The sequence below is a fragment of the Rosa rugosa genome, chromosome 1, assembly GCF_958449725.1.
Source record: "Rosa rugosa chromosome 1, drRosRugo1.1, whole genome shotgun sequence".
Classification (NCBI taxonomy): domain Eukaryota; kingdom Viridiplantae; phylum Streptophyta; class Magnoliopsida; order Rosales; family Rosaceae; genus Rosa; species Rosa rugosa.
In genome coordinates this window covers 12,469,466-12,536,382 of record NC_084820.1, presented here as the reverse complement: position 1 = coordinate 12,536,382, position 66,917 = coordinate 12,469,466, and the positions used below count along the sequence as shown (strand labels likewise).

The 66,917-nt window shown below is 38.8% G+C and overlaps 6 protein-coding genes, 2 long non-coding RNA genes and 1 other non-coding gene across 10 annotated transcripts; 7 read left to right on the top strand and 2 right to left on the bottom strand.

Moving 5' to 3' along the window:
• Window positions 1–11,798: 11,798 nt before the first annotated feature.
• Window positions 11,799–17,585, top strand: LOC133718291 (cholesterol 22-monohydroxylase CYP90B51). The gene is made up of 8 exons (XM_062145104.1): window positions 11,799–12,232; window positions 12,334–12,658; window positions 12,754–12,906; window positions 13,010–13,252; window positions 13,354–13,446; window positions 13,568–13,646; window positions 13,785–13,891; window positions 16,847–17,585. The coding sequence occupies exons 1-8, from the start codon at window positions 12,003–12,005 to the stop codon at window positions 17,108–17,110; spliced, it is 1,494 nt and encodes a 497-aa protein (XP_062001088.1). The 5' UTR covers window positions 11,799–12,002; the 3' UTR covers window positions 17,111–17,585.
• A 5,468-nt stretch (window positions 17,586–23,053) lies between these two features.
• TRNAE-UUC (transfer RNA glutamic acid (anticodon UUC)) lies at window positions 23,054–23,125 on the top strand. The gene has a single exon. It is a non-coding gene; the product is annotated as a tRNA-Glu (tRNA).
• Window positions 23,126–24,971: 1,846 nt separating this feature from the next.
• LOC133718283 (succinate dehydrogenase [ubiquinone] flavoprotein subunit 1, mitochondrial) lies at window positions 24,972–30,065 on the top strand. Its single transcript, XM_062145100.1, has 16 exons — window positions 24,972–25,243; window positions 25,594–25,761; window positions 25,893–25,980; window positions 26,229–26,375; window positions 26,477–26,617; window positions 27,045–27,130; window positions 27,233–27,325; window positions 27,414–27,477; window positions 27,644–27,787; window positions 27,965–28,152; window positions 28,272–28,446; window positions 28,529–28,699; window positions 28,892–28,961; window positions 29,045–29,165; window positions 29,240–29,277; window positions 29,697–30,065. The coding sequence occupies exons 1-16, from the start codon at window positions 25,136–25,138 to the stop codon at window positions 29,797–29,799; spliced, it is 1,905 nt and encodes a 634-aa protein (XP_062001084.1). The 5' UTR covers window positions 24,972–25,135; the 3' UTR covers window positions 29,800–30,065.
• Window positions 30,066–33,682: 3,617 nt separating this feature from the next.
• Window positions 33,683–36,209, top strand: LOC133718273 (SCARECROW-LIKE protein 7). The gene is made up of 2 exons (XM_062145091.1): window positions 33,683–33,822; window positions 33,953–36,209. Exon 2 carries the CDS (start codon window positions 33,981–33,983, stop codon window positions 35,838–35,840), a length of 1,860 nt encoding a protein of 619 aa, XP_062001075.1. The 5' UTR covers window positions 33,683–33,822; window positions 33,953–33,980; the 3' UTR covers window positions 35,841–36,209.
• A 3,604-nt stretch (window positions 36,210–39,813) lies between these two features.
• On the top strand, window positions 39,814–40,634 carry LOC133727559 (uncharacterized). Its single transcript, XM_062155154.1, has 2 exons — window positions 39,814–40,009; window positions 40,246–40,634. Exons 1-2 carry the CDS (start codon window positions 39,831–39,833, stop codon window positions 40,451–40,453), a joined length of 387 nt encoding a protein of 128 aa, XP_062011138.1. The 5' UTR covers window positions 39,814–39,830; the 3' UTR covers window positions 40,454–40,634.
• Window positions 40,635–43,962: 3,328 nt separating this feature from the next.
• LOC133718258 (uncharacterized) lies at window positions 43,963–44,809 on the top strand. Its single transcript, XM_062145087.1, has 2 exons — window positions 43,963–44,268; window positions 44,363–44,809. Exons 1-2 carry the CDS (start codon window positions 44,069–44,071, stop codon window positions 44,574–44,576), a joined length of 414 nt encoding a protein of 137 aa, XP_062001071.1. The 5' UTR covers window positions 43,963–44,068; the 3' UTR covers window positions 44,577–44,809.
• Window positions 44,810–45,401: 592 nt separating this feature from the next.
• On the bottom strand, window positions 45,402–48,893 carry LOC133718266 (uncharacterized). Of its 2 annotated transcripts, XR_009850199.1 has the most exons (3): window positions 47,557–48,893; window positions 47,124–47,248; window positions 45,402–45,819 (listed from the first exon to the last, which is right to left on the bottom strand). It is a non-coding gene; the product is annotated as an uncharacterized LOC133718266 (long non-coding RNA). The 2 variants fall into 2 exon arrangements; XR_009850189.1 differs by lacking the exon at window positions 47,557–48,893 and having other exon boundaries at window positions 47,124–47,550.
• Window positions 48,894–50,600: 1,707 nt separating this feature from the next.
• On the bottom strand, window positions 50,601–54,492 carry LOC133743955 (uncharacterized). The gene is made up of 3 exons (XM_062172084.1): window positions 52,422–54,492; window positions 51,601–52,358; window positions 50,601–51,467 (listed from the first exon to the last, which is right to left on the bottom strand). The coding sequence occupies exons 1-3, from the start codon at window positions 54,490–54,492 to the stop codon at window positions 50,601–50,603; spliced, it is 3,696 nt and encodes a 1,231-aa protein (XP_062028068.1).
• A 2,531-nt stretch (window positions 54,493–57,023) lies between these two features.
• On the top strand, window positions 57,024–59,136 carry LOC133718252 (uncharacterized). Its single transcript, XR_009850177.1, has 2 exons — window positions 57,024–57,597; window positions 57,757–59,136. It is a non-coding gene; the product is annotated as an uncharacterized LOC133718252 (long non-coding RNA).
• The last annotated feature ends 7,781 nt before the right edge of the window (window positions 59,137–66,917 follow it).

Sequence of the window (66,917 nt, the reverse complement as noted above, 5' to 3'; positions counted from 1 at the left end):
CACTTTTGCACCAACACTTGTCCATTTTACATTCTGCACTCCCACTTATATTAGTAAAATCCCACTTTTGCACCAACACTTGTGCAATGCTACTTCTACCATAACTTCTTCTTGGTAAATTCCGTCTTCCCTAACATATAAAAGAGTGACAGATCACACTGCCAGACTAGCTCGTGCAAACCAAAGTGGAATTTTGGGTATGATGCAAACCTAAAGACTATTATTATCTCAAACCTCCATCAAATGACTTTTGTTAAGCTTTTGATACAAGTATACGAACAAACTTGCCCCAAATTCTAGTTGTTTTATATGAAACCCATTCCTTGATTCTCTTTTCCAGTTTGTAACTTGGTATGCAATATGACATAAACACATAAACCCAATCAATTTTTCAAATCACAAACTCAATCTTTCTTACTTTCAACTAAATCCCAGTACAATCAACAGCTTTTTAAAGCTCCAACTCAATGATGCAATAAAAGCTTGAACCTCGTAAACCCAATAGATCAAATTGAAATTTACAAAGCTAGAAAGGAAGAGAGGTTATCTCTCTCCCGGAGATTCGTTGTGTGAAACAAACCACAAGAAGAGAGTGAAAAGAAAAAGAAGAAGAAGAAGAAAGACCTCTCACTATGCGAGTCTTCAATTGCATGTAATCTGTATTATAACCTTCGATAGCAAGAGAAGATGGCAACGAGTTTTGAGGACCAATACTTTCCTTCTCTTTGGTAGGAGATTTTGGTGATACGTTTGCCGTAGAATTTAGAGAGCAAAGTGTTTAATGTTATTGACTTAAGGGCAAATTTGAAAACTTAAGTTTCAAAATATGAGTGGGAATGATGAATGTAAAAATGAGAGTGTAGATTTCATGCCTTTTTTTAAAATTTCAACATCACATGTATGAGATGTCTGATTTTCTTTTCTTATCCCAATTATTGGCTAAAGAAACAAGTGTTATGTAGACCAATTTGAGATGGTATAGGTAGCTGCCTAGCCATTACTCATTCTTAAATATTGAAGTGGTCACTTGGGTCAGCCATGCAAAACTGAAATTGATTTCTTAATTTTCGTATCACAATGTGGTGATTGTGGTCCTTCAAATCAATGCCATTGATTGATAATCCATGGAAGACATGAGAGGCTTCAAATTTTGCAGCAAAACAGAAGTCCAACTCCTTTCGATCTGTAGAGGGAAGAAGAAGAAGAAGGAGCAGTCAAAGAGGTTGAAAGCAGTGAGAGCCCCATCATCATTTGGCTGACAGTGTTCTGTGAACTCTTGGAGCACCGTGCGGCCACGTTTTGGTAGCCAAATCCGAGTGTGAGCAAAATGATTGAGTTGAATTGAGGTATTCGATCCCTTGGTTTGCACAATCATCATCATCATCATCATCATCAATCGATCTCATGGGTCCTCTTTCATTTTCTGACATAATAATCGTATAAAAATATAACAATCACGTCTGAAATATCAATCATCTTACTAACAAGTTTGCCCGATCGATCGACTCTCTCAGTCTCTCTTACTGTTATGTGAATAAGTTTAAAGAGTATATACTATATGAAGTATCAAAATATATATGTTTCTTGTTTACGTGTTGATCGATCTATGATCCGACGGTTTGACTAATGGGATGATACAATCTCTTTATAAAAGATTTTCTCCTACACACCACTAAATATCGATACAAAAGTGTAAATTATGTTCAAAAAATAATAGACTTGTCATATGCAGTGATACGATTGATCATTCGAGAACTCTCCCATACAATTATTGCGAGATTTTGGATCAATGGTAGACCAGTCTCCCATTACCTGAAGTTTGTCTATATTATAAAAAGTTGGTTAACATTTAACGAATACACCGAAGAAATCTATGATCTTCAAGGATTTAAAGCTTTGAATTTGACACTACACCTGCCTCTTCTTCATCTCATTCATGCTACATATACAAACAAGGCCTCAGCACCAAACTCTCTCTTTGTCCTTGTATGTTTGATTGAAGAGTGTGAAGTTAGAGGTTGGTATAGTATGGGAGAGGTATGTGTGCCTCGGCTTCCGTATAAGGATAAAGCAAAGCTTTATCTTAATCTAAAGATCTTGGAAGTTTCTCATTCGTTTGGCTAGTCAACAATGATAATCCAAAATAAGCTTCCAATCAAAAATGCATACTCGATCATCATCGATCTTTCAATCTCCTTCCCAATTTTGGCTTTCACGATCTTCATAATGATTCATGGATCTTGATATGATACAAAGTCCTTGCAGGAGCGAGTGTAGAAGTTTGACCCTTGATCTTTTTAAATCGTACATTCAGCTTGGATCTGTTATTAACCAAGGCCTCTCGTTTAGTTAGCGAAAATAAAAGTAATTCTTCAGTATTTCTCATAAAAATGGACGTTAAGATTATCATGAAGTTTCCATTCCAATATTCGGTAATGTTGGAAAAGTTGTTTGAACAGTTTATAATTAATGCAAGAAAATAATACAAAATGAGTACGTAAATGCAGCTCATTTTTTTCCTTCTATTAAGAATTTTTTTCCTTTCCTTGTACTTACCAAACACAATAAATGAATAAGTTTCATCTCCCACGTTCTCAAATCCATAAACCAAACGGGACTTAAATTTATCCGCCTTTTATTTCTCAAATAACTCAAATGTTGTCGGTCGTCTTCAAAAACTCTCAGTGAGTGAGCTCCACACTTATTAATGAGCAGAAACATCCTTATTTTTTTTTCAGCTGCGCGAGCTGTACATTCATGCATTGAGGAGATAGAGGTGACGTGAAGCCAATTTCAATGGATTTGTACTTGTAAGAAGACTTGCACGAGTTCGCCAAAAGAAAAAGAAGTCGTCTTACACGAATCTAGCAAGGTATGTTGGTGTCGGTCAGGGCATGCGTATTTGTCCTAAACTGCATAGAGAATGAAAGCCCCTGGTTCACTGATAACTCAAATTATTACATCACCAATTATTTGTGTACTTCTAGGTTCTGACGTTCTGTATTATTTTGTTGCTACTTATTTAACAGATTAGTAGTTAATATTGAGAGGTTAATGAGACCACGAAATGAAAATATAAGACTATTTCTTGATAATAGCTCCAAAACACATGCTAATTGAATGAAAGCAATTCAACATCGTAAATAAGATAAAGGGGAGGGGGAGCTAATAACATTTAATTAGTATAAAAAAAATTCAAACTTTTAAATAGAATCAAACGTTATGGTAACACATGATAATTGAATGAAGTAGTTCAAATTGAAAATAACATAAAGGGAAGGGGACCAAGTAACATTTATGTTATTAAAAAAAAATCAAACTTTGAAACATAATCTAACATTGTGGTAAAAGACATCATGAAGCACATGATAATTGAATCAAAATAGTTCAAAATTTTAAAGAACATAAAGAAGAGGGGAAGCAAATCACATTTATGTTGTATAAAAAAAATTATATTTACAATCAAACATTGCGGTAAAAGACAGTGCAGTGGAAGCATGCTGTTCCTGCATGTTGGGCGAACGCTACAGTGATACTCCTGGTAGTAAGGAGGTCACTGGTTCGATCATCCGCATGTGAAAAACACTCCATGGGGAGGGGTCCAACCCATGTTGCTCTGTGGCCCCGGAGTGGTAGTCCCACCCGACCACCATTTTTTAACCAAAAAAAAAAAAAAGACACCATGAAACACATGGTAATTGAATGAAGTATTTCAAGTTGTGAATAACATAAAGGGAAAGCGGACCAAATAACATTTATAGTATTAAAAAAAAAATCACACTTTGAAACATAATCTAACATTGCAGTAAAAGACATCATAAAATTATCATTACAATTTTACATTACCGAATGTTTTTTGCCTACCAAAACTATCATTACAATTTTACAATAATTTAACATTACCCATAACTATATAAAAACAAAAATTCTCCTATGATATAAATGCATTACAGTTTTTTTTTTTTTTAAGGAAAGACGACAGACTATATTAAGTGATAACAAAAGGTTACATGGAGCAATGCAAGAGCATCGAAATAAAACAATAAAGAAAAACGAGATGCACAGACGCATCTATAATAAAGGAAAAACAATAAAGGATAATCAGACGCACAGACGCATCTAGAATGAAAGGTAACCAGGATGTGACTTGATGTCGAACGACATCGCTGCACTGCACATGTCACAAAAGCAGTGTAAATGTAATAGTAACTGTAACAGTAACCGGTGATATGATCACCTAGGAGAGGTGATTCGCCCACCAGGAGTTCAAAAGTAACCGAGGGTGTCAGAAACTCAAAAATTAGCAAACGAACTCCTAAGAACCAGAACCAATACCATATCAATATGAGCAGGTGTCTCGGATCCAAGATCCGGATTTGTAAGCCACCAGGATCCCAAATACGGATCCAAATCCGGCCCGAGACCAAAGTCAAGTTTGCCAAAGCAACCTTAACAAAAGCCCAAGCCCATTTGAATCTGATTAGGGCACCCCAAGCTCATGGGCACCCTAGCATCAGCTCCTCTCCAGGCACCCAAGAGCCTCCGCAACCAAACACCACTGATCCGAGGAGCCGCACCGATATCCCCGTCTGAATTCCACCGGAGAAGGCCGATCCCACCCTCGTCACCACGACGCCAAACACTTTCACCGGCGCCGCCCTCCTTGGCCCGGATCCTGTTACGAAACATGAATGTGAAAATGCTCCGCCATAACCAATTCCCTCTCAGATCGGAGGGGCTCTGACTAGCCGAGCCTGAACCCGACAAGCCCCATGCCAGCAGCTCCACGCCACCACGATGGGCGAACTCGAGTTCCTCACCCAACCTCCTCGCCGCCATCCCAAAACTCGATTTCAATCGAGCCCGGCTTGGCTAGAATCTTGGCTCCGTCCCAACATCCTGGCCCATTTGAAAGCGCCCTCGCCGCCATCCGTGGGGGACGGACTCTAACAGAACCCGATCCAATCCTGGCTCAGACGAATCCATGAACCGCCCGGGATCCCAAATCTTCCAATCACCAGCAAACATCAGTTCAGTTGGCAGCCGAACGGAGTTCAACCTCAAACCTCGATGCGAACCTAATTGAGAAGGAGAAAGAGCCCCTGATCTCAACGTCAATGAGAGAAACAAAGAGACAGAGGGACAGACTGAACCGTACTCGATAGTTGCGACCCCATGGGAAGGGCCGGAATTTTTCTCCATCGAAAATGAAGGTAGGTGCAGAGACGCTTGGCCATGGCTGGCGCTCTCAAAAACCCTAGCAGAGAGGGTTTTAAAATAGGAGTGTATATTTAAGTATAAATGCATTACAGTTATTAATATAATTTTGATTCATGAATATTAGTAAATAATACCCATTAAACTGTGGCAAAATATGAGAAATGGAACTATTATATATGGTGGAGGTTTGTCTCATTCAAGATCCCTGTTGTTGGGGTTCCAAGCAAATCTGAGGCTAATCCAAAATGGGCTGTAAACTGTAAAGTCTCTCACTTGGTTGGTGCGCAATAAATTGGCCACAGCATCATTGATCTTGTCACCCACACGTGTGGTCTCGTCCACCCAGTACACTCTCCTGCCTGCAATGATTGGCGCACGAGCGGCTTTATTGTTTACGGTTGGTGTTGTCATTATTATCTCTCTCTCTCTCTCTCTATCTCTCTCTCTCTCTCTCTCTCTCTCTCTCTCTCTCTCTCTCTCTCCCTTTTTATTGAATCTTATTAATCTTGTATTCCATCGTCGTTTAAATATCTAAGCACATACTTTTTTTTTGTTACATCTAAGCACATATTATTAGAAGAAAAAATATATATAGGATTTTTGTCTATTTACCCTATTTCTAGAGATTTTTTTCTCACTTATCCCATTAACTTTTTTTAATTCTCTCTTACCCAAAACACTCTAAGGAGGTCTTCTCTAATACCCCATTAAGATTTTTTTTTTAATACCATTTTACCCTCACTCATTTGTTATTAAGAGAGAGAGAGAAAATGGAAAAGAGAGAAACCATAAGAGACTTCACCGGAGCGCGGCCGGGGAGACAGAGAAAATGGAAAAGAGAGAAACCATAAGAGACTTCACAGGAGCACGGTCACCGGCCGCGCTGATTCCTATCACCGACCGTCGGAATCCGGTCACCGCCAGCCGTCCACTTGACTTTTCAGAAAATCTCACCGGAAAAGTTTATTGGCCCAATAGACTTCCATTGCCCCCCAATAGATGTTTCGATCACCGAAATGGGAACTAATTTTCCTAAAATTAGACAAATAAAACTTTGATTAAAGAAAAAAATGAAGAGATTATATCAATTTAAAAACGTTTATTACCCCCCCCCCCAATAGACATCTATTACCACCCAATAGAATTTTTTTTCTTCATTTTTCTTTCTTTCCGGGCCTTCTGCTCCATAATCCAATCCATCTGAACTAACATGGACGAAGACGAAGCTCGATCATCAACCTTGGACTGATGAGGGACTCCAGCATTGTCCTCAAACACTTGCTCCAGCATCTGGCACGAACGACGTGCCGCTCGGAGATAGTTCATCAAGTACCGGGTAATCGGGTGGAGCCCGCCGCCTGGAACCGGAGTCTTGGCCGGGTCTCGACTGATCAGATTCTCTAATTCCATGAAAATTCCTTTGACCGCTTCACCTAATCTTTTCTAGATCGTAATTGCTTCGTTCTTGAGAAACAAGCAATACTAATTCGAGAACACGGAATCGAATTCCGGCATCAAGTTGCGCATAGTCTCGAACACATCCAACACCTTGAACAATCGCTCTAGTGATTGGCTTCTGATTGCGACGGCGTTGGTGAAGTTGAGTATCTGAATCGTCGTTCCTCGGCAGACCTCCATGAATGAGAGGTCGGCGGAGTCGGAGACGACGATGGGCAAGGCATGGAGGGCGGCGACCTGAGGCTGGAGGAATCGAACGTAGCGGTGTGCCGCCTCGAGCATGGTGGTGTTGTCCATCTTCTTCTCCCATGGCAGCAGCTTCTGCAGCGGTTCCGGTGCTGTCTAAGCCGCGAGAGAGAGAGAGAGAGAGTGGCATTTGATGTAGTTGTGTAGTTGTTTAATTAGGTTGAGAGTATGTTTGTCATTATACTCTAAATTGGGTTCATGAGAATAAAAATCTGTTGCTAGTGTAAGTGGAATAAATTTGTCCAATTTTGGTGCATTTGGTCAAGATCCCTAAAATATAATTGAGACGTAATATAGTTATTGTAAGGGGGTGTAAGATAAAATTTGAAGAGCCTTGTAGAATCGTTATATTTTTTTTTTAAATTGAGCTAAACTCAAAGACATTTACATTTTTTTCTTTGAGAAAGAACTAGAAATCTCCATCAAGTTAGACACTTCTCTATCGTCACTAGAGTAAATAGATTTCCATGATTTGTCGATTTTATAAGAATGGAGTGAAATCTTCTTGCTTACATGGTTTTTCTTGTGTATATTTTTTTCTTTAATCTGTTTATGAGAATTGAGAAAGAATTTGGTATCTTTTCCACGTTATTATCACTCTAGATTTGTTTTTTGATACTCCTTGTATCATTCTCTGCTTTTGTTGTTCTTTTACTTTTTGTGTGTTTTATTTACGAGGTAATGAGAATCTATTTTTTGTTATTTGCTTGATACTCTGTTTTGTCTATTAGTAAAAGATGTACATATTTCTTTATTAAAAAAAAATGTACATATTTTGGAAAAGATATGTAGTATTGGTAGACGAGTATTCACATGAAGCACAATAGAAATTAAAAAAACCTGAAGCACAATAATGCGTAGGGTTGTATATTGTAATTGAGGACCCTTTTATACTCTAACAAAGTTATTAACTATAACTATTTGCTAAGAAACTACATATCAAACAGATCTCTAAGTTGTCATCATTAATGAAAAAGAGGATCTCTATCTAATGTTGTTTATTGTAAATTTATATGTTGTTGTGTGCAATTGAATAATCAATTGTCACATTTGTTTCAAAATAAATGTGTCGTATGGTGACTATACAAAAATCTTTATAAGATATCCTCAATCTATGGAACAAATGAGTCATGAAATTTTTCATTTTCGCATTCGATATAGAAGAGAGCAATCAACACTATGTTTCATAGCTTAGAAATTATATTATTTTGATTGGTGTATAGTATTATCCTCGACCAAAATAGTAACCTATTATTGGATTGGCCACAATCTAGTAGGACAGTTCGAGGTTAGTTGAGCCTTTAATTAATCATGTATACAATATAATCTACATTGTATATACTTATATTATAGAGCTATGGACTATAAAATAACATACATGAAATACACGAAGCAATTAACTTCCACTGAGCTATACATCACCTTTCATTGTCTTCATATGAACACAGAGTAGCTGGGATCTGATGAATATAGGTCGTATCCATAAAAAAAAAATTTCTCGAATTATTTAAGTCTCTATAACAAAACCTTTAATCTCAATTTTTTGATTATTAGATTGTGCACAAAGAAAATGTGTTACAGTTTACATTAAATTAGGGATGAAACTACAAATAAGCTAGGAGCATGCAAATTATAATATATTTTTTTGGATGGTGCAAATAGCTAGTCTCTACTACTCCCAAATTTGATGTTTCGCTACATTAATATGCTTAGGAGAACCAATTATTGGTCATAGGGTCAAAAAACAAAATTGTAATCGAAGCAAGGAGCATGCAAATTATAGTTTAATAATCGGGTTTTGACTTGGTTTAAAAAAGTCTCGAAATTTAGGGAAAAATATCATGATCTTTCTCGGGTGCGGCTATTGCCACCCTATAATTTTCTTTGTTCACCCTACTTGCTCATTACACCCTACATTTTAATTTCAATTATTTGATTTACTTATCGAACCATTTTCTCTTTCCAGGAGTATCCACCATCATATGACATATCAAATTAAAAAATAAATTTTGTTTAACAAAAATTTCTCATTTAATTTATATCAATTAAAAAGACGTACTAAAATATATTAAAGTTTCCTATAAAATCATAATTTGATTTACTTCAATTTTTTTAATTTTTTTTCCATTCAATTTCAATGTTAATTTATTTCAATCCATATTAAAAAATTAGTAAGTACTACTATGAGCAATGAAGAAAAGATTGATTTTTTGCTTTCATGTTTTAATTTTTTTACTTTCGGTGTTCATAAAGGTATTACAAAGATTTTGATGAAATTAATACTAATGGTTTTGTGAATTGAATAACGAATTAACGATGAGGAAATAACAAAAAGATAAAAAAAGAAAATTGTAATAAATTGAAATTTGGACGGAGAAGATGAAGATTAATGTTATCAGAAGAGAAATTAAGTAGTTTTGTATTTAATTAGTTATGTATTTAGTTTTCCTTACAGATTTGAATTTTAGAAAATTAGTGTACTTATTAGTTATTTTGCATTTAGGTAATATAGTCTTTCAATAATTCAAATATTTGTAGGGTGAACAAAGAAAATGGTAGGGTGCGTCTCGACGTTGCTGCTCTTGCGTTATTAAGTTTTTATATTTCATATGTATTTTTCTTTTCATACTATTTTATTCCCTTCTTGATGTCTTTTGGCATCGTATCGTTGTAATCTTTCAATTTCAATAAATGATTGACCTCCTTCGATTCAAAAAAAGAAAATGATAGGGTGGCAATAGCCGCACCCAAAGCAGAAATGCACTTTGAATTAAGATTTTTTTTTTTTTTTAAAGTATATGAACACAAGGTATGCAGCATTATAGCCCTAGAAAGTTGGTTTGTTATATTGTAGAGAATTTATCAATGTTTCTTCTGGGTAAAGCAGATAGCTAGTCGCATAGTCTACCACTCCCAAATTTGACGTGTTGCTACCTAAGGCGAACCAATTTGTTGGTTGCATTCTAAAGTTTTTATTATCAAAAGGGGGCGTCAATCCATTAATAGTAAATGAAGTTAATATTACACAATAACTCACCCGAATAACCGGGTTACGACAAAAATGAGCATGAATAGAACACCTTAAAAGAAACCCTAGATTTTGTAGAATAACGTTACCTTAAAGTGAAGCTCCAAGTGACTCGTAACCTGACGCTATCAGGGAGGCTCCGAACACAGTCAAAAACCTTCCCCACTTTATTCATGTTCCCATAAACTCTAGTCCCCCATCCAAAGACAAACAAGAGCCTAACTTTTCTACGGATGGAGTGAGTGGATTTAAACACTAGAACCCACACAACACCAACAGGTACAATGGTGCCGCTCCAATTATAGGAGATGACTCACCCATCTTGCATAGGTCAATGGATTAATAACCTAATATGTCTAATCTTTGAGGGAAGACCAATAAAACTAATGCAAGTGCTTCATTGTGATAAAACATGTATTAAACATTTAAACAATATAAATGAGTACTTTACTTTTAAAGTTAAACGAAAGACTTGCATGTACCGTTGTGGACCTCTACTAGAGTTTCTTCTAGCCTCGTCTTGTTTAGGCATAGTTGCTCACAATCGAACCTTTCTCACACATATAGATAAGCACATATTGTTATTCTATTTTTTATTATTAATGGAGTAGAGAGATTTGCACTTGAGATTTTACTAACTTTTTTAGTTAATACAGTCGGCATAAAATCATATCGATCATCTTCTATTTTGAAAATCCTCCCACAAGTGAGTTTTATGTGCATTTTAGATTTATAAGGCAAATACAATTTCTGTTTTTAATTTTAAAAGAATATCGACGCGCACTTGCACTAATAAAAATGAATAACAGATAAAAAACATAACAGAACACGCTAGATATTGTGTTCAGTTCTGTTGTGATAATTGAATAGAGTAGCATACAGTCCAGCCACAATGATCTCAAAGACAATTTCCAGCTTGTGCAGAGTAGTCAAAGCAATTAATTTGACCAGAATAAATGTGTTGAGATTGATGCTGCGCAGGAGCAGAGGCGCAGCAGCAAAAGGAAAATCACTTTTTGGTTTGTGGGAGCAGAGAGCTTTCAGAATCAGCAGCACATTGGAATCGAAGAAGAATAGTATGCGAGGGGAGAGCGTCAATTACTACTGATTATTTCTTCAAGGTTCACATCACTATGTTTGCGTTCTCTCTTCTCTCCCCAGCATAAGCATGTTTCTCTGCAATTTCATGAACCGAGGACAGCACATCCATGTTATATCCCTGATCGGAATTCTTCTTAATGTTTTTGTTGTAGATGGAAGTAAGATGTTCGATAAAATGTACGTAAAAAAAAAAATAGAGATTTAGATAATTAAAGTAAATAAAAGAAGTTGGTCGGTGTATTTTTTTTTATCTCACAAAAAAATATATTGAATAAAATTCTCAAATCAACCACTGTAACTATCTTAATTTCAGTACGATCGTTACATGATGAGATGCCCTTATGCTACTATTATAGGTCAAACCATGACAATCCCTTGTGTCACACTGCCATTACTTCTTTTCGATGAACAGAATCGTTTTTTTTTTGGCAAAGGATGAACAGAATCGTTTGACTGGTTAATATACCAGATTGCCATAATGACGCAGATGATTATTGCAAGGTTATGTCATATATGATCATCCAGGTTTTTACTCCACACTTTCATACTCATTGAAGTTTCTTACCCAAAATTTCTTACTGCATTTACCGGAGGCTAATTAGAAACTGAAATGACAATTACAAATAAAATCAAAATTGTTATCTTATTTGAGAAACTAATGTTTTCTACAGGATATTCACTACCCTATTGAGTGTGAAACTCAAAACTCGATTTCATTCTCCGCTGTTTTCGCTTAAAAGACAGAAGAAGAAGGCTTATAAAAGGGACCTTGGCCTCCATGCTTTTCATTAACGACTAGCTTATTCTTAAGCAACTTTTCAAAGCCAGCTACCTCCTTTTCAACAGGTGTGTAGAGGGGGCTTCAAAAAGCAGATTACTGATTATCCACCTTTGCATATATAAAAACAGCTAAGCAAACCAAATTTCCCACAGAGAAAAACACAAGGGAATGCCAGCCTCCATGTCTGATTCAGAGCTAATCCTCTGTGTTCTTCCCTCAATCTTAACTCTATTCCTCTTCCTCATTCTCATCAGAAGAAAGAAGCAGCAACACCAAATCAGAGGACTCAATCTCCCACCAGGAAACATGGGCTGGCCTTTTCTTGGAGAAACCATAGGCTACTTGAAGCCTTACTGTGCAACCTCTACAGGAGAATTCATGGAGCAACATATTTCAAGGTAAATTAGCAAAGACCCAGAAACCTAAAAGCCTCATATATCAAAACCCATGTTTTGTTTTGTGCACTAAACAAACTTATATCCTCTACTTAAATCTGCAGGTATGGGAAAATTTACAAGTCCAGTTTGTTTGGGGAGCCAACTATAGTTTCAGCTGATGCAGGGCTCAATAGATTCATACTACAAAATGAAGGCAGATTGTTTGAATGTAGCTACCCAAGAAGCATAGGAGGGATTCTTGGAAAATGGTCTATGTTGGTTTTAGTGGGTGACATGCATAGAGATATGAGGACTATATCCCTCAATTTCTTAAGCCACGCCAGACTCAGAACCCATTTGCTGAGAGAAGTTGAGAAGCATACTTTGCTTGTTTTGGGGAGCTGGAAAGAGAATTCTGTGTTTTCAGCTCAGGATGAAGCTAAGAAGGTGAGTAAAAATTTTTGTGAATTAATGAATGAATGCTTGCAATTCAAGAAAAAAAAGGTAAGAGGTTAATCGGGTTAATGAAAAAGTGATTGCAGTTCACTTTCAATTTGATGGCCAAACACATCATGAGCTTGGATCCTGGAGAACCAGAGACAGAGCAGCTCAAGAAATTGTATGTTACTTTCATGAAGGGTGTGGTTTCTGCTCCATTAAATTTACCAGGGACAGCTTACAGAAAAGCCTTACAGGTAATTTATATTTTCACATTGGATTTTCACCTCCTAACAAAGCTTTAATCTTATTTCTCTCTTGTTCTTTTTTTTCAATAATTATACCATTGGCTCATCACAGTCTCGATCAACCATTCTGAAGTTCATTGAGCGCAAAATGGAAGAGAGGGTGAAGGAGGGAAGTGAAAACATAGGGGAAGATGATCTTCTTGGATGGGTTTTGAAGAATTCAAATCTTTCAAAGGAGCAAATTCTTGACTTGATACTGAGCTTGCTCTTTGCTGGTCATGAAACTTCATCAGTCTCCATAGCTTTAGCCATCTACTTCTTGCCTGGCTGTCCTAATGCAATTGAGCAGTTAAGGGTAAGAATATATTTCATTACTCGTAGCTGGACAAAAATAAAAAATTCTTGGTTTTGATTCAATTTGTTTTCTATTTAATGGCTTTTTCTTTTGTTCTGCAGGAAGAGCACATTGAAATTGTCAAAGCCAAGAAGAAAGCAGGAGAGACAGAGTTGAACTGGGATGACTACAAAAAAATGGAATTCACTCAATGTGTTAGTTACTAAAAGCAAATTAATTTCTGAAGTTCAAGTTTTTTTTTATTAAATTAAATAAAAAATTCTGCGTTATTAGTTTGTAAACTAAAATTATGTGGATCTATTTTTTTATGTGAAGGTAATAAGTGAGACACTTAGGCTCGGGAACGTGGTGAGGTTTTTACACAGAAAGGCACTGAAAGATGTAAGGTACAAAGGTGAGTGTGTTGAGAAGAATTTGGTGCAAGAGTTGGGAGTTGGGAGTTGGGTCCATAAAGTCATCTGAAAATCTGAGGCTGCTTTAGTATATGTTAAAACTGAACTTCTTTTTTTGTGGGTGTTTGAAACTTTGGAAGGTTATGACATTCCATGTGGGTGGAAAGTGCTTCCGGTAATTGCAGCCATGCATTTGGATCCTTTGCTTTTTGACTACCCTCAACACTTCAATCCATGGAGATGGCAGGTCAGTCATACCTAGCTTGCTAGCTTTGGTCTTTGATAACACAACTTGCCCTCATAATCATGATTATTTTCGATTCTCTTTAGCCGCAACTTGGTTTTAATTTTGACAATAATTACGTAGCTCATTAGACATAAAGCAAATATGTTTGAATTTTTAATTGTTTAATTTTGTTTGAAAAATAAAATGAAAATTAAGACATATTTGCTCTGTGTCCGAACGAGCTAACAAAACATTCAGTTTTATTACCCTGCCTTAAATTTATACATTTGGTGAGTTATGATTAGACGGTCGGACAAAATGTTTAGGGTGCGGCTATTGTCACCCTACAATTTTCTTTGTTCACCCTACTTGCTCATTACATCTTATGTTTTAATTTCAATTATTAAATTTACTTATCTAATCCATTTTTCTTTCCAGAAATATCCTTATAACATATATTCAATCAAATTTTTTTTTTAACTTAAATTCCATATTTAATTTATACTAATAAAAAAACTAAAATATATTAAAGTTTCCTAATAAAATCATAATCATATTAACTTCCATTTTTTTTTTCAATTTCAATGTTCGTTTGTTTGAATTCATGTCAAAATATTAGTAAGTTAATAACTATGAGCAACGAAGAAGAGATTGATTTTTTTTTTTCGTATTTAAAATTTTTCACTTTCGGTGTTCACAAAGGGTACTGCAAAGATTTTGATGAAGTTAACACTAATAGTTTTATGAATTGAATAACGAATTAACGATGAGATTAATGTTATTCAATGAGAAATTAAGTAGTATTTGTATTTAATTAATTGGTTATGTATTTATTTTTTCTTACATATTTGAATTTTAGAAAATTAGTGTACCTATTAGTCATTTTGCACTTGGGTAATATAGTTTTTTTTTTTTTTTTTTTTTTTGAGATCTTTCAATAATTCAAATGTTTGTAGGGTGAACTAAGAAAATGGTAGGGTGGCAATAGCCGCACCCAATGTTTAATGCCCTATCAAAAGATATCTTAAAATCTTTAATTTTTTTTTAATGGAAGATGAAGGTGAAATTTCAGAAATACAACTACTAAAAAGTGTAATATAGTTTTATATGAAAAACATATAAAAATTCTTTATTAGAAGGTAAGGTCCCCATTGTGTTTAGGGTTGCCCTTAGGGCAAGTTCACCCGTTGGGTCACCAGGTCACCCACTATTCACTACTTTTTAGTGTTAATTTCGTGCCCTGGGTCACCCGGTACAGTGTTCTGGGTCACCATGGTGACCTGCACAGTGTATTTCGTGCCCTGGGTCACGAGCACAGTGTATTTCGTGACCCAGAGAATGAAAATATACACTAAAAAGCAGTGAATAGTAGGTGACCCGGTGACCCAACGGGTGAACTTGCTCTTATGGGACTCACAAACCAGCCGTTGGTCGTGGACCCAATTGGATGCTTCCCAATGTTTGCCCATTTTTACGATATGGGGGATCCAAACTTTCTATTCCTCATTGTCAAAAAAAAAAAAAAAAAACTTTCTATTCCTCATCCTGCTCGTAGATTTTTACTTTACAATTTCAGCATTAGTCAATATCACATATAGTGTTGGATTAATGTCATGTCACATTGGTGTGTTTCTTTTTGTTTTATTACTTCTCGACTTGTAACTTGAGAGCTATATTGTCATGTGCATGTCACTTTAGTATTAGAAGGATGAATAAGTAAGACTCTATTCCTCTTCATAGATAAGGAATCAAATGACTTTAGTTATTGACAATTATTGGAGCGATAAGAAAATGAGTGACGATCTAACATGGGAACAATGGAATTTTAGACGAGACAAACTAATGGGGTTGCAAAATAGGTCCACATTCTTTTCTTGGAACTAGTTACTAAAACACAAAACCAGAATTTTAAAGTTCAGTGCACTGAGAAAACGAGTGGCTAAGGGTACAATACAACTTGTGGGAATTGGGATAGGCACACCAATGGAGTTGTTGCAATTCAGGTTCAACAATCTTTTAGTTTTGTCTCTCTTTTTTTTGTGTGTGTGTAAGATTTTGAATCAAAACTGCACGTTCAAGTATAATTCTATTCAAACCAATGATCCCGATTCATATTCTCTGCACAAACGTGTGGCACCAATTGACAATAGACTCAATATTCCATCAATATCTTGGCATCAAAATTAGATAAGGCACAAAAGGATGATGGTTGCAAGGGGCAATGGGGATCTCATGGATTTGCTTTTTTCGGATGTAGTGTCTTGCTTTTTTCGGATGTAGTGTCTTGATCAAATCAATCCAAGGTGCATATGAATGAATGGGTGTGGGGTGTACGGACATACACACCAGCGAGTGTGCGTGTGGGGAGGGTAGAGAATGGGGTTCGAGATGATTGGAACCCCATGTGGACTGTGGGGTTTCTCACATGCACGTGCATCATCGGGTACTCTTTAATTTGCTCTTAGTGGGTCAAATGCCAAACTGGTCCTGACCAGATTTTATTTTTCCCTTTAGCCCAGAACTGGTCCAGAAAAATCCCCAGAACAAAGCGGTATCTACTTAGAAAAAAAGGTTTACACACCATGGAACTATACAAAATTAGTGATCATATCCCGACAATGACAATCACTATGACAATGCAAGATAAATAATCCATCTAGATGCTGATTGACCCATAAAGGCAATACCCTCGTAGCGAGTCTCGTCATTTGGAGATGTGGTATATAATGTGGTCCGTTAATGTAGTATAAAACATTTTTATCGGTATAGTATGTGGTAAAGGTCGAAGGGATCTGTTGGTCCCATTGTGTTGATTTTATTCGCCTTCTGTTTTAGGGCGTTATGAGTTGGTGATAACGTGTTTGATAAATTGTCTTAATGAAGCAATCTTAGTTTCGTTGAGGAGCAAGCACTAGTCCTTAACATTGTCGCTAATTCTTTGTTCCTTATGTTGTGTCTATGATGGTGATCTTGCAGCAAAGCAACAGCACGCGATCTTCTTCATCATCAACATCTTACTCGAGCATGACAAGTAGCAACTTTATGCCATTTGGGGGAGGACCACGACTTTGCGCCGGATCAGAACTGGCCAAGTTAGAAATGGCCGTTTTCATCCACCACCTGGTCCTCAACTACCAGTGGGAGTTGGCCAATTTGGACGACCAAGCTTTCGCATTCCCATTTGTCGACTTTCAGAAAGGACTACAAATCAGAGCTCAACGCCAAACAAACTTCATATAATCAAGTCATCAAACACCTTGCATGCATTATCTGATTATCCCCATGGAAGCTAGCTTCAAAGAACCAACAAACCACTCATCATCATCATCCTCTAATCTAATATGGGATAAGCTTAGATCCGACAGAGTACAAAGAAGTTGCTGTAGTACTGGAAGTTGGTTTTGACTTTTAATATGAAGTAGTACATCTTCTTCCAGAGGATGAGTACATATGCAAAAGGAAGATAAAGACCTCGAGGTACTACTACAACTACAGGCCGGGATGCTTAAGGAACACCTGTTCTTCTTCCAACCTCCACAACCGTGCTGCATATATGCACCCACCAACCGAAAAATTATAGGAGATCGATAGAGGAAGTATCTCATGCTCCTCATTGTAAATTAAATTCGAATTGCCTCATCGTCCCTTAGCTTTGGACTTGAGGGTAGTTATTTACTTACAAGTGATATGGTTTTTTTTTTTTTTTTTTTTTGTTCCTTTCTGTAAAATTATAAATTTTTATCATCAATATCGTTTCTTAATTCTAAATATATTGTTCTAAGTTCAATTTCTCTCTCCTTCTAGATTAAGAGAAGAAAGTTGACGATGTTTAACTGTCTAACACTGCATTATATCTTAAATCATAAATGTTAATATAGCTCCTAACTTCACTATAATTCTTTAATATTTTTATTTAGCTCTAGTCGAATATATATATATATATATATATATATATATATATATATGTATTTTTCGCTTTAGCTACGAGCCTACAATACAAAACACATACCAAAAAAAAAAAAAAAAACCTACAATACAAAACTACTTGTAGAGAATATCTTTCACATCGAAATATGTTTAAGTCTTGACTTGCTTTTGATATATTGAAGATATGCATGTGAATATGTGATATAATTTACTCTAGTTCTCTACCCTATTCTTTGATACTTCATTATCATGATCAACAACTAGGATATATGAACAACCATACATCTCTTAAATCCACTTGTCCCAAAATCTTTCTTAGCAACCAAATCTCCACCAAAACAGTACTTATGTCACCTGTTCTTTACACATTAGATATTAGCAAATGATTCCAAGACTATTATTTGCATGCTGCTCCAGAACCGACACCAAAAGAGTCAAAAAAAAAAAAAAAAACAGTTATAGGTACTAGGTAGTACTACGTTCTGCTGTCTTTTACTGCTTTATTCTTCGTCTGTGGCTTTTGAACCTTAAAATAACAAGGCCGAGGATGAAGACGAAGAGCGTAACAGAATTAACAGAGCAAAATATGATGAAGTATTCGGATTGGCTCGTGTAAATTAAGCTTGAAATGAATGGATGAACGACAACGCTGCATGATCTGTTAGTACTGTAGTGCAACAGTAGCTTGTTAGGTTTTCTTTCGCTTTCGGATTGTACGTGTGGGTTTTGTTTGTTCCTATTGCAGTTCTAAATTATTCAATGGCCGGGGGATTGAAGGCTGGTTTCATTGTTCTTGTTTCTGTCGAACTTAAAGCTGATGAATGATAGTTCTCTCTCCCTGTACAGTCTAGGAAGTAGCACGTTAGGCCATCTCCAGCTGTTGGGGGCTAAATTTAAGCACCCAAAAATTACTATTTATATAAATAGTAAGGGCTATAATTTTGACAATCTCCAACCCTTAAAGCTATAAATTTAAATGTCATGTTATTTTATTTTTTTTAATTTTGTTTTTCAAATATATAGTATTTTATAATTATACTACTATTTCTACTCTTATATAATTATTTTTCTGATCAAATCTTATTAATTTTTTGGATATGATTTTTTGAATATTTTGTTTTTATTATTTATTGTTTTTTTCAAAAGTGCCGTTACATTTTGAAAATGAAAAAAAAAAAAAAAAAAACCCAACAAATACATTTTGAAACAGATAGCTAACATCAGCCAGCTACAAATTTTAATCAATCTCAGCCGTTGATATCTATATTTTATCTTATCTGATTTATTTAGAACAGCAATGTGGAACCCACGAAAATATAGCCCGAGGGCTATACAAAGGGCCATCTTTAGCCTAGCCCTTGGCCGTATAGCCCCCCAAATGGCTTTTTTGGTTTGGCATAGCCCCCTTATTGGAGATGAAAATCTTCATTTTTTGGGCTATATCCACCCCATAGCCCACGACTGGAGATGGCCTTAGGGTTTCAAGAAATGTGGACTTCATTCTTGAGGGAGGAGAAGGAGAGGTTAGGTTAGAGGTTGCTATATTGTGGAGAGGAACCGACGATGAACTAGCTAGCTAGAAAAAAGAAAAGGAAATAAAAACACATAAAACACGTTACAAGTTATTTCATATAGTGTTTCTAGTAATGCATCCATCCAAGAGCCCCGGCCCAGATGGTATGTCCCCTTTTTTCTTCCAAAAATATTGGGATATTGTGAGTTAGGATGTTTGCATTGCAGTGCGGAATCTGTTGGAAAAAGGAGAGTTATGGCCTGAATCCAATTTTACTCATCTATGTCTGATTCCAAAAATTCCTGAACCTAAGGATGCTACCCACTTCCGCCCAATTGCTCTATGTAACGTTATTTGTCGTATCAGCTCTAAGGTTGTGGCAAACAGACTCAAAGTTTGGCTTCAGGATATTATCTCTCCTCTCCAAAGTGCGTACGTGCCAGGGCGCCTTATTTCTGATAATACCTTGGTTGCTACAGAAGCTGCACACTTCATGCCTAAACCTCGTCATCAAGAAACGGATTTTTTCTCTCTTAAACTGGACATCAGTAAAGCGTATGATCGCTTGGAATGGCCTTTTGTGCAAGCAATTCTTTTAAAGATGGGTTTTGATCAGAGGTGGGTCCAAATGGTAATGAATTGTATCAGGTCGGTCACATATGCCATCTTGGTTCATGGTGAGCCTTCTGACCCCATTGTACCTTCTCGTGGGATCAGGCAGGGTGATCCTCTATCACCCTATCTTTTTATTCTTTGTAGTGAAGGACTTTCTGCATTAATATCTAAAGCTATCCAGAACAATACTTTACAGGGTCTAACTATGTGTCCACATGCTCTTACTTTTCATCATCTGTTTTTTGCAGAAGATAGTATATTGTTTGGTACAGCTACCAATGAGGAGTGTTTTCGGTATCGAAGACTGTTAGATATTTATGCAAAAGCCTCTGGCCAGAGAATCAACTTTGAGAAGAGTGGTGTTGTTTTTAGCAACAATGTACTACAAGAGAGGAAATAGGAACTTGCTGCTATTCTTGAGGTTAAATGCGTCGCAGAACATGATAGATATTTGGGACTACCAATGCGAATTGGAAGATCAAAAACACTAATCTTTGAATACATTAAAGAGAAGCTCACAAAGAAGTTAATCAGTTGGAAGGCAAAAATTCTCAGTGTGGCAGATAAAGAAACCCTAATTAAAGCTGTTGCGCAGACTATGCCTTTGTATGCTATGAATTGTTATCTGCTTCCAAAGGGTTTATGTGATGATATTCATCAGCTGTGTGCATCTTTTTTCTGGGGAGACACAGATGAAAAAAAGAAAATTCATTGGCGAAGTTGGGAGAAGCTTTGCAACACTAAGATGGAAGGAGGTATGGGCTTTAAGAATATTTATGCTTATAATTTGGCAATGTTGGCTAAACAGGCTTGGCGACTAGTGACAAATCCTCACTCTTTGATTGCCCAATTATACAAGGCTAAGTATCATCCACATTGCAGTTTCTGGGAAGCGAAGTTGGGGGACTCCCCGTCTTTCTCGTGGAGAAGCATTTTGCAGGGTAGACCAATTCTTAAAGCTGGTGTACAATGGAGGGTTGGAGATGGTTCAGACATCAACATTTGGACGGATAGGTGGATTCCCAATTGCCCACAGTATTTGGTGCATAAACCTGATGCTTGCCCCTTTGAACAAGTAGCGGATCTCATTGACCATTCCACTAGACAATGGATGCCAGCCCTTGTCAATTTGTGTGTCTCTCCTGAGATTGCACAAAAGATTCTCTGCATCCCTTTAAGCCAAAGGAATTTGCAGGATCGATTATGTTGGCAGCCAGAACGTAATGGACAATATACCGTGAAATCCGCCTATTGGATTGCTCGAGCTGTGGTAATAGAGCACACCCTAGCCTCTTCATCACAGGGTGATCCTTATAAGGTGTTATGGCAGCGTCTTTGGCGAGCAAAAGTTCCAGGCAAGGTGCAAGTGTGTCTTTGGCGTGCTTGCCATGACTTACTTCCCACAAGAGCTAAACTGCAGGCCAAGGGATATGATGGGGACTTACGGTGTCTTCTATGCAATTATCAATATGAAGACAATGCACATGTGTTATGTCAATGCCCTATAGCCTCGTCAGTTTTGTCTTCATCCTTATTCCAGCTACATGGCAGTTTATTTCCTAATCTAAACTTCAAGGAGTGGATGTTGGAAAGGGCAATGCAAATGCAAAACATCACCTTTGAAAAGTTGGTAATGGCTCTGTGGGCTTTATGAAAAAACCGGAATAATAAACTCTGGCAGAATAAATGTCAGTCTGCTGAAAGCATTCTATGTAGTTCGACGGCTTGGCTAGAAGAATTCCATAAAGCTAGAGGCATTAACAGGAAACCTAAGCTGAGAGAGAAGACTAGATGGAAACCGGCACTGGATGGACGCTAGAAATTGAATGTTGATGGGAGTTTCTTGCCCAATGATACAAAAGGAGGTCTGGGTGGCATATTGCGAGATGAAGCTGGCCAATTTAAGGCAGCCTTTGCAGTCCCAGTTTTGAACATGGCATCACCAAAGCAGGTGGAACTGCGGGCAATTAAAGAAGGTATCCTACTGCTTACCTCAATGCATTTGCAGAATGTCATAGTCGAAACTGATTGCTTGCAAGCCGTTTGGGATATTACAAATGTACACCATGAAACTATGGTGGATGGCAATTTGATTGATGACATCAAGACAGCACAACATGCTCTGCCTACTGTTTCGCTTTATCATACTCCTAGACTTGCCAATGCTGTGGTGCACCGGCTTGCTGGTATTGCCTATGAAAATAGTGCTAGTTCTTTCTGGTTTGATCAAGTTCCAGAATGCATCTTGGATGCACTTCAGTTCGACTGTAATCAACCCGCTTAAGGGTTTTTGAATGAAATCATTTTAATTCAAAAAAAAAAATATATATATATATATATATATATAGTGTTTCTAGTTATTTCATAGCATTATTACAAGTTATGAGGACTAGTTATTACTTGTTAGAAATGAATGAGATAGTGAATCAGGATCTAAGAGTAAGAAATTAAGAACTTTGCTGATTGATCAATTGAGATCCAAAGTTTTTGAATTTATTAACAGAGCAAGACCGGAAGGCATGTAGATGAGTCCACCGTCTGAGTCCATAACTTTCAAGTCAAGGTATATTTAAGCTACTAACTTCTTGTTAAATAAGTCAAATGAAAGATTAGGTGATATCAACTAATTGCTAGCGATCGTGCACGAGACAACAACTCCCATTTCAAAAGAAGAGAACCATGTCACTCTAGCTAGAACCCCACCCTCACGTTTTAAACATGTAATGTAAATAATTTCATAATGTTTTGGATCCCGAGTGAGAGGAAATTAGATGTCCATTGTTTAAAATGAGATTCCGAGTTCGAAGGCTCGTGTGTGTGTGTGTGGAAATGTTATTTTTGTAATGTAGATTCAGTTCACCCGATCATTTTCTGTGTTACTTCCAACTCATTTCCTTACTCTATCCCTCACTAAATAATCACTACCTAGCCCAACTCCTAGGGTCTATTGCACTCCCTTTATGTCGGTGACAGAGGTGTTAGGTGGTAGTTGGGCTTGTAAGCTGGATCTGATACTCTCTGGTTGTTCAAGGCCCCAAAAACACCAATCCTTGAGGCATCACCAACACAGCCCATAATTTTATTAAATAACTATATATATTCTATATTTGATACCATATTATCAATAATCCGTTGTCGTCCAGCGGTTAGGATATCTGGCTTTCACCCAGGAGACCCGGGTTCGATTCCCGGCAACGGAACTTTTTAAATCGATTAATTTGTTTTTCCCCTGTCCAGGAATATAACTGGCCCAGCCCAGATGAAACTTATATTTGGACTGAAGGAAATGAACATAGAATCTTCAAAGGTGGTCTTAGCTACTTTGCCAAAAAAAAAAAAAGGTGTTCTTAGCTCCCCCAACTATAACCCTGAAGCTGATCTTGAAGGCGGTTCGTTTCTTGGTTATCCTCCGATTCTTGATCTTAAAACACAACCTTGTGTTGTGTACACTATACTTGGAGCTAGGGATGACATTTCGGCATCGAGTAATCAAGATTGAAAAACCACACATATCAAAACTATCAATTTTGGTATGGTTTGATCAGCAATTGCATCTCTCCGCACTGGTTATTAAGTTAAACAACTACTCTCTCCTCCTATTTCTCTTCATAGTTAAGAATCAGTCCAGAATTCTCTAGACCTCGACCCAACTCCCCATCTGTTAACCCGCAATGAGGATCCGGTCGTAACTCCTCCGTTTGACTACGATACGGCAATGCACCGGTGCTGTTTGAATCCTCTTTTTAAGTTAAACAACCACTCTCTCCTCCTATTTCTCTTCATAGTTTTCTTTCATTTGTTAGGGATTATTTTCTTCATCTAAACCATAACTTATGTGTTTAACTTGTTTCTCCGTTGCGAAACGGCTAAAAGACTTGAAGTAAAAAAGACTAAAATCCAACAGTCAACTCCTTACGTTTCATGAATCTTCTACAGGAATCAACATGTTATTACATTCCGCAATTACGTGTCCGCTTTTCTATTTCAAATCAAAATTGAATTGCAAGTCTCTAATCAAATGGTGGACTAAATGCCACGTGGCCATTGTCTTTACGTCCATCGTGGCCTAAAAGGGCACCAGCCCTAATGTCTTTGGTACCAAAGCCCTCCAATGGCTTCAACATATTCAACCTTTTTATGATTGATTCCGTAGAGAGAAAGTAACCAAATTTGAGGTTTTGCAACTAGAAACGTGTTAGAAGAATAATCACAGAATTGCCAATGGAATATTGGTAGAGAGAAATGTTAAAATTAATATGCAATACTCGGTGAAAATGATTACCTAACTTTGGTAAAATCTAGTAAGACTGATGGGATCAATACCAATGGTGTTGTGTAACCAATTTCACTAGGGCTACAATGGAGGAATGCCATTCCACTAGTTAAAATGAGATTAGTATTGATGATATTACCGTCAAGATTATTGTATTTTTAGAGTCGTACTAATATCACTAATTGATAACTATTCATTTTATTGCTGCGGCATTACTATAACTCTAATGCAAACATATATTTAGAACAATGGCCGCCTTGATGAGATTTAAGGAATTCTCAATTGTCCATTGTAGCTCTCTACTTTACCCACAAACCAACCAACTCCAAATCATCATGCGATCCACAATCAACTGCAAAGCTCGAGAAATAGTGAAGTACTAATGCCAAGAGTTGTTTGGACTTCGATATCATCTATTACATATAAGCTTCAATAAAGTTCATACGCATATATGAAACACGCTGATAATAAGTAATTTGAATATCAAACGAGTATTAATAGCAGACACCGTTAGATTAAAGAAAGAAAAAAAAGTTATGTAGTGTTTCCATTAGATTATAGGTCTCGAGGTCTAATATTGAATATTCCATTCTCACAAAATAAACAAAAAATTACCGAGGGCATGGTGGTGACTGGATGCACAGATGGTGGATCAGTAATTTCGGAGATGATAGTTAGAAACTTTTGATAACCGAATCACCATTTTGTAGTCACATGCCCGCCACGAGCCACCCGCTCCTGTCTAACTTTTTTAATGCCTGCGCCTCCCATATCGATCATCTCCCACTTCGACGCCGAGAACTAACAAACACTCGCAGCCCCCAAAATCCATCCACCTCCCTCATTTCTCTTAGAGACAGAGAGAGAGAGAGAGAATAGTAAATAGATATAAATAAACCGGAAAACCAACGACCACCAGCATCGGAGCTAGAGCAATATGTGGCGGTGCGTTTCTCGGCGACTCGGCGTTTCTTCGTCCCAAAGATCAGTCGCAGCCAATGACTGCCTTAGATCTCACTTCTCCAGACTCTTCTCCACTGAATCGGTACCATCACTGTCCATTTCTCAATCTTAGGGTTTTCATCCTCTTCTTCTTCTTCTCCGATCGTTTGATTTAGTGTTTTGATTTCCACTGCATAGCTTTTCACCGGTTATTGCTGATATGGATAATTTCAATATTTAATCCGGTTCTAGCTGATTTGGATCATATAATCTACAGTAAAATGAAGGATTTTGACCTGTGCAAGTGTTCCATTTTCTCAAATTTAGAAAGTTACATATTCACCGAAACGAGCTGAAACTTGTGATTGTTGATCAAGATAGGTGAAATTTTAGTTGTTTAGCTTGTGAATCGATTGTATTTTGGTAATGAGATGTGTGATTTTGCTTTGGCAGGCTACAGGACGCTCGTCTTATACTGTGGTGGATCATACTTATGATGCCGTGGTGGTCGGGGCAGGCGGTGCAGGGCTGAGAGCAGCCATAGGACTTTCGGAGCATGGATTTAATACCGCTTGCATTACTAAATTGTTCCCTACGCGTTCACACACTGTCGCGGCTCAGGTAAGAGATGTTGCAATTCGATTGGACTGTTGCATGTAGCTTCATTGAGTTGATGTGTCTATGTAAATTGCTCTAGTTTTTGAGTTGGATATGCAGCATATTCCTTACTGTGTTTGTTAAATTGCGTGTAGGGTGGTATAAATGCTGCATTAGGGAATATGACTGAGGATGACTGGAGGTGGCACATGTACGACACAGTGAAGGGAAGTGATTGGCTGGGTATGTAACTTATTAATCTTGACGCTTCTATAAGCTTATAAATGTGATGTTAGGGTTGGGGTTGTAGTATTCTACAGGAAACAGTTGCCTATAGGGATTATATGGACTTATTCCACTTGCCAACTTTTGCTGTATAACCCATCGTGCACTTGCAGGAAGACACATATATTTTGTGGTTTTATGACTACTTTTACAGCTCTCTATCTTTCAGTTGTATTTTGACATATGGGGGTTTTGTGTTCCCATAGGTGATCAAGATGCCATCCAGTATATGTGTAGAGAGGCTCCAAAAGCTGTGATTGAACTTGAAAATTATGGATTACCCTTTTCTCGGACTGAAGAAGGAAAAATATATCAGCGTGCATTTGGTGGTCAAAGCCTTGACTTTGGAAAAGGTAAGATGATCATCCATGTATGTTTGAAGTTGGTACATCATATCTCATCTTTTCGTTCAAAGCTGTCGACATTGGCTAACTTTAATTTACCTTGTTTATAGGTGGACAGGCATACCGTTGTGCTTGCGCTGCCGACAGAACTGGGCATGCTCTTTTGCATACTCTCTATGGACAAGCTATGAGGCATAATACACAGTTTTTTGTCGAATATTTTGCGCTGGATCTTATAATGAACAGTGACGGTAAGTTAATGCTTAGTAGCTGCACGCGTGATATGTTTTTTTTTATAACAAGTGCAAGCTGCAGTTATAGATATAACCAGCATAAATTTCATATGAAAACACTGTTGTTATTTTTATACACCCTAATAATTTACAGCTTTGAGTATCTTTGTGGAAGAGTACTATAGTGAGAAGCTTTTTAAAAGTAAATAAATCTTGCTTATGATGCTTTTCGTTGATGCTTTGGCATATGGTTCCAGTTCGTTTCTTCACTGGACTGAATGCTAGTTCTTTCTTCTAAAAAGAAAAAAAGCTTGTTGTTTATCTTGTTCTGAATTTCTCATCTTGTGCTGACATCCACATAGGAAAATATGATTAAAAAGATTGTTGTTTGTATATCCAGGGTGTGTTCTTTTATGTTAATTTATTATTGAAATTGGGTATTCAGGGAGCTGCCAAGGAGTTATTGCATTAAATATGGAGGACGGGACTTTGCATCGGTTCCAAGCTTCATCGACAATATTGGCTACGGGGGTACTTTTCTTATTTTGTGCTTTTCATGTTGGAGATATGTCATTAACTTGCTTATCTGAATTAAGCAATAATATCTAAAACTATCTTTTGTGTTTCTTGCAGGGTTATGGTAGAGCATACTTCTCTGCAACCTCGGCACATACCTGCACTGGAGATGGCAATGCCATGGTGGCACGTGCTGGGCTCCCACTTCAGGTATGATTAGGTCTTTCCCACTCTTTGAATCTTCTGTAGGCTTTGCATTTTATCCCTTATGAATTTTCTTGGCATATACCTTCTGCAGGATTTGGAGTTTGTGCAGTTTCACCCTACTGGTATATATGGAGCTGGATGCCTCATTACTGAAGGTATGTCTCTTCTTTTTTTGATACATTTGTAGGTCAACACCACTTTTGATTTTGATGCTCTTTGTTATGTCGGCTTATCTTTCATATACCTTGTTATATGATTCTCTAACTGCAATTCATTAGAAGTTGGAAAATGTTAATTTCTGGTTATTCTTGCAACTTGTAGGATCACGAGGGGAAGGTGGTATCCTTAGAAACAGTGAAGGTGAGCGATTTATGGAACGATATGCCCCAACAGCAAAAGATCTTGCTTCTAGAGATGTTGTGTCAAGATCCATGACTATGGAAATCCGGGAGGGTCGTGGTGTAGGTATGATGTGTTCTAAACTGTCAATCGTTTTCATGTTGACATGGCTGTCATATCTTATTCTTCTTTTTTCAGAAAGGAAATATGTTATTTCAGTTATTTGCTTTGTCTGTTTTTTTTTTTTTTTCCTTTTCTTTTCTTTGTGCGTCTGTTGGTAACTGTTACAGTTGTTTTGATCAGGACCTTTGAAGGACCATATCTATCTCCACTTGAATCATTTGCCCCCAGATGTACTAAAGGAGAGGCTTCCTGGTATCTCTGAAACTGCTGCCATTTTTGCTGGTGTCGATGTCACAAAAGAGCCTATTCCTGTCTTACCCACTGTACACTACAATATGGGTGGAATTCCAACCAATTACCACGGAGAGGTATGAGTTGATATATGTCATGTCTACTGGGCCACTTTCTGTATTCAAGGGCCTAAACTTTAGTGCGTCTCTGTGAAATTCTGCTTTTCTTCACCAACATGGCTTTTTTGTCTTTTCAGGTAGTTACCATTAAAGGTGATAATGCAGATGCAGTAATTCCTGGCTTAATGGCAGCTGGGGAGGCAGCCTGTGCATCTGTTCATGGTGCTAATCGTCTCGGTGCAAATTCACTCCTTGACATTGTTGTTTTTGGCCGAGCATGTGCAAATAGAGTTGCAGAGATCAGTAAACCAGGTAACTTTATTGCCACGTTAACTGAAGATAATTAATAACGAAATGTGTACAGAACTTAAAGATCTCTACTTCATCTTTGTAGGGGAGAAACAAAAGCCTCTGGAAAAGGATGCTGGCGAGAAGACCATTGCTTGGTTGGACAAATTGAGGAATTCAAATGGCTCACTGCCAACTTCAAAAATTCGGTTGAATATGCAACGAATAATGCAAAATAATGCTGCTGTGTTCCGCACACAAGAGACATTAGTAGAAGGTTTCACCTATTCAGTCTTTCATTTTACAAAAATCTATAACTATTATGTATTGCACAATTTAGTCCCTTTCTGGGAACATTAAGTGACTTTGTTTTCTCCTTCAAATTAACAAGTGACTATTATGTTGGGCAGGTTGGAGATTGATTACTGTTTATACTTTTATTCACTCCTTTTCTGTGTTACTCCTGCAGGTTCTGAGTTGATCGACAAGGCATGGGAGAGTTTTAATGATGTTCAAGTGAAGGATCGAACTTTGATATGGTGAGATGTTGTGTATGAGGATGTCAATCCATAAAATATACATTGTTTAGTTCATGAGCTCATAATCCCAATTCTTTTGCCAGGAACTCTGACTTGATTGAGACTATCGAGTTAGAAAACCTTTTGATAAATGCCTGTATCACCATGCATTCTGCTGAAGCCAGGAAAGAGAGCCGAGGAGCACATGCTCGTGAAGATTTCACGGTTAGTCCTGTTTGTTTTTGTTAGAATTGTCCTTTCTTTTGCAATACATAATGAGATTTGTTCTGGTTTTGCAGAAAAGAGATGATGAGAAATGGATGAAACATACTTTGGGGTGAGTTGCCATTCCCTTAAATAATAATATTGTTTTGAGAGTAAACATGTGCTTTGCTTTTTTCAAAGTTGAAATTGGAAATGAACGAGTAGTCACAAAACTAACATTTTGATGATAACCACTGTTCTGTTTTATAAGTAAGATAGTATATTATAAGTTATAATTGTAGAATTTATTTGTCCTATTTGATGGATTATAAAAGCAGCCTGCAGAATTTAACCAATCTCGCAGTTATTTCTCTAAATGATAGTGGTCAATAAACTTTCTTTGTTAACACCTCTATCGTGAAGACCTATTGTAATTTTAAATGTTCTTCATTTAGCTGTCCATATTAACTGGGAATGTATGGGGGAATATCTAGTTATCTACACTGTTGAATTCCAATTGTTCACTCTAAATTATGTGGATTCTTTTTTCAGACACTGGGAAAATGAGAAGGTTCGACTAGACTACAGACCAGTTCACATGAACACATTGGACGATGAAATCGAGACCTTCCCTCCTAAAGCCCGTGTCTACTGAGGCATCTGCTCATCTATAGTCATGCAGATAATCCTTTTACAGGCATGTAGTAATTCCATAAGAAGAAAAGAATTGGTTGTAGGTACAGCATTTTGACCAATAATTGGTGCTGTGTTAGTGACCAAAGGTTTCTAATAATTTCAGTCAGAGATTGGAAAATGTGTCCGCAGCCGTGGAGAATATTTCTCTGAATAGATTTAATTTGAGAACAGGTTTTTGGTATTCAATTGCCAGCAAATTCATGTTTTATCACGTTTTTGGTTTAAGAGCTTGTCAAGGCAATATGTTGGACTTGGAATTGGTGTGCATAGTAATCGGAAGCCAATACTTGTCGATTTAACCTTTGTAAAGATGGAGTTTGGGACTTGCTGAGTGGCTATTCTATGCATGCATGGTGTAGAGATCGGTAGCAGGGATATCACTGTTATCGTATGATCATATCATCGGATATTGAAGGTGATGAGTAATTCAATTCATTCACATCATGAATGTTTGGACTCTATATTATAGTCCGATGCTTTTGCAAATTTGAAATGAAATGTGGCAAAGCACATCGCATTGACGCATTGTGTCCATATTTAGCGAAGTCATCATACTCGGCAGCTCCTGGTAATGGTTGATATCGGCACTATCATCAAGCAGTGATAGTGTTGGGCTTGTTATCCAGGAGCGTTTAGTTCGCTGATAAAATATAATGTTGGTAGAGGTACTAAATTCGGTTTTTTTCCCTTAACGAGGATTATGTAGACCATTGAAACAACTCTTTTACTCTTAATTGCTTGATTATTAAATATACACAGCTACACAGCTATGAATTGGAGGAGCTAGAACCGAAGAAATCCCCATCACTATGAGCAATCCCCTAATTTTTAATTATTCGGGATTTATAAGAAGCAGCAGCTTATTATATGCAGTAAGTAACTCATGTGTCAACTATCTGATCTAGATCCACCAATAAATTACATCACCAGGGAAATAATTAAGAACGACAAATTTTGTTTAACAACCCATATTCTATCTGACAAAATTAAACAAAAAAAGTACAAATAATGACAGTTTCTTGGTCCAAAGCTCCAAATGCAACATGATCAAACTATTATATGAACTACATCCTTTATTATACTCAGTAGGATAAAAGAAAATAGAACCGGTCCAAAACAACAGCTAAGTATTATATAGGATTAGGAAACATCATATTCATAGGACAAACAACATGAGGGCAAGTGGGTTATATAATTGTAGCCGTTATTTCTACATGATTAAGATTTGTGAGTGTAATTGTAATGACTAATGAGTACTTGTTTACGAAAGGGTTAACAAGGACGAGGGATTAATTAGAAAACTATTGAGAAGAGTAGGAAAATATGCAGCATTTGGGGAGAGTATGAAATGAAATGAGTACTTGGTTGATTTTTGCTATGAGGGGGGGTAACAGTGTCTCCCACTAACATCGATCGATCAAACATGTAGTCCAACCAAAAAGTCACTATTGTCTAGTATAATATTGTCCCCGTAGAGTCGTGATACAACTTCACATGAATACAAAATTAATCGGTAATCTACAATTGCGTTAAATTAAAAATAATAATTTTAAATATTTATAAACTTCTCTAATTTACTTCAAAATATGAGTCATATACAAATATTAAAAAAAAAAACCTCAATATAATCAAAATGAGTCACTCACTGATTTAATAATTTATATATTACTTTTTTAATACAAGGTCTTAATCTCCAACTAATTCAATATTAACGGGCATTCTACAAACTTCAATATTTATTAAAACCTTGACCATCCTAACTTTTTCCTGCATAGCTTTTACTTATTTAAAAACTTTATAGTCTAAATTGGCAAGAAATCTTTAAAAAGTAAGTGTGCTGCACGCCGCGCATTATTACCCAAATGTACTTAAATACATGATCAACCTGCAATCAATATTTGAATATCCCCACTTCATCACCACTAGTAGAGTAATTAAGAGAAAATAGAATGGTTTGGTCTACTATCTCTCGAATTAATGAATCTATATATCCAATAATAGTCCCATAATTGGAATTATAATACATTTGATTTCCTTCATTCTTTCAATACATGAATGTTAGTGGATGTTGCTTTCATTTTCAACTTGATTTCTAACTTTCAACTATCTCAAGCTTGCAAGAGTCTAAAAGACGACCTCATTCACTATTTCAGTGGACCTATCTCAAGCTGTTCACGGCTAATTATATTAATTTTTCGATCTATCATATGTATGTATATATGTTGTTCCTATACGTGAGTTGTAATTAATAACCTAATTCTTGTAATTTCAAACAATACATATAATTATAACCTAATTCTTCTCGCAATATAAATATAAAATTAGTAAGTATCTTACGTTATATTTTGTATGGAAAAATTAAAATGAATCGAAATCGAGTGGTGAGAATTTGAGAAGCTAGGTTAGTTTACTTCAAACTTCAAAGTGTGAATATGAGAGGACAAAAGCGAACCGATAAGGCAGATAACAATCAAAGGTGGACCAACAGAAATTAGAAAGATAAGCTAGCAATGGATTGTTTTGATTTCTTGTCTAATCATCCACCTAGGTAGTGACGGCGGACTTAGACCCCTAATTTGGTACTACTTGGGCTGTATGATACTAAATTGATAACATTAATTAGACAAAAAGTATTCTTTTACGCTTTATTAAATTGTAATGAATCATCGACTCAAAATTATATATTTATTTTCCTAGTTGAAAAAAAAAAAACTATATATTTATTTATAGTTTTTGTTTGCATTAAATAGTAAACACAATTTATCAAATCAATAATTTTTTTAAATAAGAGTGGTTGTATATCTTCATTTAGCTCGCACTTCTAAACTATTCGTTTATAAACATAAGAACTGTCAATCAAATTGAAATAATTCATTCCTTGACTTGCTCTGTTGGTCCATTACCTCATGTCCTGCACTCGAAATCAAAAGGTGTTATTATTTTTTCTCCTCTTCTTTTTCAGAAATCTCCGGACTACACTACTTCTCCAAGCTATTGATGCACTTTCATAAACCCTCAAACGTAACCAAACATCTTTTAGTGCCCGAGTTGACTCGGTCACTCAATGTGGCACACACCTTGCTTTCATCTAGACAGGTAATGCCCGTTGCTTCTTCTTCTTCTTCTTCTTCTTCATTCTCCTACCACCGTTGCTTTTCCTCGTTGTCGCATTTTTGTTGGTCCAAGATAGCTCAACTGGGCCCTACTCCGTTCCCTCTTTTCCTCATTAGTCCATAGCACCAGGGGCCCATGTCCCAGCGGGCCCTCTTACCGCCCCATGAAGCCCACTCCAAGATTTTTCACCTTTCCCACGCTCTCTTTTAAGTTTTAACCCAAGGCGTACTTTTTTTTCCACCTACCCCTTGACTCGCCTTTTTTTTTACTGTTGACCCAGGTGTCAGGGACTCGAACGCATCGGGTACAAACAAAGTGGTGGCGATTCAAAGTGAAACGCAGCCAGTTTCCTCTTCCGCGAAAGGTCACACCAACGGACGGCCGCGATCCGCTTAGCTCTTCCCGAAAAGATCACAGCACCCCCCCCCCCATGACGTCAGTCTTCGGGCCCCACCACCGGTCCCCGAACTCAGCGGGCGGGAGGGAAAAAAAAAATTACAAACTGTACACGTGGACCTCCGTGACACGCCGTTGTCAATACTCGAGAAGAAGCGGGTCCCGCTGTCATATTTGCGCCACGTCACGAAAAAAAAATTGGAGGGTTCTGGTCTAGCTTCACTAGGGTTTCCTTCAAATTTTTTTTTTTTTTTTTTTTTTTGCCCTTTTTAATTTAAAAATTGGAACGGTGGGTCCCGCACAGTTTTTGAGGTTTCGAAAAATATTTATTATAAAAGGGGTTTTTATTTTTAACACTAAAACCCTCTCTCCTACCTCCCTCTTTCTTTCTCTCCAGTCTCTAGTCTTTACTAGTGTGTAGCTCAAAATTGTGATCCCGTTGTTTCTGGGCCTCCAGTAGTGTGATCTCTCGGTATGTACTCTTCTTCAGTCACTATCTCTCTCTCTGTCTCACTATATATAAAACTCCATCACTCTCTCTTCTCTTGTCAGTGGTTATTGTATCCTTACAATTAATTTTCTTGTTTGTAATGTGAGTGCAGTGTTTTTCCGGCGAGATTTGGCCGGAGAATGGCTTACATGTGTACAGACAGCGGGAATCTAATGGCGATTGCTCAGCAAGTCATCAAGCAAAAGCAGCAGCAAGAGCAACAGCAGCAGCAGCACACCACCCACCACCACCACCAGCAGCTCACTACGGCGTTCTCTCTCTCCTCTGCTCCATGGCCCACCAGCACTCATCACGCTCCGAGTTTGGGGTACGCGTTGGGGGGTTCGAGTTTTTCCGACCCGTTTCAGCTGCCCGGGAGCTCCGACACGACGGTCGGGGAGCCCGGGTTTCCGTTCCCGAACATGGATCATCATCCGACCAGCAGTGGGTTCAGGTTCTCGGATTTGGGCGGAGCGGCCGAGTTCGACTCGGACGAGTGGATGGACAGTATAATAGGCGGTGGGGATTCAACGGATAGTTCGAACCTGCCCTCTGTGTGCGACGCGTGGCAGAACAATGCCGCGGATTTCGGTCTCTACGCCTCCGATCCCTTCGCCCCCTGCCCGAGTCGACTCAGCGCTCCGTGCTCTTCGCCGTCCGATCTCAACCGAGTCATATACACCGACGTTCACAACCAGAAAACAGCCAATCTCCAACCTCAATTGCCGCCAGCGTGGACCCCATCTCCACCTCCGCCTCCGCCGCAGCAGCAGCAGCCTTCCTCAATTGCCGTTAAAGACGCCAAATCAGCCAACCCTACTCCTCAAAACAACGACGCCGTCGGAGTGTCCTCCAGGTCGCCGGAGATCGAATCGGCGCCGCCGCTACTGAAGGCCCTACTCGACTGCGCCAGAGTCATCGAGTCCGAACCGGAGCGTGCGATCAAATCGCTGGTCCGGCTCAGAGAGTCCGTGTCCGAGCACGGAGATCCAACCGAGCGAGTCGCTTTCCACTTCACGGACGCTCTGTACAGCCGAGTCTCTCCGCCGCAACCGGAGAAAAGCTCCCCCGCCTCGTACGACGCTAGCTGCGAAGAAGACTTCACTCTCTCTTATAAGGCCTTGAACGACGCTTGCCCTTACTCCAAGTTTGCTCACTTGACGGCGAACCAGGCCATCCTCGAAGCGACGGAGAGGGCGACGAAGATTCACATAGTCGACTTCGGGATAGTCCAAGGTGTCCAATGGGCCGCTCTATTGCAGGCTTTGGCTACCCGGTCCACCGGAAAGCCCAGAAAAATTCGGATCTCCGGTATACCCGCTCCGTCTCTGGGGAACTCTCCGGCGGCGTCGCTTTTCGCTACTGGAAACAGACTGTGTGAATTTGCAAAGCTTCTGGAGCTGAATTTCAAGTTTGAACCGGTGCTGACTCCGATTCAGGAGCTTAACGAGTCGTGCTTTCGGGTCGACCCGGATGAGTTCCTGGCGGTGAACTTAATGCTCCAGTTGCACAACCTCCTCGACGAATCAACCACCGGAGTTGAAGCGGCTCTGAGACTGGCCAAGTCGCTGAACCCGAAGATTGTGACCCTGGGCGAGTACGAAGCGAAATTGAACCGGGTCGGGTTCATGAGCCGGTTCGAGACCGCATTGAAGTACTACACAGCAATGTTTGAGTCACTTGAACCGAACATGACCCGAGACTCGCCGGAGAGGCTGCAGGTGGAGAGGCTTTTGCTGGGCCGGAGAATTGCTGGCGGGGTCGGCCCAGAGGAACCGGGAACGAAACGACAGCGTTTGGAGGACAAAGAGCAGTGGAAGTTTTTGATGGAAAGCTCTGGTTTTGAGCCAGTAACTCTTAGCCATTACGCAGTTAGCCAGGCCAAGATTCTTCTCTGGAACTATAGTAATGCTTCGTATTCGCTAAACGAATCTTCACCGGGGTTTCTCTCTTTGGCGTGGAAGGAAGTCCCTCTCTTTACTGTTTCTTCATGGCGTTAATGGCTTCGGTTCGATTGGTTTTCACCAGGTCTTTTATCTCTGGTTGTGAGCCTCTCAGTTTCGATACCCCATTGACGTAGTATCTAGCTTGGCGCTTCTTCTTCATCAGGGCTTTCCTTAGTCATGAACTTACAGTTAGTATTCATTTCATAAGGTTTGCGCCACAATTTGGTTGTTAATTTTGTAGTTTGTTCTTAGTTTTTTGGTTTCCGGTTGGGGCTTTCCTTACAGGTTTGAGATCGAATCTGAAATATCACTAATTGTAAAAATTGAAATTCGGTGGGGGAAGATAGAGGTTCTGTCCCCCTTAGGTTTCTGTAATTCTGTATGTAAATTTGAATCTTCATATTGGATTTAGTTTTCATCTCACTTCAGTTTCATTTTTCCTTGTCCCTATAGTACTTGTACAACATATATATAGCATTCATATCTATAATACTCATCACTGAACCAGGTGTTCTATAGTGTTTTGGGGTTTTAAGAGCTGTTAGATTAGCTCACTGAATGGGGTTAATTAATACGTACTGCAATTAGTACGTAACTAATCAACCGACATCAAGCTCTGAGGTCTCGATGCTCCGAAGCACGCACTGTAGAATTTTCGCAACCAAGGCCTCATGGCTCTCTTTTTTCACTCCGAAGCACTATAGCCGTGACCCAGTGATTTCTTTCGGTGCCCGTGTCATTAGGCCTCAGATTGTACTCTCTGCAGAAATCTACTGCTAGATAGCAGATGTATCTGACAGTTTTAATTGCCCTAATATCTACAAGGTTCTGGTTGTAATAAGTGCTTGACGAGGACCGGGATTGAATGAAGCTGTAAGATGACTAGCTAAGATCTCACTGCCACAAAAAAACTTGCTTCTGCTGCCGGACTTTCTATATTCAGATGGTGAAGTAGCTTTGGTCTTTTGCTTCTGTAATCAATTTCCTTAAACCCTTATGTAAAAGACGATGACTTTGATAGTTGGATTTGCAATATGTGATGTGTAAATGCATATGTGTGCATATCTGGGCCATGCTTGCTGGCTCGTGATGTTGATTTCAATGGCTGTCACTTTCTCTACCTCTCCGAGATCATTCACACTGGCTCCGAAGCACTATAGAATTTTCGCTATTTCTAGCGCTCGTTCCTTAGTTGAGAATGATGAATAACTCGGGAGAGAAGAACCGTCTTCTTTTCTTGGTCTCTGCACGAAAACTCAAATGCGCCAAAGCATGACAAGGAAGGCAGTGGATGATAATGCTGCTTATTATGGTCCAATTGATTGAGACCATTCGAAAGGGTCATCCGTTTATGGAAGGAACGTTTTGAGTGTTTCTGGAAGTTTGATTTGCCTTGGTTGGGTTTGGGGTCCCCTTGGAATTCACTGTGTGTTGGGGGTTTGGTATAAGTCTCTTTCAACCTCTTACTAAGTTCACCGGGAAGTTTACAAACTCTTCCTTCCCGACTTTTCACTCATAGAGTTTGAATTCATCACATCTTGCTGAAGATGCATTGTGTGTGCTCAGAGTGATGGGGCTTACATGTCTAAACATACCAATTTATTGAAGCAAATAATTCTAAGAAAGACCCCCCAATTATTGAAGCTAATAAACCCACCCTGGCCCCAAGAGGAAGACAACGTCCTACGATTAGAATTGATCATTATTACCTGATTTGGAAACTTAACTTTTTTGGATTACGGCCTGTTTTTGGAAACTTGCACAACTCACACGATTAATGGTTAGATTGGTCAAGTCATCCGATAGAAACATAGCACAAGAAAAATATATTTTTTAGTCGGTTTGGGACAATTAAGGGATATTAGTGGTATGAGAAATTTTATGTGGGACTACACGTCTTCATCTCGATCATCGGCTGGCCAGATTAATTAATCCAACAGTACCTTGCCCAAAATCATTCCATGGCCAGCCATTGATTAAAGAACCAATTAAATAGTTATTACATGAACACCATAGCATAGCATTGAAGTAGTACGTGCCTCACACATATCGAGAGATTCTTACGAAGGGCAAACGTACTACGTGGCTGGTATGGCTGCTCAATCAGTGAACATACCTCCTTGTGTTTTGGATATTTCATTTTAATAAGTAAGAATAGTTTCGGAACACGCTTAAAATTTTCTGAGTTTTGATTGGACTGCCACGTGATACGTTTGCCCCATGTAAGAATTTATCCAACAAGTTAATGTATTAAATATTAGACAAACACTGATGTAAATCAACTCAACACATGCATACGTTTTATAATTTTCTTAACGAAATTTGATTGCGAATTCAACACAATTTTCCACATTTCATTTCCCCAAGTTCTTTACTGTATTTGTATTCAGATTTTGTAGTGATTCGATGAAGATTCATATAAATTTTATTTTACAGGCAGATAATTATCACATAAAGTTTCATGAAAGAAAGACCAATTATTGAAATTCGCTCGAGAAAAATCAAACTACTATCAATCATAAAGAACTCCAAATTATTTTACCATCTTGTTTTTAATTGCTTGGCTGATAATATCTTGATTAAGAGTGTATATGATGATTACTTGATTAGCTTTGAATCAGCAATAATTAAAGCGATGGTTAAAAGTTGAAACTTTTACACAACGGTAATAGAATAGTTCCCATAGTAAGAGTCACCACTCACCACCTTGCCTGGGGGACTTTTTACTTTTTTAGATTTAGCTTTTGACATTAAGCTAGAGAAGGGATTGGGTGTACGAATGGTCTGTGTTTCTTGCGTCAGGCTCCGACCTGCCTACACGTACGACCACAGTGGACTATGAATCAGCGTTCGTCACTTCAATCCTGACGAGTTTGACGATCTGGTAGGTGGTGTTAGTACGGCTCCAGCCGTTTCAATGCGGTGCGTTCGATGACGTCATATAGGCTGCAACTCCGGTCGGGTGGTCCCCCGGCGGTCAGAGAGGCAGTGCTGATTGTACACAGAAGTGACGTGTCAGCAATACTGTTGCTGACTGGGCCGTATAGTATCGCTGTAGAGTGAGTGGTATACATCAGGTCGTAGTGTACTTTGCCCTGGAGGATATGGAGGTTTACTATTTACAGATTTACTATTCCGGAACTAGATTTACTGATGAAAATTGTACTAGCCTTTAGAAAAATATAGCAATGAGTCATAGAATTGTTCAACAACTGAGTTTAGACTTCTAGGATCTCCGGTGGATGCTTCAAAATTCATGTGCCATGACGATTAGAGTTGCTCTATGTGAAAGAAAAAAGAAAAAATTAACTACATAGGTTTAGTGATGATTAGAGGAAAACCCCATAAAGGGTCGACACATTTATGGCAAAATTTAATCACATCGATCGGACCTAAGCAATTCAATAAAACAGTGAAGATTATGTACATTTTTTCTTTAGTTTGGAAGATTATTTATGTTGGCTTACCTATATATATAGTTACATTTTCAAATTTCATAACGTATCATTAATCATTTTTTTCTTTTTAATGATCCGCATTGAGGAAAATGTCCTTTTTTTTTTTTTTTTTGAACAATCGATATTGAGGAACATGCTTAGAGATATGCTATGTATATTTTGAGCAGCTCAGTTGCTCTCCTTCATCCCAAACAGGCGAGCACCTCAACTAGCTCCTCATCGACTTGATATAATCTGATGGCAAAGTCATGGCATAACAGATGAAGGTTGGGCCTCGCTTGGGTCTTAGGCTGTTGGGCCTAAGTTATGTACCCTATGTTTGTGGTTTGAACTAGGAGAGTACGTACAGTTGAATTAATCCCCACGTAGAGACGGTTCTCCCTCAATCCTTGAATATGTCCATCCGATCCTACGAGTCATTACATGAACCCGATCGGGTAGCACTTACTAAAAAGAGGATCAAGACCCGTAGAACCGGACGTACTTGCCGTTTTAGATAGCTCTTACACTGCCTTATAGTTAATGGTGCATCCTCATCAGTTCTCTTCGTGTATAAATATACAACGTACAGTAGTAATCGAAAACCATGCAGAAGATGATTCATGCAATCAGATCAGTGATCAGAAACCAGGCACCGTCAAACTTAGGCTGGAAAGCTTCTAGGGTCGGATTCATCAAGCAGGCCACAAGAACTGTGTCGAGTGATCCGGGTAGTAAACACAACATGGACAAGGCAGAGAACCCAAATCAGCAGGCCGGGACTGGGTAAGTCGCTTCTTTTGTTTCGCCCTATTTTCTGGTATGCATGTTTAATTACGGTATAGTGCAATCTTTCCTGGTCATTAGCCAAGGAGAAAAATATTGGTAAATCATTTTTATCTATATTCAAGAGTAGAATGACATATCTTCGAATTAAGTTTGAGTTGATTTGTTTTTAATACCGTGCATGTGACTATGGCAATATTACTAATCACACTGAATCAATGTTCAATGATATCTAGGGACGTGATGTCTCATTCATTTGGGGAGGGGTATGCGAGTCGCTCCGATGAAGAAGGATTTGGAGGAGTGTATAGCGATAACCAGAAGCTTCCTAACAAGATTGAGCAGGATCAGCTCATCCATGAAAACAACCCTGCTTATGACAAGACTCAGGGAAGTGAAGTCAAGGAGAAGGAGAGAGCTCGTCACCAACCCAGTTCACACTGAAGCGAAGGAGATCAAAGGAAGCCATGGATCAAGTTAGCTAGCTATTGCGTTTTCTACGTACCTATATATTATTTCATTTTTGGAGTCCTTGAATTACTGGGATATGACCCCTAAGAGGACGGTGAAGACGTGAAGTTGTGTCTTTTGTCATTCCTTATATTTAAAAACATATATTATTTCTCGCATGTGTCTGATGAGATGCCAATCAACTCTTTTACTAATCAATCAACAATTCTTAAAAGAAAAAGGGAAAAAAATACAAACAGTACCCAACCTATGGCCCACTAGTAACTTCAGTACCCAAGTTTTCAAAACTATCACTTTGGTGTCCAGGTTATCTAGCCCGACCCAACTTTAGTACCTGGAGCCGTTAACTCAGTAACGACGTCTGACAAGTGGCATATATTGAAGGGTAATTTTGTCTTTTCATATTTAATTCATTATTTATATATATATATATTTTTTTTACCTCTTCTTCGCTCTCTCTCTAACCATTATCAACGACCAAGACCCGCGCCTCCTCCTCTCCAGCTGACCCCCCGTCCGATCCGGAGCTCTCCGAGGAGGACGTGATCGCCGGAATCCGGAGAGATTTCGCGGAGATCGACTGAAAGTTCAAGAGCGGGATCTCGAAGCTTTCGAGCAATATGGCGGTTTCAGAGTTCACTAAGATCGCTTCGAATTTGCTTCAGTTTGGATCGGAGGAAGAGGCCGAGGCGGCTGGGCTGGCTCTCGGTGTGACGCCGGAGGTTCTTGCGTTCGTGAGAAATGTTTCTATGCATCCCGAGACTTGGCTCGATTTCCCTCTCTCTGATGATGATGAAGATTCAGATGGTATGCTTGACTTTCGATTGAACTTCAATTTGAGTAATTTGATTCAATGTGTGTTGAATTGTTGCTTAATTTGGTTGTGTTAGTGTAAATTAATGTTTATTTGTTCATCATTTTTATGAAGGATTTGATTTGAGATATTTGCTTTTCGCAAAGAGATTTCGTGTTTGTTGCGATTGCAGCTCTACATACTGAGAATTATGCAACTTAGAGGTTTTTCAGATAAGAATGAGGTGAATCTCAGCTAGGTTTTTCAGACCTGGAGGCGCTGCCGAGTGAAGCTCTCGACGGCTTTGTGGTTCTCTTGGCCAAGCTCCCGATGCCTCTCTCTCTCTGAGACTCACTCACACTATGAAGATGGGAAATGAAATTCCAAATATTTGGATTGATGTTGTTTGATGTTTCCCAAGCTGTGAGGATCGGAGTTAGGGCCTTGATTGGTGGTGGGATTCGCTGTGACTTCTCTTTTTCTGGAAGATGCGACGGCTTCGGGGACGGTTTTGAACTGCAGACGGCGACCGGGTTTTGGTCACGAAGAGAGTGTGAGGAAGAAGAAGACGAACAGTGAAGGGACCATAATACCCTTCAAAGTTTGCCAGGTGGCTAACACCGTAACGGCAAACAGTGTTTTAGGTACTAAAGTTGGGTCGGGCTAGATAACCTGGGTACCAAAGTGATAGTTTTGAAAACTTGAGTACTGAAGTTACTAGTGGGCCATAAGTTGAGTACTGTTTGTATTTTTTTTCCAAAGAAAAATGACATGAAAATAAATTAATTTGTTATAGAATTGCAAATAACTAAACTACTAATCTTTATGACATAACATCTAAAGTTTTTTTTTTTTTTTTTTAAAAAAAAAACCCCACCCCACTCCCACCCTTGATGGGGCTCGAACTCCTGACCTCTTATATATGAGACCAAAGCCTTACCACCCCACCAAAGCCTTCATTAATGAAAATGCTGAATACAAAGGGGGGACGTAAAGCCTAAACCCCGAACAATTAGTGACAAGAGAACATCCTGAATAACAACAAGAGCTCTCACTAATCCTATGTATTCAAACATGTACCAACTAGCAACGGTTGACATACCAGATATCTGGGCAACACTATTTGCTTCACAACGGTGACATACCGGAAAGATAAAGCTCATACAAAGCCATAGAGCAATTAAACCAGCTTTCCTACTATGTTGTTGACCAGAACAACCTCCAACGACACTTCGTTTCTTCCTGTTACTAGGTGGTTGCGTCCATTTGATAATGACTCGCCACCTCTCTAGGACAGACAAGACACTTTGAGTGCACACACACACCGAGACATTTAGCCCGACTCTCCCTATCAAATAATAATAGGGACTTATTTCAATTATAACAAAAACACAAATTAATAAAATACTAGAAAGGACCCAAGCATGACCCAACATGGGAGCCCAGGCCCAATTATTAGGGAAGACAACAAGGAGAGTTCGTCAGCCCACCAGCCAAGCCCAATCCAGTTTCTGCCGGGCCACCACCACGACACCACCATACCGCCACCTTTGTCAGACCACCCCAGCGGTCGGACTACCTCCACCATTATCCTGCAGCCACTTCCGTACTAGCATGAGGAAAGTAAACAAAAAACTGATGAAAATAGTAGACCAACATATCCAAAACAGAAGACCCCGCCACTCCAGAGGTCCGGCAATCCCAATCGCGCCACAGCCAAGCCACCTCCACCGATCGACCAGAAAGAGAAGGATCTGATTGTCCAACTCGAACCCGCCACCAGTGCAATCTCCTTAGATCCCGACCCAACAACAGTCATCCGAGTCGATCCCCGATCCGGCAATCTTGACCCCTGTTCGCTCCCCAAACCCGACCCACACTCACTGAACCAAAGCTCGCACGCCACCAGAAACTCCCTAAATAACTTCTACAACTCTCGACGGTCCAGAAGAAAGCGCCAAGGATGATCACCCACCATGGAACAGAGCCCGTCCGACGACAGCGTCAACGGACGCGCCGCTGGACATAATGAGAAAAATTTTCTCGAATACCCTAGCGGCTGCCTAGAGAGAAAATTTTTCTTAATTTATTTTATTATAAGACCCAATAAACAGAGTTTAAGGAATTAAGATTATTTAGAACTCCGAACGAATACAATGGAGTCGCATCATCCCCTAGTTCACTTCCTATCCATTACTCTCACACGGGTACAATGATACAGTAGCTATGTGGTTTGGAATAAGGGAAGGATGAAAATGAGAGAAGCTTGCGTATGGCACCCGCAAGGGACACGTGGTGAGGAGGACCAATCACTGCCCAGCAGGGGAGGTGTTTTGGGTATTGCACTTTAGGAATTAGAGGTAGTTTCGAAAAAGTTGGAAAATTTACTTTCTTCTGATTGGATGGCCGTAAGGCCCACGTGGTGGGGAAACTCCCACCTATCGATGAAAATTACCTTATCTTTCCTTCGTTATCCGTCTATTTTCTTTTCCAGAGATATCGATAGAGGGACAGATTCATAGATATAGGTGTCCCTTATCTTATCGCAAGGGCTATTAAAAAAGACGATGCGCGACAAGCACAGTTGAAAGACCACGATGTGCGACAACACCTGTCATTACCATCTCTACGTGTCCAAATTCCTCTGCTACGTAGCACCAACTAGAACGAGCTATAGTGCCCTAGATTATCAGACCAGGCCATATTTATTCACCGTCATAGCTTTACATATCATCAGTCCATCACCGGCTATAAATAGAAATTAATTAAGCGGTGAAAGTTTCAGAACGCCGAAGATGATTCATGCAATCAAATCAATAAGAACGCAGTCACCGTCTCTGACAATCACACCATCTCTGCATCCGTCAAGTTACTTGAGCCGGAAAGCCTCTCGGGTAGGATTCAGGCAGGCCTCCGCCACAACTCAGTCGACTGAGCCGGACAGCGAACCCGACATGGACGAGAATCTAGCTGATAACCCACACAAGAAATCTGGGTGAGTCACCTTTCTTTAATTTTAATCTTTTACCCACATATATTCGAGTCATCTAATTGATCTGAGGTTTGATATATCAATTCATTACTATTAGGGACGTGATGTCTCAATCGTTTGGAGAGGCATATGCAACACGGTGCGAGGATGATGGATTTGGAGGGATATATGGTGGAAACCAGCAGTCGGTTGCGAAAGTGGAGCAAGAACAGCTCATCCATGAGAACCACCCAGATTATGATAGAACTCAGGGAAGTGAGGTTACGGAGAAAGAGAAAGGTCGACATCAAAAGGAAGCTTCAACTAATTAAGCGATCCTAGTGGAGTGGCCTCCTCCTACATAAGATTTTGATTTTACTTTCAGTCAAGTCATTTTTCGTTTTGCTAGCTTCCAGTCATGTTTTCTGGAGAGTGGATGGACGACAACTTATATATGTAGCAGTCGTGTATATATATGACTAGCTCTATACTTCTGTGATAAGGGTTTTGTACGAGAAATAATGTTTGTTGTTTTAGTTAATTTGTTTTCCGGCGTTTATGGTTTCATGAGGTGCTTACTCTGTGCCGGTCTTGAACAAATGTGCACATGGATTATCGGGGTCATCTTCTTTCTCTTGAGCTAACGCTTGACAAGAATGGACGAACATGGGCTGCCAAGCAAACCCAAACGCAACTAGCTAGGCTGGTTCAGGGCAAAAAAGGTCGGACAAATGCTATGTTTGGTATGGCTGGGCTTTTCAGAAAAGCTGGTTTCTGTTTATTTCTGAGAATAAGTAGCTGAAAAAAAAAACAAAGCAGCTGAGTGTTTGGTAAACTGACTTTTTATAAGAGTTGTCCGTGGCAAAAGCGGCAAAGTGTTTGGTAAACTCAAACTGGCTTATGCTTTTTGTTTGTGGAATGACCTAATTGGACATGAGATATTATTTTGCCTTGATTGTTTGGTAATACAATGTTGTTCAAATATTCTTGTTATTATTTTTAATTTCCATTATGTCCTTATTAATTTTTGTTAACTTTCAAATTTTATAAATCATGATGACCTGATTAATATTGGACAATTTTAAAAATAATTTATACAAAGCATGCAAGGAGTTTTATGAACATAGTTCATGTAATAATGTTGAATGAGCAGAGCATTAAGTTGTACACTTCGTAACAATAATTTTCAATATTGATGGCTCAAACTGCATAACAGCATCCTTTCAAGAATACAATCATTTCCTACTAGTGGAGGCAGGTCAAATGTTCCAAAGAGTGTTTGGTAGAATTATAATCAGATGATTCAAATCTAGCACAAGACAAAATGAGCATTTGGAGCCTAATCGGTTCTACCGCATATATCCCCTCAGCATATGCCCATTAGGAATTGGAATTGTGATCATATTTTTATTCAATGACTTCCCTAAATTCCTCACTGCTCATATCATTGTCTTGCTCACTCCACTGCATTATGTCGTCATGGTCATCTGCACTAGTTTCATCACTATGAACGGGTTCTTCGTCTTCTTCTGTTACGGGACTAAGCAAGGAAGGAGACCCTGGATACCTTGAGGACTGCAGCATAAAAGAGTAAATATCTGAGCAACCAATACTACAAACATAAATTTGCTAGCAGAATTCCAATTGTCAAATCTGGTAAACAATTGTCCAATGATGCAACATAAAATCAGTTGAAGCATCAAGCAACATATAAATGGTTCAGTGGAATCCGTAGTGATTTGCAGAGACTGAATCCTCTGTTAAGTGAGGATCATTTGAGCAGATAAAAATAGACCATCAGAATGTTATGATGCATCCCAACACATCTGCCAACATAAGAACTCAAGATACTAGATGAATGCATTATTGTAATTGGTACCATGGCAATAGAAGATCCCATATATTAGAGACTAGTATCAGTGTTTCATGCTCCAATTCCTTCATGAATGAAAAAAATACAACACAACAAAGGTGGTGTGAGATGTGATAAAAATGTTCAGAATCATTTAGATCCTGAAGAACACTAACCCAAGCAATTAGTTAGTATTGCCACAGGTGACCACCTCTTGCCGTAAGTTAGACCATTCAGATGTTTTTTGCCATTGGACTCAACAGCACAAGGTGTCAGGACTTGAGATAACAGGAATCACTAGTATAGTTGGATGGTGGGCCACTTAACTGCATCATGGAAGAGCTATGAACTTAAACTGCATAATGATGCAACTAAGGGAACACTACTGTTTGTAGCACACTAATGACATGGCAAGTTGTAAGTGTCTCTAATAATGTGAAGCCAAAGTAAACAGCTTGTTGGATCTAGTAGTTACTGCATGTTTTACCAATACTTTTTGTTCATGCTATTCTCATCTAAGCAAAAGAGAACTAAAGAGACCGCGTTTGCATTCTAATTCCTAGATGAATGAGGAAAACTGTTTTTATCGAAACTAAGAGGAAACTGAAGACTAACAAGAAGCCTAAAACCATTACTTGTTTCAAACTTCATTTTGTTTTTATTTCATCCATCCTCCAGGGAACAAAGCTAATATACACTGAAATCATTCCCCATTCCTTGTCTCGAAATAAAATGGAGTCTTGTGAACTCTGCATTGTTCTAGGCTCTACACTCATTCGCAAGTTTTCATATACAATCTGATAACTATAACCTGTAGTCTACAATATGGAAACAGAATGTAGTGCACTCTATCTATGCTACAGAAACTAAACCCCTGTATCCCTGTGAATTCTTTCACAACTGGGTTATCAAATTCAAGTGAAATTCAATTCCATAAAACAAAAACCATATCACTGCATTACACTAAACAAACCCAAGAAACAATTGAAACTGAAACTAAAACAGAGCAGAGGAATAAAGCAACTACCTGAGGAGAATTAAACTCTATGAAGCAATGACCCAGGGTTTCTTGGCTGCTGGGGTTCACAGGCATCGAAAACCCATCTTCTTTAACAACACCAACTTCACTAAACACACACTCGAATTTCGCAACTCAACACCAATGAACACAAGTTAAAAGGGTCCAGAAAATTCACCAAAACAAAATCAAACTCAACCCATTACAGATATCCAATAATACAAGGATGCTGGCAGTACTCAAATCATAGGCAAATTGAATTGACCAAATCCCCGAAATTGGTTCTAAATAGTTCTAAATATATGTACATCACAACACCCAGTATATATGTGTGCTACAAATCACAATCTACTACTCATATCGAAAACCCAGAATAAAATTGATACTTCCTTTTCATCAAAATCACCGAAATTTATCATGAAATAGATTAAAAAAAACTAACCTGAATCAAATTGCCAAGCAGCCTTGATTGAGGCTTCGATTTCCAACCCGAAATCGTGATGAGAGGCTGAGGCAGCGTCAGAGGGAGGGTGTGTGTGATGCGGCGTCTGTGATGAGAGGGAGAGAGATTGTGCAGCGTCTAGATAGAAGAAGGGTTTAATGGCAATCCGTAATTGCCTCAACCAAGGGAGGATAGAGACCGGTATTTTCAAAGATTCATTAATCTACAGTCACTCCCGCTACAGTAGGATCCTGGCTTCTGGCTTCTCAAAGCACGGGTCAGGCAGCTTCTACTTTTCGAGAGAGAAGCTGTTAGGGGGTGTTTGTTTCACCGGACTGTCATACCTCACCTTAATTTCTACGAGAGTTCTGGACTCCTCAAGCTTGGATTATGCTATATTATTCCCTAACCCATGTTTGGTCAGTCAGGACTAAAACTAAAGCCAACACCATCGACCTGAAGACCAGGGAAGCACTAAGCGGCAGCTGATCGGAACTCTGCCATCAGGCCACCTCCGGCAGGCGCACCGATTGGGTTTGATCCATCTCGTCGTCGTCGACGTTCCTCTAGCCTCGGCTGGTCTGGTTGCTGGGTGTGGAGAGAGAATCGGGCCTCGAAAATCTGGGGTCTCCTGTAGTTTCTGTACAACCAAAGCTCTTATTCACTGCCCTAAACAACCAGAGCTCTCTCTCTCTGCGACGACGCTTCTTCTGCAGCACAGTTTCTGATGGCTTCATTCACCCCTCTGCGATCGTTCACCCCAATGCCGTTCTTAGCCACTCAGCGATGCTTGAAACTCATAGTGTGGTTGTGGGTTTTGGTTTTTACGATCAGGGTGTTTCAATTGGGCCCTTTTGTACTGTTGGGTCGTCGGTGAAGCTCGAAAATGGCTGCCGGTTACGTCCTGGAAGCCATATGTTTGGGAATACTGAAGTCGGGGAGCGTTGATCTGTTCTTCGTGTTCAACATGCTAGTATACATGGTTTTTGAATTCGATAACATTTTGGAAGATTTGATTTCTGGGTATTCAGCCACCGTGGCTACAACCTTCTATGGCAGAGGTTCCGGGTTCAATTGGGGCTAGAAAATGAGGTGTTCTTGTGTTTAATCTCAGAATTGGTGAAAGTTGTTGAGAAGGAGAGCAGAACGAGAATTCAGTAGAAGGTGAGCATGAGAGCTTCCATAGTCCCATGGTTTTTGGGGGCTCTATGGTAGAAGGTGTGAGAGAGAATTTGGGACTCTAGAGTCTCATTTAAAACAGTCCTGGTTTGTGCCAAACATGGGATTAGTGTAACCCAAGCTGATAAGCATGTCCAATCCCATCCAATCCCATGTAACAAACACCACCTTAGGGGTCTAAACCTAACTTCTGGAAAAACAAGGACTAAAGGAAATGGAAGAAGAAAAATTGCAGAGAAAATAGAAACTTCAATTATCCCGATAGCTTTTCATTACAGATAAGGCAGCTCATAAAGCTGAAGGTGTGGTCATGCTTGCCACATGTCAGCGCAACACAGGTCACCAACAATACATAAAACAGGTCACAGATTCCTCCTCGAGGATGAGCTAAAACGGTGCGTATTGAATTAACTAAACTGTGCGTTTTAACAAGTGAAATATGAATCCTAAATTCATCAGAAAAGCTGTAGACAGGTACTCTAACATTCCACCCCCCATCAAAAAATACTTGACCACAAGTATGGAGAGTTAAGGCTGGTTGTTCATGTGATGGGTGTACTGGGGGCATCAGGGTCAAAATTTGGAAATCTCATCAGTATCACCTCTGCATCTTCCCAAGTTGCCTCTTCTGGAGATGCACCAAACCATTGAACTAGCCATTGTGTTGCAGCAGCTTCGTTTTTCTTGAAGATTCTCCTCTGCAATATTGTTTCTGGTCCCACTTGGGATTGTCTGAATCTATCACATATGGCAGCTGAGAAGAAGGTTGAATAGAGTCCCCAATTTTTTTCTTGAGAAGAAAGACATGGAACACATTGTGTATCTTGGCTGAGGTGGGTAGCTGCAACTTATAAGCCACTTTCCCTATCTTCGCAATGATTTTGTAAGGGCCATAGTACCTGGGAGAGAGTTTGTGCAACCCTTGTTGGTGCACTGATTGCTGTCTGTAAGGTTGTAGCTTGAGATACACCCATTCATCCACCTCAAACTCTCTCTCTGTATGTTTTTAGTCATAGAACGTTTTCATCCTAGACTGAGCCAGTTGTAAATTTCTTTTGAGTAATGCAAGCAGTTCATCTCTCCTTTGTAGTTGATTGTCAACTAATGCCACTGCTGTAGAACCAGGCAAGTAGGTGACCACTGGTGGTGGCTGGTACCCATATAAAGCTTGGAAAGGACTCATCTGAATAGCTGAATGAAAGGCAGAATTATACCACCATTCTGCCCAGGGAATGGCTTGAACCCAAGAGTGTGGTTTTTCTCCCACAACACACCTCAGATACTGTTCCAATGTTCTGTTTAAATTCTCTGTCTGACCATCACTTTGTGGATGGTATGCTGATGATTTATCAAGTTTGGTACCTTGCAGCTTGAAAAATGATTCCCAAAATAGACTGAGGAAAACTGGATCCCTATCAAACAGTATGTGTTCTGGCATTCCATGTAGTCTAAAAATCTCTTTAACAAACAATTGAGTCACAGAGGAAGCAGTATAAGGATGGGACATAGGAATAAAATGAGCAAATTTGGTTAACCTGTCAATGACAACCCAAATTACTGTTTTTCCTTCAGAAACATGTAAGCCATCAATAAAGTCCATTGATATGTTGGTCCAAGCTTTGTCAGGAATTGAGTTTGGTTGAAGCAGTCTAGGTGGGGAGATAGTTTCATAATGGTTGATTTGACATGTATGACACTTAGCAATGAAAGTTTTGATGTCTTTTAACATACCTGGCCAAGCAAAACTTCTTTTGATTCTCTGATATGTTCTGGTTCTCCCTACATGACCTCCAATCAACCCCTCATGAAATTCTTTGATTATTTTGTTTCTCCAATCATCTTTCTGAGGTACAAACACCCTAGCTTTATAAAAAAAGCTGAGAATCACGCATAGCATAGTGCTTTCTGCTCTCCCTGTTCTGCTGTAAGTCCTGGATAATTGTGGCAGCTTCAGGATCTGACAAACAGGTTGCTTGAATATCCAACACAAACTTGTGGATAGGTTGTGAGACACCAGTCAGAGTAGACAGATCAAGGTTCCTTGATAGGGCATCAGGTGCGGCATTGTTTTTGCCAGCTTTATAAAAAATGGAATAATCATACCCCATTAACTTGAGTAGCCACTTTTGTTGAGCTGGAGTAGTAATTCTTTGCTTCAAAAAATGTTCAATTGTCCTGTGATCAGTGTAGATTTTAAAGTGATGTCCAAGTAGATAAGGTCTCCAATGTTGGACTGCATAAACTACTGCCATCATCTCCTTGTCATAAACTGATAAGGTGGTGTGTCTTGGGGCCAAGGCCTTACTCAAGAATGCTACAGGGTGACCCTCTTGTGAAAGCACAACACCAATGCCCTTGTCAGAAGCATCACACTCAACTACAAATTCCTTGTTAAAATCTGGGATTGCTAAAACAGGTGTAGAGATGAGAGCTTGCTTGAGTGACTCAAAGGCCTTTTCTGATTCTTCACTCCACTTGAAATTGTCTTTCTTGAGCATATCTGTAAGAGGTTTAGCTATCATCCCAAAATTCCTGACATACTTCCGATAATATCCTGCTAAGCCAAGGAATCCTCTTAAGCCTTTCAATGTTCTTGGTTTTTCCCATTTTTTTATGCAGTCAATCTTGGATGGATCCACTGCTACTCCTTCAACACTGATTATGTGTCCCAAATACTCTACTTGAGACACTCCAAAGTTGCATTTGCTCTCTTTGACCTTTAGAAAATTTTGCTGCAGTTTATCAAACACAAGTTGCAAATGAACTAGATGTTCCTCCAAGCTTGAACTATAAATCAGTATGTCATCAAAGAAGACCAACACAAATTTTCTAAGATAGTCTCTCAAAACATCATTCATGACAGACTGAAAGGTGGATGGGGCATTTGTTAGCACCAAAGGGCATCACCAAAAACTCATAATGTCCTGAATGTGTCCTAAATGCCGTCTTATTGATATCAGCTTCACACATTCTAATCTGGTGATATCCAGATCTTAGATCAAGTTTGGTGTAAATGGAAGCCCCATGCACTTCATCAATAAGCTCATCTACTACTGGTATAGGGTACTTGTCCTTCACAGTGGCAGAGTTTAAGGATCTATAGTCCACACACATCCTCCATGTGCCATCCTTCTTTTTGACCAAAATGACAGGAGATGAGAAAGGAGATACACTTGGTCTAATGATTCCATTGGCTAACATTTCTTGCACAATCTTCTCAATCTCAGATTTTTGGAAGTGTGGATACCTGTAAGGCCTAACATTGATAGCTGTGGTGTTAGGTAACAACTCAATCCTATGATCATGCTCTCTAGCTGGTGGTAAGGTTGTTGGAGGCTGAAAAATCTCAGTATACTGCTGTACCAACTTAAGGATCTCAGGATGTACTGCTGCCTTGGCACCCTGCACAGAAACTGGACTCAATTGTACTAGTACTGCTTCTTTTTCTTTCTTCAACAACCTGGACATGGATTTGCAGCTTACAACAGAAGCTTGAGATTTTGTCTCCCCTTGTAACACATATTTAACTTGGTTAGAATGGAACTGCATCTTCATTGTTTCAAAATTCCAAGTTATGTCTCCCAATGTCCTGAGCCAAGCTGCTCCAAGAACCACTTCACAACCTGAAACTGGAAGAATATAGAAATTAGCTTAAAATGAGTACTGTTGCACTTGCATTTCAATACTCACCTGGCCTTTAGTTTGCATGAGAGCCCCACTAGCCAATCTCACTTTGAGTGGCTTAATGTCGACAATCTGAGCCTTATATTTTTTGAGTAATGATGGATGAATAAAATTATGGGAGGCTCCTGTGTCGATTAAGACATGCACTACTTTCTTGTTAAACCATCCTTTTACTTGCATTGTGTCAGAATTGTCTTGCTCCCCCATCACCTGCAACTGAACCTCAGGTTCAATAGTGCCTTCATCAAGCTGAACATGTTCTTCAATGACTTCATTAACTGTTGGTCCAGCTAACTCTATTTCTTCCTGCACTACCTCAATCACCATCAATTGTCCCTTTCTGCAGTTATGACCAGGCCGGAATAATTCATCACAAAAAAAACATTGATTCCTTGCCCTTCTTTCTTGATACTCCGCTTGAGATAGCCTTCTGTGTCCAACAACATTGTTGTTAGTTTGTACAGCAGGTCTATGTTGTACCACTGTTGTTGGTTTAGCTTGGTTACTGGAGCCACCATGTGTAATAGACTTGAACTGATTGCCGAAATTGGGAGTGGGAAATGTTCTTTGGCCTTGATTGAATTTGTTCAGACCCTTGTGAGATGCCTCCTTTTCCTCATAGATTCTAGCCAACTCACAAGCTTCATATAGTGTTCTAGGCTTTTGAGCCTTCACATCAGCTCTTATTTCACTCTTTAATCCTCCTAAAAAGCAAGACAACAAGACTTGTTGAGAGAACCCTGGTGCTCTCCTTGAAAGTTTTGTGAACTGCTCTTTGTACTCTTCTACACTTCCAGTTTGAGACATTCTAGCCAATGCAGCCTGGTAATCAATGACATTATGGCCACTGAATTCCCTCATCAAAAGATCAGCTAAGCCTTGCCAAGTATAAGGAAACTCGTGCTTAAACATAAACCATCGATCTGAGGCTTTGTCAGTGAGATGCATAGTGGCTATGGCAAGTTTTTTGTCTTCAGGAATTTTGTAAAACTCAAAAAATTGCTCTGCCTTGTTGAGCCATTCAACAGGATCACCTCCCCCAAAATTACCAAACTCCAACCTCATTTGCTTCATGGTAGGTAACTGTGGATCAAAGGGTTGCTGGTGTTGTTGCAAAGTGTATTGTGGTTGGGGCTGCAGCTGTGTAGGGTAATAAGGTTGAAACATTTGAGCTCCCAAATTTGTCGCAGCCTGCATAGAAGGCTGATGGGAATGGAAGCCAGAGGCACCAGTAAGAGTTTGATGATGGGAAGGGAGAGATTGGTTCAGATATGTAGGGCTAGCAAATGGCTGGGTAGGTTGTGCTACAGATATGAAATTAATGGGTGAATGTGAGTAAGGTCCGGAGTACTTCATAGTAAAAGGATTAGTGTCACTAAAATGTGAAGTAGGAGCAGAACCATAGGATGGTTGACCAACATAACCAATTGCTTGGGAATAACCTGCAAAAGCCTTCAAAATAGGTCCAACAAATTGACCAAAGGGCTGTGAGCCACCATTATTGTTCCAAAAATATGGCATCTGGGTGGAGTAGGCATTGTTCAAATTAACAGCAGTATCACCCATTGTACTATGCAAAACAACAGTTTCTCGAGTTTTAGCACCAGTAGTTTGCACAATACCATCAGCATTTATCAATTTAGAGTATACTTCACTAGCAAATCCAAGCACCACATCATGTTCACCTAAAGTTAGAGGAGGATTCGATGAATTAGGTTTAGGACTGCTACCCATACTCTCCGTGTGAGAGGCTGTAGAAGCGGCCGCAGTAGAGGCAGGAGAGGTAGAGATCGGTGTGCTAGCCACAGGAGGTAGAGTGCCAAAGCTGATTTGAGGAGATCCCGTCTGCAATTGAGGTTGTTGAGCCTCAGCTCGCATTAAACGTATCTCCTCCAATAATTTTGCACGCAAAGCCGCGACCGAGTCTTGAACCGTCGCCACCGACCCCTGAATGGCTCCGATCCTGGCCGTGGTTTCATCCTTGAGAATTTGGAAATCAAATTCCACGGTCGAGAGCTCAGCAGTAGTGTGAGAAGGGCCTCCAGTGTGCCCCGCACCCTTGAGTTTCACCATCACCCTCAGAATCGAGGGCTCTGATACCAGATTGTTAGGGGTCTAAACCTAACTTCTGGAAAAACAAGGACTAAAGGAAATGGAAGAAGAAAAATTGCAGAGAAAATAGAAACTTCAATTATCCCGATAGCTTTTCATTACAGATAAGGCAGCTCATAAAGCTGAAGGTGTGGTCATGCTTGCCACATGTCAGCGCAACACAGGTCACCAACAATACATAAAACAGCTCACAGATTCCTCCTCGAGGATGAGCTAAAACGGTGCGTATTGAATTAACTAAACTGTGCGTTTTAACAAGTGAAATATGAATCCTAAATTCATCAGAAAAGCTGTAGACAGGTACTCTAACAGAAGCTGCAGCGGCTTTTGGAATAAGCTGAGCATAAGTCGGGTTACCAAACGCATAGTCATCTTGTGCTTATAAGCGGGGGAGCTAAAAAGCCCCCCAAACATAGCCAAAGCCTTCAACGCGGACCCATGACCCATAAAATAACATTGGAACCCGAACCCAATAGCCCCCGTGTGACTCAAATGTAAGCAAGTACAAGAGTTTTAATGAGCCCAAAAGTTTGGTTTCTTCAGCTGGTGGTAGTTCGAGTTCGAGTTCGAGTTCATCGTCCACTTTAGTATAGGCACAAACATTATGTAAGGTTACTCGCATCCCCTATTGTTTGCGACAAAACGTTGCATTAGGGCTGCACACGGTCTCTATATCAAGTTTAGGCATTTTGGAAAATCGGTCATCAAAAAAAAAAAGCTCAATTCGACCCAATTCAATTCAATTCAATCTAATTAAAGATGGTTTGATTTGGTCGGCTAAGCAGTTTTCACCTATATAATGTTAACATGCCATGCTATTTATGAAAAAATTCATAGTAAAAATTCAATCTCAAGAATTATGTTAAGTTATCTAAATTTAAAATTTAATAATTAAAATTTAAAATATATAGTCCAAAATTAAAACATAAATTAGATTAAAAATGATTCACTTATTTAACGACTTAGCCATCAATACTAGCTTTAATATGATAGTATTAAAGGTCAAAGAATGAGAGATTGAGAGATCAAAGATGTGATATGAAAGGATAAAAAAAAATTGTAGCGATTATATATTAAGGTTTTAGGCCTTTGGGCATTGAATTTATTTTAGAATAAAGTTATAACTGGAGATTTAGAACTTACTTAGAACAAATCGGACAAATGAATATATATTTATTATATGCATATATATATATATATATATATATATATATATATATATATATATATATATATATATATATATATATATATATATATATATATAAACTTTCTCTTATATTTCATACATACCGGTCGCGGTTCAGGTTCCGTGGTTTAAGTACAAGAGAACCCAAACCAACCCAGTTCATAAATGGTTTGGTACGATATTGAACTGATTTTCAATTTTTAAAGTTAAAAAATCTTAACCAAACCATATTTATCGGTCGGTTTTGGCCGATTTGGCCGTTTTGTACCATGTTTTACCCTACGTTGCATCAATATCGCGTAATCGCGACAATCGCGTCCGAGTGTAGTGATAATAAGTCTCCATCTGATAAGTACCGAAAAAATACCGCGATATAAGTCTTTCTTATCACATTATATCGTCTTATGATATGTACTGCATCTATGATAAATTCGCTAGTGTACCATAAGTCTCCATCCGATAAGTATCGGAAATATGTTTAGATATAAGTCTTCTTATGACATGTTCATGTTAGTTAAAATATAAAATGTCTATTTACTCAAATTTGAGCTACATTAATTTCATTTATAAGATATTGCTTACTTACTTAATAAATTACATATTTATGCCTTTATACGCAATTAAGTTTTTTTTTTATTGTTTTTTTTATATACAATTTTACCCTCTCTCTCTCACTCAGAGACTTTATCGGAATTCAGTAGCCGGCCTTCGAAATTTCGTGATCGGAGTATTATTGCCCTCTAATAATACTCAATAAATTTTTATTGTCCTTTAATAAAAAATATTGAATTTTATTGAGAGGTAATAAAAATCTTCCTGATCTCTTTAGGAACCTCCAGCGAGGTTGTCGGTGACCGGAGTCTTGTGACCGGATTTTAGGGTCTGACGACCGGTGATCGGAATTTGACAGTCTACAATGATTTTTTTAATTATTTGGGGGGAAAATTTATCTTTTTATATTTAAAATGGGGATATGGGGCACCCAAAGTTTTTAGTGAAATAAATGAACATTTATTTATTCGGCTCAAATTAGTTGAAATTCAAGCCGCGCCTGCGTTAGGGTTTAGACTTCGGCTCTGTCCGATGGAACGAAATACTTAGCAGCCCATAAAGCCCGCACAGTCATAACATTGGGCCAACATATCTTTTCAACGGCCCAAGTATCGAATAATCTAGAAGGGGCAGTTAACTAAATTGAATAAGAAATAGTTGTTGAAAGTTGAAAACTTGAAATAAATCGCCCTAATCACGTTTTTCGCACCAGAAGGGCATGTCCCCATCTGAAGGCGGCAATTTCGGTTGTCGTGTTTGAAGCGGTCACCACATAATAATTGCCCAGCAACTACGCAATGCCCCACTGGCATCAGATACGTGTTTTTTAATCCCACCGCCTCACGAGCCCCATCACCAGCCGTCCATCTAAAGCGATAACGTGTCAATCTCCACCGTCCGTTCCCTGCCGCTCTTTATATAAAAGGACGAGGAGCGTTCAAGAAAATAATAAATTATCAAACGCGCTTTGCGCTCTCTCCCTCTCCCCTCTTCGTATTTGTCTCTGTTCCTTCAGATCCGTTTGTATGGGGTCTCCAACCTAGTTCGAGCCCTGAAGCTGTTAAAGTGGCGAGTTACTGTGCTGCAATGCATAGTTGGAGCATTTCACATGCGCCGAAGGGGTTTATCTTGGGTCTAGCAACCCTCTTGACAAAGTCAAAAAAGATCCGTTTGTATGGATTCCGTTCTGTGTTTATGGATCCGGAATTCGATTAGATCTTCTCGAGATCTACACGGTGATGGTGGTTGTAAGACCTGAAGCTTTTGTTGTAGTCTGTAACCGGCTTCAGCTGGTGGCGTTCTTATGCTTCTTCATCGATGTACAGGTCAGATTATGCTTCCAATCCGTTTAAATTGACTCAGTATATGCTCTTGTTCGTTTAATTTCATTGTATATATGATTATGCTCTGTTTAATTTCGTTTTGTCTGCTTTGGTTTTCGATTCTGTTTCGTTAAATTTTGTTTATTTGTTTGTGGTAATCAGCTGAGACGATGGAGCTTTCCTCGAATCTGAAGGAGTTTCTATGCAGATCCAATCTCGTTTCGTTTTGTCTGGAGATTCGATTGTTGGTTACTGAGAGTTATGGTATTACTGGTTTGGCACGATTGTAATTTGACAATTTGTGAGCCCAAAGGGAAGGCTTGGATTTGGAACAAGGATGTATAAGAAATCGGGACGATAGGCTTAGTGAATGAGCTGAGTCCTGGACCGATCTTTTGTCATCCGGCCTTTGCCATGGCAGGTGCGCTTGCATGGCAGGTCAAAAAAAAAAATTAATAAAAAAAAAGAAATTTTTTGGTTCGAGGGGGAGACAGCATGGGGATTTTTTTTAGCCCAGGGTCTCTTCCCCTCTGTGTTCTGCTTTCTTTACTTTTTATTTGCTCGTTCTGCTCATCCAAACCAGCCGAATCTCAGGTTCTGGACAACTTCGGCGACACCAAAGGTATCATCTGCATCTGCGTAATTCTTTTCCTTTTAATTCTCAAATAGTTACACTAATAATCTTAATTCTGGCACAAATATTTGCTATCTCTATATACATGGCAACCGTTACTTCCATGCACACACAAGTACTTGTTGCAATATGAAAGCGCAAATAGAATCCATGATACTATGAATCATATATATGCCACCTAAACAACTGATAGACAGTTAGTTATTTGATTATGGTTTTTTTGCTAATCTGGATCTTCAAATCTATTAAAGGTAAAGGGTTTACAATTGATAGACATGTGGTAATCCTTGCAATTCTGATTAAACAACTTTGCAACTTTTGATCTATGTCAATTACATCTTCAGCTATCCAATTCTCATTCCATTTTCTGCACTTAATCAGTGCCTTGCATCCATGTTATTTTTCATATATAGTGCGTACAAACAATTGATCAAGTATTCTCTGGCATGTTGGCTGGAATTTATTTATTTGTCTGTTATGTAAGATTGTAGTTTTTGTACTGGGTTGTAGTTTCAAATTTACGCCCGTGTATGGTAATATGAATAGAAAATTGGTTCCGACTTCTGAATAATCTTCAAGGCTGGAAGCAATCTCTCTCTATCAGATGGCTGGGGGTTGGGATCACCTCTGGAGGCTCAGGTGATAAATGAAACAGAGTTGGCCTAAGATTGCCTATGTTTTTAAATTGTTGCACAAGGACTAAATAGTTCTCTAATTTCACCCAGTATCTATTGACTGAACTCGGATGTATTATATGTCAAGTCATGATCAGCCAGCATAAGTGAACCTATTCTTTCTGCTGTTTTTCTTATATCACTATCAGATTTATTCCAGTATCATTCATTAAATTCAGATGTATTGTTATGTCAATCATGATCCCAGATTAGTGAACTCTTCCTTTTTATTTGTTTGGTGGTTGTGTTATATTCTTTTGTTATCATGGTACTTGTTCAGATTGTTATATGATGAAAAAGGGTTTTTGGATATGACCTGATCTCAATGAAATAAATTTTGATACATGGTTATGTTTTTTAAAAGTATTAAAGTTTTACATGTTGCTACCATGGTTGTACTCATTTTTATCTGCGATTGATACCTAAATGAAATTCCTTTGAAAGCTAAATTTGATTATTTGTGTTTGATTTCAATCCTTTTTGAGATTTAAAGATGCACAGTTCCTATAAGCCAAGTCTTTGGAGAATCATCTGATTTCAGCTTTCATATATTCTACTATATTTTATTCCTTTTTATTTTTTTTTTATTTACCAATTTGGAAGTCATTGTTCCCTTGTATGTTGTTTTTGAGCCATATTTGGTCCCATTGTTCCTTTGAAAGTTAAAATCGATTTTGTGTTTGATTTCAAGATTTTGAGATTTAAATGGGTGCACAGTTCCTATGAGCCGAATCCTTGGAAAATCAACTGATTCAGCTTTCATATATTCTAGTAAATTTGATACTTTTTTTTTGACCAATTTTGGAAATCATTGTTCGCTTTTGTATGTAGTTTTTGAGCCATGATTTGGTCCCCGATGTTGCTTTCTTTCATCTTTTTTTATTTTTATGTTTTTTATTTTGTCCTTGGAAACGTTATCTTCACAGAAGAAAATCCGACTGATTTCATGATTTGGTCCTTCGAAATTTTATCTTCAATGATTTTTTTCAACTGGTTTGAATTTAAGGTCTTGTTTTGTGTTTAAAATTCACAGAGAGGTTGGCATGGTTTGCCTGCACTCCAACTGTTGTTTTAGCCCAACAGACTGCTTTGAATTCTTGCAGTCTCTTTAAAATTCACCAAGAAGGTCTGCATGGATGGCATTCATTTCATCTGTTGTGCTCCTGTTAGTGCAACTATTTTGTTAACCAGAGTTTGTATTTTTCCAACGTTCATGGTCCTTGTATATTTTTATCCCCATACTAAAGCTGACGCTCAACAAAATAATTATCTGAAGTCTAACAATTAGCAGGATTGTAATATTTGAAATTGAAATCATTGATTAAGGGGCAGCTCATTCAGAATTGTGGTCTCGATTTTATGCAATTACTGTTCAATTCAAGATCTGTAAGCTCAAAACGGTTGAGCGTCTGAGCCCTTGTGGTTTGGATAATGGTGGTTCGAATCCACCCAGATCTACCCTGGATCACTGATCTATATGGGCTCTTCCTAAAATAAGGACCACAACTTCTGGCTAAAGAAGGTGATGAGGTGATGACACAGCCTCTCCTATTGAAGATTTAGTGCATGTCTTCACTTTGCCTGCTGAACACAAGCATTGTAGCATCTTTTAACATCTCTAGTGTGCTTTCTAAATCTGCTTTGATAATTTCAGGAGGGTCTTTCGTTTTGGTTAGTAGAAGGGGACCTCAGCGGAATATCACATTGATTCCTGCTTTTCTTTCTTTTCTTTTTTGGGCTTTTCTGAAGCATTGGTGTTTTGTCTTTCATTTGGGTTTTACGTTTACCGTAGCTATAACCTCCGCGTGTGCAACGCAAAATAACGTGTTGAAATATTGGAGTTGTCGCCTACCTTCCCCTTAAGAGCAAGTGCACCGGTGCTCTTTTGCCCGGGCACCACCTCAGCATTCCATGATTTTGACTGGGCAAGCTCTATTTTTCCCCTCCACCGGCTCTGTTTTGCCTGGGCAGCTTTTGCCTTTGTTTAACCAAGGGCAAGAAAAATGTCAAGCAGCTGCCTTTTTCTTTGCCCAGGCTTGGCCTGCTGCCACCTCTGCCTGCCACTGATCGTGGCTGACGTCACATGGGCCAGCAAGAGAGAGACGCACTGGTGAGAGGCCGTGAAGAGCACGGACCAATTAATGTGAGGAACTGTAATATGAACAGTAACTGTATACAGTAAAAACCACCAGTGAACAGTGAAAAGCAGTGAACAGTAGAGATGAACAGTGAAAAGTGAACAATGTTGACCGGGTAAGAAAAAAACGGATGCAAACCTATGTCCAGTGGCAGTGAATAGTAACTTGACCAGTTGAATTCTTGACTTCTCGACTTTGTCTTTTCTTGACTACGGGTGCACTTGCTCTAATGCCCTGAATGTTTTTAACTTTGACCGTTTTGAGTCACGCTGTCTCGGGTTCTGTACTTCTGTATTTTTACTTTCCGTGTTGTTTTCTAGTGTTTTCAAGATGTCGCTTCCGGACTTGTTCTTGTGCTTTCAGCCTTCCACTATTTTTAGTTACCCAGAAGAATTATAATGCAAATAATTTCATGAATTCATAATGATCATGTTATGTTATTTGCTGCTTGTATGCGGTTTAAAAGGCTAGTAATTATAAGACTAGTAGTAATCAATTTCTATACCGATTCATGTTCAAAAGAGTCATTCTTTAAGAGTCAATTTTTTTTATAGTAATAATATTTTGTTAATGTCGCAAATGATTTTTTTAGTAGAATGATGTCAGTCCTTTATTGAAATTAAAAGATTACAACGATGCGATGTCAAAAGGCATAAATAAAGAAAATAAACAAAGCGAAAGAAAAAAAATGCAAAAATTGCATCTGAAATACAAATAATTAAAAATGCAAGAGCAGCAGTGTCGAAACGCATCGCTGATTTTACACTACGGATTGCAGCTGTGTAGTGAATTGAGTAGTCGGTGGTTTGACTACCCATGCAACCCCACCACACAAATTGACCAAAACCAATTTGGTGCTAGAATGAGGGCACTCTCCCACCTAAAGATTGAAGCCGGCTAAGGGTGTTAGAACATGGCAATGTTGGCCGACGATCTTTCACGAATAGATACCATAAACCTGGGTCCCAAATCCAATACCAGTAGCGAGCAGGGGCCCAAAGCCATTCCTAATGTTGAACAACATCCCAACAAACAGAGTGGGCCGGAAACCAAGCCCAATAGCGAAATTGGGTTGGAAGCCAAACCCAAATTTGAGAGTGGGTCAAATTTTATAATTTTAACATATTTTATCTATTTTTTATCTTTTATCTTTTAGTTCTAATACGGTAATAGTAATACCAATAAGCTATGTATAACAGGGTGCCACAATAAAAATCTCCAACCAAGGTTTCTTTTTCCTACTGACAGAGATGGCCGTCACCGCTCAAACTAGAAGACCCGCCCATACACTTTATTACGCTCCCCCCTCTCGCCAAGCCCCATCCGTTAACAAATCGCCTCATTGGCTCGACTTCCTCATTCTCTCTGCCGTTTTGCTCTTTTTCCTTGGGCTGATCGTCGTTGTTGGGCGCATAGCTATTGACAATAGGGTCGAGAAGGCGATTCAGAAGCACGCGGCGGACGGGCTCACAAGGGCGGACTACGCCGCGGCTAGCTGGGGCGCTACCGTTGTGGACCATTCTGAGCCTCGTTATGAGAGGGACTGGCCATGGCTTGGCTGGTGGGGTACGTGGTGGAATGGGGTTCACCATAAAGCCATTCATATGTTGAGCCCTAGTTTCGGAGAGCCAGGCCGGTGTTTTCCCTTGAAAGGGAGGAGTGGCTTTGTTGTGATCAAGCTAAGGGAGCCTATTGTGCCGGAGGCTATTACTATTGAACATGTTTTGGATAGTGTTGTTGATGACCGGTCCGACGCTCCCAAGGATTGCCGTGTCACAGCTTGGTTGCAGCATGATCGATATGATAGCAAGAAGAATGAGTTTGTTTTGGCCGAGTTCAGTTACGACGTTGGGAAGAGCAATGTTCAGACATTTGGTGTGTCGGGACCGGTGGCGAAGGCCCGCGATGAGGCCGTTGTTAACATGGTGGAGTTGCAGTTTGGATCCAACAATGGAAGCCCCGTGTCTACATGCATATATCGGCTCAGAGTTCATGGCCATAAACCTCGATCGTAGTCCCTCATTCGAATAAGTTTAGCTTCACTGTTTTTTTTTTTCCTGTTGGTTATAGTTCCCTTTTGAACTTTGCTTATTGATAGCTAACTTATTTGGATTTTCTGGTTATGTGTTTAGCCTTCTGATCAACTTTACCATCTTTCATTTATAATCTTTCATAATATCTTGATCATTGATTAGGAATGCGTCAATGCTGACCACTACCAAACAAGACTACAATAATATTAACGTATTTGCATAGTATAGTAGGACAGAAATAAGTTACAGAGGAGACAATTAAAAGCAATTAAATAATATTAATTGCTGGGAATGGGGTCTTGAGAAATGGGGTCTTGTGGTTTTTGAGAGAATGTGTTGTAGTGAGCATGGGGGAAGAGAAAATTAAGAAAGCATATAGGTTTGATATATTAAGCTCCAAGAGGTAGGAACCCTGTAGTGACTGTCTGCAAATCTTGTTCCTTTCTTATCTGATATTTTAGAGTCCTGCCATAACTACAGGGGCAGGTAACTTTTGCCACTATTCATAAAGCTGTAGTTGTTAATCTATGAGCTAAGTGCTCTTAGCCTTTAATTCTGACAAAGTGATGAAATTTGTTGGTTTGTCACTCTTTTCAACAGTTTAACCTCTTAAGTCGGAGTTGAACAACTATCTATATTCTTATGTATCGATCTTAGCATCACAGATTTTAGAGAACACTTACTATAATGTTTTCTTTAATTCTCTAGTAAAAGGAAGACTAAGACTAAAGTGATTTTGCTATTTCTTTGCAATGCCTGCTATTTCTGATGTGATTTTGCTTTGGTTGCTCGGCAAATTTGTTTAGGATTATGGATTAGTAAGTTACTCTATAGCTTATTGTTTTAGATACTTGTGTTTTTTTTTTATCTTAGTTCATATATGATTGTGAATTAGAAGAGAAAGAGGTCACTTTTAGCCATTTGTGTTCTGTAACGTGAGTAATCAAATCCTTACTGCAATAGATGTTTCTCTGTACTTTAACTTTATATGGTGTTGCTGCATTACATTCTAAAGAATTATATAAGTTGGTTATAACTCCACCTATAAAACCTTCAGAAAGTCAAATGAGTTCTTTTATCAAGTGCTTCATTCCAATACAGTGAGCAAGACGAACACCTCAATCATGATTAAGAAGTATATATCTATAACTTAATATACTTTATATTACTGCAGCAATGCTCACTGAGCTGATTTACAAGTATATATAGTTAGATTCATACATCCCAAATTGATTGACCTGTTGTGCTAATTTAATTTATCCAGCAAAAACATTAGCAATTATCGATGCTATACGAAACATTGGGAACCTGTTGCTGGAGGTTTGTTTTTAGGAAACTCACTGAATAACATAGGGTCTTTTCATTTTGAGATTTTGGCTTCTTTGCCTGTTATTCAGTCCGTTTTCCTGATGCATCAACATGGATTTGTTTTCTGTCACATTAGCATGACCAAATACTCTCTAATTTGTTTGTTATCTGTACTTTCAGTATGTTATATCTTCATAGCATGGATCAAATTGTACACACATTTAGATACACTAGACAAATCATGAGGATTGTAGTAGTATCTGTCGCAAACTTAATGTGTTCAATAACAGGGAGTATGGAGTTGTGGCCGTCGAGAACTTTTTAGTTTGTTGTTCTCCAGAAGGTGATAGAATGAGGAATGCACTGAAATGTTGATAATAATAATTACTTGAACTGTGTTTTATCCCTTCGTTCCTTTTGATTACTACTGCATGGTATATCTGCAATGATTTCTCAATTTTGCTTTCTTTCCACATAAATTTAGCTTCAAACATCAGCTTATGATCATAGTTTATAATATCTCCTATATCTCTCGTTTATAGGTTTGGGTCCTGGAACACTAGTTGGTTCTGCTGCATTCGATCTTTTCCCCATCCTTGCTGTTTGTGTTGTAGTTCCCAAAGCTGGAGAGCTGAAAAAGCTTGCTGATATAGGACTCTGGCTAGTTGAGCTCTTTTGGTCTTTTTGGGCATATATTTGGTTATATATAATTCTAGAGGTAATTTCAAGGAATCTTTGCCTCCCTCAACTCTGTTCTTCTTGGCTATGGTACGTATGCTTTACTTCACTATCAGTTTTCAACTCCCTCTGTACATGTTTCTAACCAAGTAGGTTGGTATATGTTTTCAGCTCTGTTCTTGGTTTTGTGTTTTATGTTTTGTGTAGGCTTGTAACTATAAGTCGTCGGTAGACCATTATTTGGTATTCAGAGTATGCTGTTATTGTTTGTAGCTAGCCTTTGTGCTTGGTTTCATCAATTTGTATTGAAAAATAAAAAAGCAGATTTAGCTCTATCCCAATTGTCTAAATATAGCTTATCAATAGAAACACAAGCTAAATCTGAAGTTTTTTCAATCGGCAGATGTAGGTGTGATGAGTGGGGCAATCATATTCATTCAAGAAGATTTGAAGATAACCGAAGTACTGTTAATTTTCCTGTAAAATGTACAGATGTTGTTGTAGCACCACCATTTCTTTACTTGGATCAGGTGAAGAACTCACTAACAGATCGTATTGAGATATCCGGTCAAAGAATTCAGTACTTTGCCATGCATGTTTTGTAAAGAATTCGAATATATGTATAAGAGAATGTGGCAATGAAATGTATATTTTTCATACATGGTTATAGTGTACTAGTATTGCCTTGTGAATGTGTTTAAGTAATGGCGGATGTTTATAGAGGTACAGGAAGGCATAGCCCAGCAAATTGGGTGCAATAATATATACTAAAATGTTATAACAACGTATTCATTAATATGACAACATACCATGTATGCTGTCGAAAACTAAAGACAACATGCTAAGAGTTGAAATTACAACACGCGCTTGAAACGTTGTCGAAAAGTTATGACAACGAGCAAAGCTCATTGTTGAATAATTACAACAACTTGCTTCACTTGTTTTCGACAACGTGCAAAACGCGATGTTAAGGACTTTTGGACTTTTAATGACTCTGGCATCTACAACATTCGCCGAACGTTGTTGAAAGTGATTGACAACGTGAATTGCATGTTGTTAAACATGTTTTTCCTTGTAGTGAATGGATCGAATGTTTTTGTTTTTTTTGTTTTCTCTTAGTTCATGATAACTGGACATGGCCTAATCAACTAAGCAGCTATTACACTATATTAGCGCCACAAGGTAGAAAAAATTCATGAGCTCAGAGTTCTTGGCCATAATAAACCTCGTATTCCCTTATGCTATTCACTGTTTTTTTTCTGTTTTATTGTTGGTTTTAGTTCCTTTTAAACTGCTTATTGATTGGTAACTTGTATGGACTTTCTCTTTATCAATTTTACAATATTTCATTACCTTTCATCATCTCATGATCATTGATTAGGGACGCGTCAATCCTCAACACTACTAAGTATTAACCCATACTACAACAATAATAACGTATATTTAGAGTAAAACACGACAAAAATTGAATCATTATCTAGACGATTAAAAGTACTCAAAAAACATGTAAATCATATGTTTTTATTTCTTCTTTTTAGTTTTACATGTTGCTACCATGGTTGTACTTGTACTCATTTCTATCTGCGATTGATACCTAAACGACATTCCTTTGAAAGCTAAAATCGATTATTTGTGTGTTTGATTTCAAGATTTTGAGATTTAAAGGTGCACAGCTCGTACGAGCCAAGTCTTTGGAAAATTAACTGATTTTATATAGGGGTTTTGTCCATTTACCCCATTTCTAGGGATTTTTTTCCCACTTACCCCATTAAGTTTTTTTAATTCTCTCTTACCCAATACACTCTAAGGGAGTCTTCCCTAATACCCCATTAAGATTTTTTTTTTGTTTTTAATTTTT

Coding starts and splice junctions, on each gene's coding strand:
- LOC133727559 (XM_062155154.1), top strand. CDS start 39,831: ATGCAGAAGATGATTCATGCAATCAGATCAGTGATCAGAAACCAGGCA. Junction 40,010..40,245: donor AATCAGCAGGCCGGGACTGG/GTAAGTCGCTTC, acceptor AATGATATCTAG/GGACGTGATGTCTCATTCAT.
- LOC133718291 (XM_062145104.1), top strand. CDS start 12,003: ATGCCAGCCTCCATGTCTGATTCAGAGCTAATCCTCTGTGTTCTTCCC. Junction 12,907..13,009: donor CTTACAGAAAAGCCTTACAG/GTAATTTATATT, acceptor GGCTCATCACAG/TCTCGATCAACCATTCTGAA. Junction 13,253..13,353: donor ATGCAATTGAGCAGTTAAGG/GTAAGAATATAT, acceptor TTTGTTCTGCAG/GAAGAGCACATTGAAATTGT.
- LOC133718273 (XM_062145091.1), top strand. CDS start 33,981: ATGGCTTACATGTGTACAGACAGCGGGAATCTAATGGCGATTGCTCAG.
- LOC133718283 (XM_062145100.1), top strand. CDS start 25,136: ATGTGGCGGTGCGTTTCTCGGCGACTCGGCGTTTCTTCGTCCCAAAGA. Junction 27,326..27,413: donor GTGCTGGGCTCCCACTTCAG/GTATGATTAGGT, acceptor TACCTTCTGCAG/GATTTGGAGTTTGTGCAGTT. Junction 28,962..29,044: donor AAGGATCGAACTTTGATATG/GTGAGATGTTGT, acceptor TTCTTTTGCCAG/GAACTCTGACTTGATTGAGA.
- LOC133718258 (XM_062145087.1), top strand. CDS start 44,069: ATGATTCATGCAATCAAATCAATAAGAACGCAGTCACCGTCTCTGACA. Junction 44,269..44,362: donor AACCCACACAAGAAATCTGG/GTGAGTCACCTT, acceptor CATTACTATTAG/GGACGTGATGTCTCAATCGT.
- LOC133743955 (XM_062172084.1), bottom strand. CDS start 54,492: ATGGTGAAACTCAAGGGTGCGGGGCACACTGGAGGCCCTTCTCACACT. Junction 52,359..52,421: donor GCAAACTAAAGGCCAGGTGA/GTATTGAAATGC, acceptor TTCCAGTTTCAG/GTTGTGAAGTGGTTCTTGGA. Junction 51,468..51,600: donor AATGCCCCATCCACCTTTCA/GTCTGTCATGAA, acceptor GATAAACTGCAG/CAAAATTTTCTAAAGGTCAA.